Source organism: Fukomys damarensis, unplaced genomic scaffold (assembly GCF_012274545.1).
Source record: "Fukomys damarensis isolate Sample0158 unplaced genomic scaffold, DMR_v1.0_HiC HiC_scaffold_16, whole genome shotgun sequence".
In the NCBI taxonomy this organism is placed as follows: domain Eukaryota; kingdom Metazoa; phylum Chordata; class Mammalia; order Rodentia; family Bathyergidae; genus Fukomys; species Fukomys damarensis.
Window position 1 is genome coordinate 106,818,123 of NW_022900928.1, and position 72,089 is coordinate 106,890,211.

Here is a 72,089-nt window from a genome sequence, read left to right on the forward strand (position 1 = left end):
AGTTGCTCATTCTAATCCACTTGTGCCACAGAACCAGAACATGTTAATGGTGTCCTGGTTGTAGTGAGCACTTTTTTTAAAGTTATTCTCTTACATACCTATAATACATACCATCAACATCAGTAACCAACATTGATAGAACTATCTGCTCCACAGACCTTATTCAGATTGTCCCCAAATGTCCTCTGTAGATCCTGGATTTGATCCAGGATTAGATTTCATGGTTCTTTTGTTAGTTTGCTTCAGTATGGACAGTTCTTCAGCCTTTCTCTGTATTTAATGGTATAGCATTTTGAAGATAAACTAGTTACTTTGTGGAATATTCCTCCTTTGAGTTTGATGTTTCTTTGTAATCTATTCGTTTTTTGGAATTCTGTGTTCTCAGTGTATCTTAACAGAAGCCATGTGGTGTCAATTTGAATAAATGTGGTGATCAAAGATATCCAGTGTTGGTGATTTATCTTGGGGGAAATGCTTTTAAACACAGAATTGGGGCCTCTCATAGAGGTTAAATTATCAACAAAGAGTTTACACTTCTTCACAATTAACTTTTGTGGGTGAATATTTTACCTGCTTTGTTTAGATCCAACTAACTATAGGTAGCACAATAGGTTATTCATACATCAAACAAATATTACTGCAACCCCCAACTACTTCTGGCTTTATGGTGGGTTCTAAGGGTTCAAGCATCCACTGAACAGGCTTCTAGTTGCTCACTCTTATAAGCTGACATGAATGAAAGTAGTGTTAAGTGCCATAACTTGGTCATAGTTTGTATCCCCCTAAAGGTTCACGTGCCTGGAGACTTGGTCCCTAGGGATGGCAGAATTTGGAGGTGGTGGAACTTCTAAGTGGTGGGGCTGAGTGGGTGTTCCTAAGGTCACTAGGGATATGAGGCACTTCTTTCCAGAGGGTAGAAAGTCCACTGGACCCAGCTAGTACTCTCCTAGGTATCTTTCTGAAAGAGTTAAAGATATAATATTACAATGATACATGCACGCTTGTGCTTACAGTGGTACAATTCATAATAGCTAAATCTTGGAAATGACCTCTGTCCATCAACAGACAAATGGAGAAAGAACATGTGGTATTGGCATACAATGGAGTATTACTCTGCCATAAAGAAGGATAAAGGATCATTTGTAGGAAAATGGATGTACAATAGCACCTCAGTTCATGAATGCATTTGTTTGCAAACAGTTTGGATCACAAACAAATGTTTGGTAGAATTTTGTTTTTGTTTGTAAGCTGCATCAGGTAACAAACACAGCTCCAGCCATCTTTTCCACACAGACGTGGCCATGTTTTCCAAAATCGAGAACAAATTGTTTGTGAACAGGCACCACTGCACCTTAAGACCATAATGTTAAATAAATCAGATATACAAACAAATTACACAGAAACCCAAGGTATAAATAGTAAATGAAAGATAATGGGAAATACAGAGTTCCTTTACAAATGGGAAGGGGACCAAGAGACAGGAATGGGCATGGGGGAGAGGGGAAGGGGAGGAAAAAAAATTGAGACATATGTACATATAGCAACTCCCCACAAGGAATGGGATCATTATGTACTGTAGAAATACTAATGATGGGGAAGAAAATCTAGTCTCTCCACTCTCCTCCTGGCTGCAGAGGTAATCCTGATTCTGCACACTCACCCCATTGTTGTCAGAAGGGAGGTGATGCAGTGGGGATGGCCCTCACTGAGGCTGGGTATGGATTTAAATGGAGCCTCCAGAACTGTGCACTAGACAAACCTCTTTTCCTAACTACCCTGAGTCCACCACTTTGTTATGGTTAGGGAAAACTAATAATCAGCAGATTTGGACTGTAATTCTGATGCCTTTCAAAGATTAATAAACCACAGAGATAACACTCATGGTCTACTGCTATTTGGCATTGGGAAACTAAACTATACTATGAGCCAGTGTAAAGTATTAATGATCATTATCTGGAAAGACTGTTTCCCTATGCTTATGTTATTCTGAGTGGTCTCTCTTGTACTGACTTCATACACCAGGATAAATTGTTATGTATACTTATCCATCTTACCACAGCCCAAAAATGACTTCCTGAAGACAAGATGGTATATTCATCAGATATTTATTTTTTGAGCTGAAGTTTTGTCAGTTCTGAACTTGAAAAATAGGTTCATTTATTTAGGGGAAAGATTCTTAAAATTTTTTTTAAAAAAATATTTTGGCCCTGGGGATTAAACTTGGGACCTTGTGCTTGCGAGATATGTGGCAGAATCACTGAGCTAAATCCCCAGCCTGGGGGAAGAGGTATTATTGGTCACAGATAATGAATAAGTGATATTTGGGGCTGGGCATGGTAGGACAAGCCTGTAATCCCAACTGATCAGGAGGCTGAGGTAGGAGAATTACAAGTTTAAGGTTAGCCTCTGCAACTTGGCAAGACTATCTCTTTAAAAAATTGAAGGAGTGGGGCTGGTGATGTAGCCCCTTGGTTCAATCCCTAGTACTACTGATCTGAAGATGTATTACTGGAAGATTGTCTACCTGGAAATCTGAGTTCTAAGGTGGTTATTTCACTGTACCAAATAATAGCCTAGTGACCAATTATTAGTGCTATGTTATACAGAATCCTCCTTAAATTTTGGAAATATTTAGGTGAGTATTTGAGTAATATTGATACCAATTATTCTACACAAGAATCAGACCACTTGCCTTGCTACAGAACTGGTAATTTTCAGGTTTTCACACTCTGCTTACTATTTAATACATTTATATCCTAGCAGAGCTACAAAATTCCTCCTCTGTACTTACAGAGAAAGAATCCCAAGTCTAATTCAGACTGTTGCATGACAATGTGTGACAGTCTTTTGAGGAACAAATCACAGTAACTCCAAAGCCCAGTATAATCAGTAGCAACTGCTACGTAGTATTTTGAGGACATTATATGTCCTTTATATCCTTTATATGGATGATCATGTAAGATCTGGAAGAACCCAAGGATGGTTGTAAGTAGCTAAATAAAAACCAAAGTTTAGAAGTTCTTGTTGAATAACGATGCAGATGAAAATTGTTTTGAGGAAAAATGGCCACTATTTCAAGTGTTAACTTAAGAATGACTGGTTTCTTCTCAGATATTGGTGACTGTTGACTCTATATATTTATAAATTATATGCCTGAAATGATGTAAATTTAGTTCAGTCGGGGAACATAAGATAGCAGAAATCTCAGCACCATTCAGTTTTCTGGTACCATACCCTACTACAAAGTTGTATTGAATATTTACTTTAAATTTTTCCACATTGAAACAGCCTATGAGTTCATCAGTGGAAGAATAGATTAAACATGGTATATGCACACAGCAGAATACTATCACACACACACACACACACACACAGCTCCAGGAAATTCTGTACTTATGACAACATGGATGAAGCTAGAGGACATCAAGTTAAGTGGAATAAGTCACAGAGAGACAAACAATGCATGTTTCTACTTATATGTTGAATCTAAAAAAGTTAACCTTAGTAGAATCATGCTTACCAGAACTGGTTGAGAGGTAGAAAGGGAAAGAGGAGACATTAGTCAACATGTACAAAGGTACAATTATACAGGACGAATTCTGATGTTCTATCAGGTCCCTAGCCTTGAGTCCCAATCTCTTGCCTAGTGCTAAAATGCAGGGTGAAAGAAGGACACAGAATTAAGACTTAAACAGAAAGCAGGAACCTAGGATTTGTCTTAGCTGATCTGGGCAGCAAAGGCACCAGGCATCCAAGACCTCCAGAATTTATTAATTATAGGTGTGGGAAGAAATAGGGCAGGGTGTGTTTGAGACATTATCTGATGATAATGTGTGAGGTGATAAGTTATCACAGGCAAGGCTCATAAAAGGGAGGCAATGCATTCCTGCAGAAGGAACAAAGGGAGACCAGGACTGGGTCATAATTAACCAGTAACCTATCAGGTCTGTGGGAGAGACCATAATTCAGGGAAAGGAATTTAGCTAGAGCCACAATGTCCTCAGCTGTGTTTTTTATCTCATCCAGGGCCCTGCAGCTTCACAGACCATCACATAGCTCTCTGCTACAACCACTGGCGGAGGGGCTATGCTTGCCCATCCACCATCTAACATGCCCACATGAGTCATGTAGGCATCAATCAGACTACTAATATAATCCAGCCAAATTATGGGAAGGAAGAAGCCTGTGCCACTTATAACCTGCTAGTAAACTGGGTGGAGGGAGGTCAGCTACAATGTTCTATTTTATAACAAAGTCATTATAGTTAGTAATGTATGTTTCAAAATAGCTAAAAGAAAGATCTTCAGTATTCTCCACACAAAGTATAAGTATTCAAGGTGATAGATATGCTAATTACTCTGATACATATAAAGATATGACTTTATACCCCAGAAATACATAGAATTATTTGTTAAAAGTACTGGAACTCAACAAACTACACATAAAATGGGTAAAACATTATGGTATGTAAATCCATGAAGCTGTACAAAAAGAAAAAAATAAAATCTCTCGTAGATTGGTTGTCTCCATTCCTATGGTTACTACATTAATCTTAAAACTCATTATCTCATACCTGACATTTCAGAAGAGGCTGGGGCTTCTAGAAGGATGAACGAAGACTCTTTTAACTTGCCACCTCCATAAAATGATGAAAACTCTGGCAAAAATTATCAAAACCAACTTTTAGAACTAGAAATTAACTAAAGGTTTGCAATAATCTGAGGAATTTTATTAAAGAAAAACTGCTGTCTCCCAATAAGAATTGTGGGCTTTGTGCCTTTTAAATCTGCCTTGCTTCCACTACTCTCTCTCTCCAGCTTCATGTGATCTTAAAAACCAGTAGTCTTGGAGTGACTATGTAAACAACTGGCCCTGTAGTTACCAGAGCTGATAGACATAGAGCACGCCTCCAAACCCTATCCCCAGAGCACTGAGGACATTCAACCAGCCCCACGACTCTGTGTGAAATCCCATTTAAGGGAGTTATTTTATTTATTTATTTATTTTTGTCATGTTAGAGAGTTAATCCTACTGAAAATCCCTATCCTTGGGAGCATTTTGGTCAACAACCACCAGTGGCAATTGTCATACTGAGTAGGGCAAATAAGAATCTGGCTAAAACTTGAGAGGAAGATCTGAGGAACAAGGTGTCCATATGTGTTTTGCAAAACTCTTAGGATCTAACTTAATTTTTTTTTTTTTTTTTTTTTTTTTGTACCAGGGATTGAACTAAGGACTTTGTGCTTATGAGGCAGGCACAGCGCTACTAAGCTAAAAACCCTTGCCCTTACTCTTGGGATCTGAATGAATGTACAAATATATAAGCCCAGAGAAAAAGCTGAGAGGGGCCTCATCTCTCACTTTGGCTGACTTGAGGCTCTGCACAAGCAGAAAGTGAAGGCTAAGGTAGAGTTGTAAGTTGTCTGAATATCAAGGACATGTCCTGATACAGTAATACCTTGGTTCACAAATGCTGCTGTTTATAAACAATTTGGTTCACAAATAGAAGCATTTGGCAAAATTTTGCTTCCATTCATGAACTCTGCACTGAACGATGAACGTGACCACAGCCAGCATCCCCACATAAACACAAATTCAGCCTTCTTCCCTGCTCTGTGATCGTAGCTTTCTCTAGTTGAAATTAGTCCCAGACAAACATGTGCACACTTGCTGTGAAGCTTTTTTGTGTGCTTTTTAAGCACATACAGAACTATATATTATTATTCGATCCAGCATGGCTCCAAAGAGTGCAGAACAACCATGGTGGTAAAAAGAAAGTGCGGAGTGGTAATGAAGGTGACAAGAATGTGCAGAACAATAAGAGTTAAGTAAGGTTAGTGTTCTCTCTCTTCATACTGTACTTACTGAGTTATCTTAGTTCACAAACTTAGTTCTTTTTTTTTTTTTTTTGGACTAGGGATCGAACTAGGGTCCCTGTACTTGCAAGGCAGACGATGGAACCACTAAGCTAAATCCCTGGCCCCCACAAATTTAATTCTTTACACAATTCTGGTCACAAACTGAATTGGACAAGAACCAAATCAAATTGTTTCAATATCGACCTTATGGGGAATTTTTTTTTTTTTTTTTTTTTTTTTTGGTGTATTGCATCAGGGTCTCACTATGTAGTTGAGACTGACCTGGAACTATGTAGCCCATGCTGGTCTCGAACTCGCAGCGATCCTCCTGCCTCAGCCTCCTGAGTGCTGGGATTACAGGCGTGCACTACCATGCCCAGCCTAGGAATTTTTTTTTTTTTTTGAGACAGGATCTTGCATTGTAGTGCAGGCTGGCCTTGAACTTGCTGTGTAGCTCAGGCTGGCCTCAAACCTGTGGTGATTTCCCTGCCTTGGCCTCACAAGTGCTGGGATTATAGCCATACACCACCACACCTAGCTGAAATACCCAGTTTTTAATAAAAATTTCTGAAATACTCTAACAGGAAAGTTAAGAAGGAAAAAAAGTCAATAGAAACTGTCCCTGAGGGGGTTCAAGTATTGGACTTACTAGGCAAGGACTTTGAATGAGATATTATGCTTATATAATATTTATAAATTTATAATATAAATATGCACGTTTGTATTATAATCATATAAACAAGGAATTAGAAGAAACTATGTCAAAAGAATTGAAATATGAGAACATTTTACAAACAGAAAATATCAATTAAAAAATTAGAAAATCAAGTAGAAATTCTGGAGGTCTTTTGAGTTATTTTTCCTTAAAATGCATATCTTGTCCTTAACATATTATATAGACTTCTTAAATGTGTAATAATTATCATGTACATTATTATCTTTCTTTTGGGTTTTTTTTTTTTGGTGCCAGGGATCGAACTCGGGTCCTTGTGCTTGCAAGGCAGGTGGCAGAAACTCTGAGCTAAATCCCGGCTCTGTTATCTTTCGATATGTGATAATAAATAAACAAAAATAATAAATGAATTTCCTTCTTAACATTTGATGTAATCTGTGAATATATCTCATGTGCCTTTTCCTTACTAACATGGAGATTTCATGAGAGTGGAGCCTTGCCCACTTCATTTACCAATATTTACCCAACATCTAACTTGATATCTGTCTGATAATTTAAAAATATACTGAATAAATAAATTACAAACTTAATGAAAACTGTCATTTGACCATCAGGCAGTACAGTATTTTTATATATAATAATCTTCACAACCACTGCAGGATATTACTAGGAATCCAAATATTAATTTCCTTATCTTGGAGGTTGGAAAAACTTAGTTAAGTTGGTTTCAACAAACTATTTACAGGTTAACCATCAGATGATCTCTAGGCCAGAAATTGTTATCTCCCTGGATGTCCTATTCAGGATAGTTGATTGAGCAAATGGTCTCCTCCCAGAACTCCTACAGTTTGAGTCTTTCCATCAGACTCATAAACACGGCATTCACATAGGGCCTGCAGGGTCCTACTATGGCACACAAGTGCATATGCTCTGCAAACACAGGCTTGAACCACAGCTGATTTGATTCAAGGCAGAGTATCGTACTCTCCTGGAGAATGACAGTAGAAGAGGTCTGTGGTCAGGGGCTCTGAGTTCATCTCCCCTGAGTTTCTCTTTCCTTCTTGGGTCCTGGTGAGGCATACTTTTCTTCCTTTCTCTTTTGGAATATTTCTACACACCTTAAAGCTGCTTAGCTGCAGTCTAGACTTAGCTTTCGAGCAGTGAGATATCCCATGGCTCATGTTGCATTTAGCTGGTTGCTTTTGTTTAAGTCATCCTTTTCGTTGTGCATTCAGAGATGGAACTTAGGGCAACACTTTGTCTTTGTAACCAAAAAATTGTTTAAATCTCAACAAAGCTTGTTTCTCCTGGTGGAGCCTGCCAGCCAAGCCTTGGTTGTGGCCTTGCTTCCTGCGGTATGCTTTCTGAAAGACTGATCCAAGAGTAGAGTCCTCTTAATCTGGATCTGTAGATTTCTGCTCCCCTGGCTATGATCTTATTTATGTCCCTATTGTTTGAAGTCTGTATTTGGTTGTTTCTCCTCAATATCATTTAATTCTGAAAACTTTGGTATGAACTGTGAGTTGACTGCTTTTCTTTAAATTTCCAAAGTTAAGTCCCAAGGTGGAAAATTCTCCCAGGGCTACAAAGTTGGAGTGGTAGTTTGTGTTGTTATTATTCTTTATGATTGGTCTTGAAAAGCAGACCTTCAGATGGAGTCAGAAATGGATTGTGAAAGACATCTTTCAAAACCTCCTGTGAACTGTAAAGAGAAAGGCGAGCAAGAATAAGCAGAGAATAAGCACTTCAGATGCAGTACCCATTTGAAGAGAGAGGTACCTGTGAAGAGAGAAGAGGAAGGAAAGAGGTTGAGTGAGAAGAGCCACAGACTGTGGTGCTGGGGTGAGAAAGTCTCAACCAGCTCTCAGGGGAGCACCAGTACAAAGATTCCCCATGGAAGTGCTCCACACTGGTGACAGGCCACCTGAGAGGCTCACAGCCCAGCTCAACACTTAGTGGATCTGGAAGGTGCTACAGCTGGAGACTGTCAGCTACTGTATATTCTTAGGTGCTGAGCAGTAAGTTCTGGAAGTCAGATCCAAGAGGTAGATGCATGCAGATCCATCTACTTCTCTACACACATTTGAGAACCAGCTTTTTCAGGGTTCATTACAGAGTTTTGCCTCTGAACTTGCAACTTAGCAGGCCATTTCACCACTGAGCTGGCACTAGGAAGTAGATTGTTTCATGGATGACACTGTAGGGTATGAGCACAAGATGCCACAGCAATGGGCCCTCTACTGCAGTTCCTTTGCTGTGGAGCAGGTTGGATGCTACTTTGTGTGTAACTTCATGTTTGCAAATAAGCTATACTAAGGCTACAAACTGCAGTGCTGGCAGGAAAGATAGAAGTAGGAAAGACAGCCCTTATTTGAAATATGTTCTCTTCCTGAGAGAATAAGTCACTGGCCCTTTGTATTAGTCAAATTTCTCATCACTGAGACAATACACCCAACATCCACAGATTGGAGGAGGAGAGATTTAGTTTGGCTCACTCTTTTGGGAAATCCTGTCTGTGATCTACTAACTCCAAGGCAGAATCATCATGGGGCGCACAGAAGAGCAAGGATGCTCAATTCATGATGGCTGAGAAGCAGAGTGGGAACAGTGCCAAAGAGGAAGGGACTAGAGACCACATGTAGACCCCAAGGTGAAGACTCCATTATCCACTCAGACATACTCAGAAGTGTGCTGCACTCATTCCCTGGGCAGATCCTAGAGCAAGTCAAGTTGATAATTCACAATAACTGCCACATTCCATCATTTTTCAACTTGCTACCCAAACACATCTGCTTAATCCATACTTAATCTCCAAATAAAGAATGCAAGTTCCTAATTCCACCCAACATAGTACAACTATCCTGTGTACAATTGGTAATGCAACAGTCCCTTCCCCCAGAGTCTCACTGGTTCGAGCATTTTCGTAAGTCCAAGTCCAAGTCTCTTCTGGGATTCCAGGCAAACTCTTAATCACAGAACTCTATAAACAACAAGAACAAAAACAAGCAACGTAATCCCAAGGGCCGATGGCATAGGGTAAACATTCCTATTCCAAAGGGGAGGAATGTAGGAATAGAAAAGAATTGGGCCCAAATAAGTCTGAAATCTGGGAGGGGGAAACACTAAGTCTTAGCTCCACAAAAAGCATGATAGGCACATGGTAGTAAGAAGTGAGTTCTAGAGGGTTGGGTGACCTCATCTCTATGACCTTGCTGTTTGAAGCCCACATGGCCTCTCTCTTGGGGTGACTCCACTCACAGCCAACAGCTTTCCTCAGTAGATATTCTGTTTCTGGCATCTCTGACTTCCTGGGGTCTCTGCTGCACCTTTGGCTTCATTCCCACAGCTTCAGACACTGCCCTCTCAGGGGATCCTTGCCTGGTCTTCCAGGCCTTCTTTTAAAATCTTGAGGGTAGCATTCCTAAATCACACAATTCTTACATTCTACATGCAATCAAATCAGTAGCACATAGACACAAAAGTCTACAACCAGCAGGAATAGTAGCCAGGCCCACTTAGACCACTGCAGCAGCAGCCTCTGGGTACTTGGATGGCTAGGCGCATTAAAATGAATCCTGGGGAACCATTGCTATAGGCGGTCCTTCTTGAGCAGGGGCATCAAGGGGCTCTCTTCTCAAATGGAACCTTTACACTTTTGCACCTTTGAGTCTGTGTTGGGTGAGCTCTTGCTCATTCCTGAGACAAATTTAAGGAATCTTTCTTTCTGTCCCTATACAAAGTACTTAGTTCCCTTCTAATAGTACTAAACACTTCAGCAACCATACATCCTTTGCCCCCAAATTTACACGTTTTTTTTTTTTATACTGGGGATTGAACTCGGGTCCTTGCACTTGCAAGGCAGGCCACCGAACTGCTGAGCTAAATCCCCGGCCCACACATGGTTTCTTTTGGATCAAAATTTAAGTTTTCAATTTTTTCTTCTCTGATTTTTGCCCCTAATTCCAACTAAAATCTGGCTACAAGCAGCCAGCAGTACTTATTTCATAGCCCAAATGTTGGGCTGCTTTGAAATTTTGTTGGCTAGATCAATTAGTCCACTGCCTTTGATTCCAGTGTCTTGCAAAGTCTCAGGACATGGAGAAATACAGGCCCAAACAATTTTTTTTTCACCAGAGTTTAACACACAAAGCCTCTAGCCCCATTGTGAATGGAGTCCTTATTCCCAACGGAAATATCTTGAGCCTTACCTTTGCTATCTGCATTTCTATCAGCATTGTGATCTTCAGAGCTCTGATCAGAATCATACAATAGGTGCTTCTTGTAGCATTCCAGAACTTCAGCAGCCCACATCTCCAAACCTTTCCAAACTCCTCCTGCCAACCAGTTCTAGAATTCAAAACCACATGGCCAGGTACAGTCACAGCAACAGCCCCTTTCCTCTGCTACCTATTTTTTTGTATTAGCTTTTTCATCACTGAAATACAATACTTAACACCAACAACGTAAAGGAGGAGAGATTTAATTTGGCTCATGGTTTCTAGAGATTCAGTCCATGAACTGCTGGCTCCAAGAAACATACCATGGTGGAAGTGCACAGTGAAGCAAAGATGCTTAGTTCATAGCAACTGGGAAGCAGGGCAGGGGAATGAACCAGAAAAGGGTGAGGGACCATACACGGATTCTAAGGTCAGGCCTGCATGATCCACCCAGACCTGCCCAGAAGGTGGATTAGGCCACGTGGATTTCAAAGCCAATTAAGTTGACCCTCCATCCTAACTGCCTATTGTTCTATGATGTCAGATTCTCAGTGTAGTCAACCTGAAACTGAGAAGCTAGTAGTTTCTCTCAAGAAATAGTGCCAAGCCATGGGTTCAGCTTTGGTTTCTATTGGTAGGTTAAGTAAAAGTTCATGTTATTGGGCCCATATATTGACTTTATCTGTGCCATGGCAAGTATTCTATTTGTATGCCCATCTTTCTGGTCTTCCAGTGATTGATAATCACCTGGTTGGTGGTGAAGCTTGTGTCAACTGGCTGAATCATTCTATCTACTTGCTTGTTTATTGTCTCTTCTATGGTAGATACTTCTGGTGGGCATTAACTTGTAATGCCATTTATACTTCATGCCCATTCCCTTAAATTCATCCATATGCCTTTACTAGAGAATCCTTATTTCCAGTTTCCCAGAATTTTCACTGTGGGTCCTTGATCGGCCGACCAGACCTTTCATTACTGGCCAGGATTCCATATATATTCTCACTTTGGATGACTTCTTCCACACAAAGCCAATGACCAAAGCTTTGGCCATCGTAATGATTTCCTCTCACCTCCTACTTTATTTTCCCCCACAACTCTTTCATTAATGTGTATTGGTGATACAGATGAACAGGTTTAATTTTGGCAGATTCATACATGCACATAACATACTTTAATTATTCTCCCAATCACCTTCTTTGCCACATCCTTCCTCTCACCTCTGGGCTTTTGTTGTTTTCGTCTGCAAGTCCACTCATGGAACAGGGTTCAGGGGGCCTGGACTGGGAGGGCAAGGCGCGAAATCACCACACAGACTCTGTTCTGGAACACTTCAGCTTTATGAGCAAATGCACAGGCTTATTATATAGGGTAAGGTGGGGGTGGAGCCAGGGTAGAGATGGGATATTTGGCACATTATTGGTCACATGCTAGGTTTTGGATTGTATGCTTTAGGGGCTGAGGTGAATGGAGTCAGGACTTTAGATGTTTTTGAGAGGAACAGTTTATCTGTCTAAGGTCAGATCTCTACACACCCCAGGGGGAGGATTATTCCAGCCCTAATAGGTCTCGGAGTTTTCTCAAGAGAGATGGGTGTGGAGCTCCTGACTCAGCCAGACTTTAACCTGATCCTCAGTTCCCTCTTTTGTCTTTGACTCCAGAGCCTCAGCCAAAAGGACCACATTTTTATGATTTTGTTACTGGCACATCTGATATTAAAAATAAAGAACAATAACAATATGCCAAACAAGGTTAATATATATGGGGATCCCAATATCAATCCATGAATCCAACTATTCAAATTATTCCATCCAGCCTGAATTTTTGGCCATATGATATCCCACACATTATTTAAAGTTATAACATCTAACACCTGGGTATTAATTCCTCCCAAACCAAGTTTAATTGGATTTGTAAATTGAGTACAGCTGCGCGGACATCATGACCTAGCAGGGTGGTCTTTTTGAAAGCTTGGGGGTGTTTTTTGTTAGCTGGTTGACTGTTGGCTGCTGTCGCCACTTGATTTTGTGAGGTGACTATTGCTGTTGTGGTGGAAATAGCTGCCACCATGAGAACGATGACAGCAATAAGGGCGGAAATTTCAAAATCTTTCTTACTGCGGGGATGAAGCATACGATTAAGGAGAGGATCTGAAGTTTGTCATTCCATATGGAGATCAACAGGGACCCAAACAGCCAGGGGTATTCTAGCAAAATATAAACTCCTAGTTTCTGTATGATTAAACAAAGAAAGATCAATAACATGAAAGGGGAAGGCAGAACAAGATAAGGGATAGGGGGATTAGTTACTTGTGGATTTGTCCAGGACGAAGTAGAGATCAAGGGCTCTGCAGCAAGAAGTCTGTTCCTGAGCACGCAGCATACCCCCAGGACCGCTCAGCGCCAGCAGCCACAGGCCCGGGAGCAGCCAGTCCCCGCAGCCACACGCCGGACCATTCAGCCCCCATCTCACTGGCCTCGACCCTGTGCTCACAACCCTCTCAGCCCCGCTGGGCCCCAACGCGCCCCAGGGAGTGGGGCCCGGGAGAAGCACGGGTGATGGAATCCGCAGTGGGAGGCAGGGAGGGCGGAGGCCAGGGAAGACCAAAGGACCTTCGGCCACGCGTAGCTGTTGGACTTGGCCACCGACCAGGCTCCCCTCCTGGCTCCGGGCAGCAGGCCCCAGTGCCCTGAAGCTGCAGGTCTTTCGCTATGAAACTTTTCCGGAGCTCTCAGCTGTTCTGGACTGGGCTTTGGAGGAGGAGGCTGGGTGACCCGGAGGCCTAGGACCCCGAAGCCATGCTAAGGCCCGATTAAAGTATTGTTTCTCCTCATCCGCCTGCGGCGCACAGGGTGGAGGCCGCCATCTTGGACTGGAAAAGGTAGGCTCTTCCGGATGACCATTATTCCAGTGATGAGGGGGTTTTAGCTGGGGCACTTCATAGACAGGAAGTGAGAGACCAGCAGGCGGGGGCTGACTCCTTTGGGAAAGAAGAGAGCGGAAGAGACAACCCTCCTGTGCCATCTTTTTAAAGAGGCTTTTGTTCGCCATCTTTAGAGCACTCAGGGAGCCCTACAGTCGCCTGAGTTTGGGCTGGAAACTCCTTGGATGCCTTTACGGCATGAGGACCGTTTACTAAGGAGGCCTGTACCGACAGTTCTTGATTCATGACATTACCCATAATAGGGATCCTTACCCGAAACTTCAATCTTTACCCAGTATATAGGAGTCCCCTGTTCGGGCACCAGTTGTTGTTTTCGTCTGCAAGTCCACTCACGGAACAGTGTTCAGGGGGTCCAGACTGTGAGGGCAAGGTGCAGAACCACCACACAAATTCCAGTAAGGTTTCTGGAACACCTTGGCTTTATTCAGCAAATGCACAGGTTTATATAGGGTAAGGTGGGGGTGGAGCCAGGGTGGCACTATTGGATCGCTATTGGATAGAGTAAGGCAGGGGTGGAACCAGGGTGGAGATGGGATATTTGGCACATCGTTATTGGCCACATGTTAGTTTTTGGATTGTATGCTTTAGGGGCTGAGGCGAATGGAGTCAGGACTTTAGAGGTTCTTGAGAGGAACAGTTTATCTGACTAAGGTCAGATCTCTACACACCCGAGTGGGTGGATTATTCCAGCCCTAACAGGCCTCGGAGTTTTCTTAGGAAATGGGTGCGGTGCTCCTGACTCAGCCAGACTTTAACCTGATCCTCAGGCTTTAAGGTCATCCCCAAACAGACTACTGTATAATGCAGCCTCTGTTTTCATCTTTTATTCATGTACAGAACCAACTCATTTGTAAATACAGCTCAAGTTTTCTCCTCTTGTGCCAGCTGGTCATATACACTCTGTAGATATAAACTGAAGGAGGAGCATTGAAATAGGAGTCTTGTGCAGCTGACGCATGCTCTCTGGTCCTACTTGAGACCAGATCAGCTTCACTTTATGAGGCACTTCTCGTGGGCAGTTGTGTATCACTACTGGTACATAGGAGCTCATTGTCAATAACGCTATTCGAGCCCCTTGGTGTGAGTGCCTTACCCCACTGTCAGCCTGCCTTGCAGATGAGAACTACCACTAATCCCTTATGATGCTGATGCCCCCTCACTGTGGCATTTCTTTCTATTTTTCTTCCACTTTTTCACATCTTTTTTTATTAGTGCATATAGTTATATAGATTAAAGGGTTTTATTTTGGCAGATTTCTACACGCAACTAATATATATATTATATAATATATGATATATAATAATATATAATAATATATGATATATCATATATTATAATAATCTATATTATATGATATATTATATGTAATATATAATCATATATTGATTATATAATTAATCATTATATATTATATATATATGTATATATATATATATTTATAACCACCATCACTGCCCTTGTTATGCTTTCCCCACAGTTTCACTTTTCAGAGGGATTTCAGTTTGTATAATTTGATCATACCCATTCCCCCATTACTCAACATTAGTGTACCCCCTTTCCTCCCCTTTATTCCTTTCCTCTTGTGTAATGATAGTTTCCTTTCTTCTCTCTTTTCATCTTTTGTAGATTCTACATATAAGGGTGAACATGTGAGATTTGTCCTTCAGTTTATTTGTCTGGTTTATTTAGCTCAATAACACCACTGCATTTCTGATAGGCTTCATGAACATGGTATCCTCTATGTTCTAATGTGGTGCCTAAACCTCTTATTGGTCTTATGGCCTAACAGTATATTTATCAACATGCCCAGTGTCCTCAGCCTTCCAATTATTTCCTCCACTACCTCCCATGGCAATGCATTCATTTCAAGTTTACTCAGTAAAAGCTACCACTGTCTGTAAGTTTTTAAAGCCACCCTACCAGTGAGTTTACTCTGTTCCTTTGGGTCCTTGCTAGTGTGCACAGTCTTGTGTTTGAGAGATGGTTGCTAAGTTGGTAAACTCATGCTTGTATAGAAGTTAATCAAGCATACTAGAAATATGAACCTCTGACACCTGCTTGTACAGGCTGACTAATCCTTACAGGCCCTTCAGGCTGTGATCTTTCTTCCTTTATCATCTCCATCATGTACCCGGTTGTGATATGCTGCAATTTAACCCTAGCTGTTGATCTGGCTGTCAGGTCAGAATGAGGGCAGCAGGGGAGAGATCCTTGCAGCATCTAAAAAGAGACTTAGGGAGAGGAATAACATAGCTTCATGGCTAACTCTAAAGAGAGAGGGGTAGGTGACCACACTCTCTTTGAGAGCCAAAGTCTTTGAGGGTCCATTTGTACCCCATGTTTCAAGATCCTGTACTTTCCGTTTTTATAAATGCTACTGAGAGCTGAACCAAGGGAGCACAGAGCTCCCTCCCTATCGCTTTTTTATTTTGGGACAGGATCTCACTAAGTTACCCCACGTTGGTCTTGAATTTGAGATCCTTCTACCTCCACTTTCTATGTAGCTAGGATTTCAGGTGTGCACTACCATGCCTGGCTAGGATCCCGTACTTTTTAACAAGAGCCTTGATCTTCATGTAACAGACTTGCCTTAGCTGAATGTTCAATTGTCTCTGGAGCTTGCTCACTGTAAATTTGCTCCATTGCTCTGTTGGTTCTCATACCATGAGAGAAGAAGCTGCCAGAGGGGATTATGGTTCTCCTGTTTAGTTTTCAGATGTTTACTTACTGTCTTTGGTTTCTCATCATACCTTTGTATAGAATAAATACATTAATAATCAGTTCCACTGTCCTTGTACACACTGTTCACCCTCAAACACCTGAATTATAGTGCCTCCACCAGAGTATTTTCTTGAGTCATCAATGCCCAAAGTTTAGCAAGTAGTCTCCACCTTGTGCCAGAGACTGTCCATACCACTGGAAAATGGGGTCATCATTTCCACCTGGGAAACATGTAACTTATTCCCTAAAGTCTGTCTTGCCACTTTCTGCCTGGGACCACTCTCAGCATCAATGGCAGGTGTTTAGATCATTAGAATGAATATGCCAAGCCTAAGTAGGTGATGCAGGAGATTCATAGGAATAATCTTAAGCAATGAGGGAAAGGGAATAGGAGTAACAGGCAAGGAGAAGAAAAGGAAGATGAATTAAGTAGGAAAAATTAAACACCAGCCAACCCAATGGGGCACTCTGGTCCCATGTTCAGGAAAATGATTAGCTTCTTATATACTTGTTCCTCCTATTTTTTGGCTTGGGACAGCCCAGGAAGAAGTGATTTTGGCTTGTTGCATGGCCAGAAAGGATTGCACCTAGAGGCTCTCAGCTAATTGCATATATTAATGCTGACTGACAAATTATTTTCTGGGGGAAAATCCAAGTGGCACACATCTTTGTTTTTTATATGTAAACCTGGGTGTAGTTGTTGAAAATTACTCGCGAGGGTGTGCTGTTCTCCTAATCTCCATAATTCTTGAGTATTACCTTATCGGGAACATAACTCCAAATACGATAAGAAATTACAGATAAGATTTTTTCTGAGTGGATATGTAATACTATTGCAAAGGCACTTAGGGGGCTGGCAGACCAAGGAAGAGAGCAGCATTCAGAGAATTGAAAAGAAAAGTGGGTTTATTCCCTAGCAGGCTCAGTGGAAGTCACCTTCCAGAATCTCAGTCCCTATTCTAAGTTTGTTTTCATTTTTATATTGCTCTTTAGGCAGGGCAAGAAAGCAAGCAGAATTTTACAGAAGCAGAATTTAGCACAGGGGCAGGAGTACAGGCAGATGCTGTTTTATCTCTAAGTTTATCTCTAAGACACTGGGAGGTATGGGCAGGTGTTTCAGCAGTTCTTTCATGAACAATGACCTTTGTGGGTTTAATGGGAAGGGCAAGTCTTGAGACTGTTAGCCTCTGCCTTATCTTTTCTTATTTCATTCCCCCCTCTCAATGCTTTAAACTTGTGAGTTATGGAGCATCATCTTTGTCTTCTGATGACCCTAGAAGCATTAGGTGTTCTGGATAGGGTGGGGGAGACTGTGTAGTTAAAGTGGCCTCAGTGAGTCTCTTAGTTAGCCTCCAGGGGCATGGGATTATACAGCAACTGACCAGGATTAGAACTGCAGAGACTATGATCAGTGAGATTAGGATAGAGCTATTAAACTTTTCAATTTACCAAACCAGGATTCTAATAGCATGGAGAATGGATTATCTTTGCCTGTATTTTTTGTCAATTTTTTGGATATAGTAGTCAATCCCTGTAGGGCCTTGGTTATTGTTTTATTTAGGGCAGTGTTATTGGATATAAAGGTACAGCATTGTGTACCTAACATCACATAAACACCATGTTTTTCTGCCAAAATCATGTCTAAAGCCGATCTGTTTTCCAAGTCTTTTTGGCCCCAATTATTTAGTGATTGCCCTTATGGCATTCTGGTGTAGTTGATGACCTGCTGTTGATTATAATATATACATAGTTTATCCAGTCAACATTTTTATTTATGGTGGACCACTAAAATAGGGTTGACTTTAACCCTGCTGCAATCTGGATGTGGGCTTCAAATTTATTAGGGACTCCTCAAGGTACTCAGATACTGTCTATGTAAATATGAGGGGCGAGTGGACTCTGACTGAGGCTGTTTAATACTTCTGTGACTACGAGAGAGAGACTGGCACATTCAGGTTGTGGTGCAGTATGCTAGGGTAAAAGGAATGATGAGCTGAATCACAGAGCAGGTTCCACTCTAGCACCATGTTAGAGTAGCCAGCAGAGGTCCACAACAGAACCACTAGACCGGCTAGAGGTATCATCAGCCCGCTCTGGTCATCTGAGTCTTTGAAGGCCTTAGAGACAGCCTAGGAATTGCCTAGGAATGCTGTTTTGCCACCTTTGCAACTGAAGCAAGCTGTGAAGTTGAAGGAGACACCAAGCAGCCAATATACTTGGGGTGGCTCAGTGGGTATCCCTCAGAGGGCTGGAAATAACAGGGAGAGGGACAACAAGTTGCATTTGGTTTTCCCTGGAACAGCAAGATCGTACATTCCATACCCTAGCGATCTGAAGTCTAGCCTAAAGGAAAGGTTGAAACCTGAAGTAATGGTCTGCCAGCCCACACAGCCATAACAATTGTTTTTGTCTAATGACTGCACTGAATATTTGAACCAATTTACCCAAGTGTTAGCATCTGAATACCCAGTTTTGAACACTACAGTTTGGGTCAGGCTGGTTACTTCAATTATTTATTTATTTATTTTGTACTGGGGATCAAATTCAGGTCTTTGTGCTTGCAAGGCAGGCAGAGGAACCACTGAGCTAAATCCCCAGCCCTGACTTCAATTATTTAACTTTAGCAGGATCATTATTAAAACTCTGGCTGTGGGGTCCCAATTGTGGGGACTGTTGGAGCAGAGGTGGCTTTACTATCTGGATTGATAGAGGGTCATTTTCCACGACATCTGCTTCAAGTCCATAATGTCTAATTATAGCAGGGGCTTGTTCCATGGTCTGGGGGTCATTAATGGTTGTGTGGATTGGATTACAATTGAGACTCTCTCTCTTTTTTTTTTGCTACCAGGGATAGAATTCAGGTCCTTTGCACTTGCAAGGCAGGTGTGGTGCCACTGAGTTAAGTACCTTGCTTGAGACTTGTAATTTGGGGGCAGAGTGCCCCTTGTGAGGTGAAGCTTCCCTTTTAGACTCTGACACCCTGGGGATGATGTTCAGCCTTGCTACTTGTAGCTACTTTTACAGGGCCAAGTACTGAAGAAGTGATAACAAAGGTCTGAATATGGCTTGTAACATTCCCACCCCACTATTCCTTTGACTGCAGGGGGACATAAGTATTTATCTATGGATTAAAACCATCTACCCTATAATGGAAGACTAGGCAGGCATCAAACTCTATAATGACTGGGAAGTCTGATCTAGTAACATTTGATACTAGATATTTTCCTTTTATAAGTGGGCAGTCTAAGAGAACTGCTAATGTGGGGACCAGCAGTACCAGTGCATCATTGAAACCAGTCATCTCAGCAGGGCCCTGTGAGTAGTTGTCCAATCTGTTGGTGCCATGATAGCGAGGCTGACCATAAAAACCAAGGTGAATAGTCCAAAGGTGGGTAGGAGCTAAAGATAACAGTCCATTGGGTGAGTCTGGGGGTGTTGTTAGGTTACTGCTTTGTGGGGACTAGTCAGCTTCTGGGGTGGTGTTTTTTGACAGGCATCAGAGACAGGCCTGGAGGGGACATTCTAACTCTGGAAGTGCCACCCAAGTGTCAGGTCCTCCAGCCAGCTTGAATCTGCTGTGATGAATCCAAGGGGTGATGTCTGTTACTTTAATAGTGGTCAGTGACATCAGAACCACTGGGTATGGTCCCTTACACATAGGTTGGAGGGGCATCTTCTTTTTAATTTTTTTACCTATATAGAATCACCTTGGTACTGATGGATTGGAGAGTTTGAAGGGATGGGTATTTTCTCTAAAATTACGTGGTTGATTTTAGCGAGAACCTGACCTATTTGCTTGAGTTTTTAGACTAAACTTGATTCTCTGAGCTCTCTTATGTTTCCCTAAACTTTTTAATTATAGGAGGTGGTCTTTTATAGAGGATTTTATAAGGGGAGAAACTAGAGGGTCCTGGCATGCATCAGACTACCAACAATACCAGGGTAGCAGGTCAGTCCAGGAAGCTCCCATTTCATAGCAAAACTTGGGCAGGGTAGACTTAAGAGTTCTGTTCATCTGTTTTATTTTTCCAGAGCTTTGGGGTCAGTAGGCAGAGTGCAAGTTTTACTTGATTTTGAGCAGGCCTGCAAGTTGTTAGATAATATTAGTTACACAAACTGAACCATTAGATGTTGGGAGTCTGTATCTGGGAAATATTTTTTTGAAGAGGGCCCTTGCCATTTCAGAAGCTCTTTTAGTTTGGATATGAAGGGCTTCTAGTCACCCAGAGTATGTCCAGACAATGAGCAATAGGTATTTAAAACCTCTACTGGGTTTTAATTCAGTGAAGTCTACCTCTACATTTTCCAGTGGATAGGAACCAGTCTATTTAGTCCTAGTTGGTGATTTTGGCTGCTGTAGTAGGTTGTTTTGGGCACAGGTTTGACAGCACTGGCTGACCTTGGTGCAAATGTTAGACATTTGTAGGATGTAGTAGAATCTGCTCAGGAGGGTCTCCATGGCTGTATTTCTTTTTTTTTTTTAATTTAATTTATTGGTACATTCTAGGTAGACAGTACAGTTACATTCATTACTGGGATCTTGTACCTTTACATGCCAGGTCTTGGTTCTCATTTTTTCCCCATGTCCCCACCCTCCCTTCACCCTCCCCTCCCCTCCCCACTTCAAACACTTTAATTCCATTTTTACATTTTCTCATATTTTTTTCCTTTTCCCTTATTCCCCCTTCCCTATCCTTCTCACTGTCCCTACACCTTTGGTCCTTTTCTTCCTATTTGTTAACATGGCTGTATTTCTTGAGTAGGTGACCTGATGATGTGCCTGAACAAAAGTGTAGGTGATTTTTCTAGGGATTATGATCTTTTTATCCAGAAAGTACCACCTCTCTGGTACCTTTGAAGGCATCCTCTCTTTGGGCCCATTCATCTTTTTTTTTTCCTTCTTTTTCTGAATAGCAGGGTCCTTTTTAAAACTAAGGCATGCCTATTGTTGGAGGCCACAGAGTGACAGTGAGCTCAAGGTTTGGATGCAGGTTGAATGGAGTCATTGGTGCGGCAGCCATCTGGGCACAGTTATTGGCAAAATGGTTTCCTAGGCCAATAGTGTCTTTGACTTTCTCGTGTCTTTTTTTTTTTTTTTGATACAGGGTCTCACTATGTAGTTGAGACTGACCTCGAACTCACTATGAAGCCCAGGCTGGTCTCGAACTCACAGCGATCCTCCTGTGTCAGCCTCCCAAGTGCTGGGATTAAAGGTGTGCACCACGACTCCCAGCTTACTTTCTGATGTCTTCTGCAGCGCATGATGGTTACTTTCTTGGAGATCCAGACATTCCGTAATAGTTTGATTATTTCTTTTATATACTTAATGCAGTAGTTTGATTATTTCTTTTATATTCTTAATGTTTGGCTTTGGAATTTAGGAGTCCTCTCTTCTTATATATGACTCTGTGGACATGGACAGTGGCAAAGACATACTTAGAATCAGTGTAGATGTTGACTATCTTGCCGTTGACCCACTGTAAGGCTCACATCAGTGCCCACAGTACTGTTCTTTGTGCTGACCACCCTTGGCGTAGAGGTCCTGCCTGAATGATTTGGGCCACCATGGTTATGGTGTAGCCAGCCTACCAGATCTCCTCAGAGACATAGCTACTCTCATCCATAAACAGAGTATAGTCTGGTTTGAAGAGGGGCTTGCAGCACAGGTGTAGTCGGTTTGCAAACAGTTCACCTGTGACCACTTCACAGTCATGATCTGGGGCTCCCTCTTTGGATGAGAGGAAAGTACCTGAGTTTAGTGTCTGTACTGTCTCCAGATGGATTCTGGGATTTTTACAAAGAAGGCCTTGATACTGGACCATCCAGGCATTGGATAGCCATCTGTGTCCTTTTTTGTCTAGCAGGCTGATGACTGATTAAGGCACCTTTACACTTACATTCTGGCCTAATGTTAGCTTGTCTGCTTCTTGGATCAGGCAGATGGTGGTTACTAAGGTTCTTAATCATGGGGGCCATCCTTTGGCTACAGAGTTCAATTGTTTGGATAAATAGGCAACATAGTCTTTTTCGTGTACAAACAGGTTAAACTCTTGAGTCATATTGAGCAACCCCAGAGCTGGAGCACTGACAAGCAGGGCTTTGATCATCTTGAAGGCTTCTTACTGTGCTAGTCCCCATGTACATGGCTCTTTTTCAGGCCCCTTTAGAGGGCTTTGGCCTTTTGTGCAAATCCTGGAATCCAGATTCTGCAGAAGCCTGCTGCCTCCAGGAGCTCTCAGGTCTTTTTTTAGTGGTGGAGCTGGAATGGAGCATGTTACCTTTTTTTGGCTCTGGTCCTAGAGTTCGATGTCCCTTGGTGATGTCTAAATTTGTATTCTGCCTTTTCAAGGAGATGAAGCAGGGCTTTGGTTTCTTTCAGGCAGTCTTTTTTGGAGTTGCTGGCCAGGAGGAGGTCATCAATGTATTGGAGGAGGGTGAAGTTGAGATCAGCCTATGGGAAGACTGCAAGGTCCAAGGCCAAGACTTCTCTACAGAGGGTGGGTGAGTTTGTGAAGCCCTGAGGCAGTCTAGTCCATGTCAGCTGAGTTTTTTTGTTTTTGTTTTTGTTTCCATCATTAGGATCTTCTATTCAAAAGCAAAGATTGGCTGGCTCACATGGGGCTAGCTGGAAATAGAATATTTCTTTAAATTCTGGACAATTATCCCATGTAGTGTCTGGTGGGAGGTGGCTGAGTAACATGTAAGGTTTGGGGACCACAGGATGTAGAGTGACAACTGCATTGTTGACAGTTCTCAGGTCCTGGACTACTATTTTCCATTTGGCATTTTCAGAGATAGGAGCAGGTATTTCCTGGGGACTGGCATTTAATGAATATGCCAGCCTGGTGAAGTCTCTGTAAATGTCCTCTTCTGCCTGCCCGAGGCTCCTGGGACATAGGGTATTGTCTGAGTCTGACAGGGGAGAACCCAGGCTTTAGTTCAACCATGACAGGGGTACAGTTGATGGCCAGCACTGGGGGAGAGTTTTCTGACAAATGCTGGCAATCTCAGTCAGGAAGCAGTCTGGATTTGTTTCAGGGGAGGCTTCCTGATATAATGGCTACTCCTCCTCTCTTGGGATGGTTACAGCCATCAGGCTAGTAAGGCTGGGCAGAGTGAAATGAGCTGGTTGTTCAGAGGAAAAACTTATGGTTGCCCCAAACTTTGTTAACAAGTCTTGCTCAAGCAATGAGACTGGACACTTGAAGAGATACAGGAACTTGTGGGTAAGTTGGTGTCCTCCTATTTGACGGGCTCTGGCTTGGCAAAAGGCTTTTATAATTGATTCCCCATAGTCCTAACAATAGCTGTTTTTCTCTGGGTTTTGGGGGCTACTGGAGTCATCACAACAGAATATTTAGCACCTGTGTCAATCATGAAAGTCATTGGTTGGCCCCTTACTGTCATTTGGACCATGGGTTCTTGGGGGCTGGGTTAGAAAGAACCATCTGTCCTAGTCTGTGTCATCTCTGCCAGACCATCAAGGGCAGGGTCAGCTTGTGGCTCCATGTGGGGTTTCGGCTTTGGCCTTTTCCCAGGAGCTTGCCTCTGGTTTGGACATTTGTTTTTCTAGTGGCTGAATTCTTGTAGTATGCACATTGGTCCTTGGCCAACAGGGTCTTGAGGCCTTTAGGTCTGGTGTCAGAATGAGGAGGGCAGCCCCTAAGGAGTGGGATACCACTAAGATGGAGGCTTGTTTTCTCAGGCTTTTGCCATTTTGTCTTTCAGCCTCTCTTCTGGCTTCTTTGTCTCCATTAAGGAAGACTGTTGGCCACCTGAAGGAGTTGGCTGGCATTTATTCCTTTGAATCCTAACTTTTGGAGTTTTCAACAAATTCAGGAACAGACTGGGCCACAGAGGCAGCACTGATCATAATTTGGTATTCTGGGTTCTCTGGATCAAATGGAATATAAGTCCAGAAGGCTTCACCCAGTCTTCCTTCTTTTCTTTCCTTTTTTTTTTTCTTTTTCTTTTTTTGGCTTTTTTGCTATGTGGTTCGGACTGTTCTTGAACTTGCTATGTAGCCTAGGATGGTCCTGAACTTGAAACAATCCTCCTGCCTCAGCCTCCTGAGTGCTGGAATTACAGGCATGTACCACCACGCCGGGCTCACACAGTCTTTCACAGGAGTCTCCTGTCAATTCTTCTGGATCTTGGAGGATAGTGGTGGTCTTGGTCATGTTAGTGGGCTTTTTGGTTCCCTCTTGTAGTCCATACAGAAGGACCTTACGGTATTGGACTATCTAGTCTTAACCTTGGGTGTGGTGTAGCCCCAGTTGGGTCAGCCACTGGAGACTGTTGAATGCGCCCGGGTGATTTGGTCAGTGGTGCCAGCACGGGCTTTACCTTTGGCCCAGTGTCAGCCTTAAAGTAGAATTTGGCTTCACTCTTCAGTGTTAAAGAGAGTGATGAGCAGCTGACAGCAATCCTCCCAGGTGGATGGTCCGAGTAAGCCAGGTTGTGGTTCTTCCAATTTAGCAGATCTGAGGTTGAGAAGGGCTGGTAATAATACAGGGGCATCCTAGCTGGAGACTTCCATCTGGTTGAGTCTGAGGTGCACTGTGGGCCTCTCTGATGGGCAGCTGCATGGAAGTGTCTTGAGCTGAGTGGAGATGGTGGGCCAGAAGGGTTTGCAGTGGATCAGAGGCTGGCTGGGTGCAGGCCCAGGTGACAGGTGTTCAAGTGGGGCAACTGGAGAAGACACTGAGGGTGGCGGGGTGTCAGGAGGCTGGGGTACCGATGGAGCAGAAGGAGCAGGGGCACAGTACAGCAGAGGCACTGGGGGTGAACCTTCCTCTGGATCACTCAGTTAAATGGGATTTTGATGGACCTGAGGAAGGATCTCCTGCATCAGACGGATTTTGCTCTGGCTGCCAGTCACAACACAGAAGCAGAGCCATGGGAGCAAGATCAAGGCAATTTGTAACCAGAAATCTATATAGGGAAACTGATCATGATGGCCAGAGGGTCCTGTGATGATGTACCAGCGCTGGTGAACACTTTTGACTTTCAAGGTTCCTTCTGGTGGCCAATTGAGATTAAGTTTAGGCCAGTCTGTTTCACAGAAGGTTCTCAGCTTGGATGGTTTCTTGATTCTGTAATCTCCATCAAAGCCCTTTTGAAAATTCCTCAACATATCCTCCAGGACTGTAGGTTTTGACTGACTGGACCCCATGCTGACTTTTTATGGATATACACAACAAACAATTGGTGGGAGCCGCCCCCCCAAGATGAAGGCTGCTCAGATGCCTGCCTGGCCATGTGCCTTTGGAACTTAGGAGGTCTTGGCTAAGGTGCACCCATGATCCTGGGCCTAGTTAGCCTCTTATTATGGGAGATAAGTCATTGCTAGGTTGCAAGAATCTCTGAAGAATGCAGGTGGGGCCCACTCAGACGCTGTGGTTTGGGGTTTCCTCGCTGTGGAGCTGCACAGACCACTGAACGCAAGCCCTGAGACAGTCACAATTACTCACATAATCATCAGGCACTCAGAAGTTAAATGACATTCCACCCCCCTCTTTTGCCATCCCGTCCTCCCACAGAAATGGACAACGAGTATGATTTCAGGGGCTTTGTCTGTCATTAGCACTCTCGTGGAGATATTTCAGACCCCTTGACATTGGCAGGCCAGTGATCCTGGCTGTTGCCGAAGGGCTTCCCTAAGCCATATGAAGTGGCCCTAAACTAATGGTTTGGGACTCTGCACTCACTTCAGCCCTGTGCACCTCGACAGAGTCAAGAATGCAGCACCTGTCTCATTCACACACAGGCATTCACAGATTCCAGCAGACATGGACACCCTTCCCTCCACAAAAATCCCGAACTAGGGCCTCAGCTGTGAGACCTCGAGAGGTGATCAATCTCTTCTTCTGTCCAGTGGGATAGGCCTGGCTTGGGTTGACCCTGGGACCTCACCTTATCCTGAAGTTCCAGGTCTCTCCATTCAACTCTCCTTCAGGTCTGGTTCGAGGAAGGTGAGGGCATGGAGAATGGACTATGAGCAAGAAGGAGATCCCTTAAGTGGGTAGTGGTGGTGCCATTTGTTCCTTACCCCGGAGCACCATTGGCCGTCCCAACCTGACTCTGATCTGTGGCACAATGGGCCAGCACAGTTGTCTTCTGTGTCAGGGAACCAAAAATGCTACGGCACTCAGAGGGCAGGCAGACCAAGGAAGAGAGTGGCACTCAGAAAACTGAAAGAAAAGCAGTTAAATGAAATAAAAAGGCTGGAGATGTAGCTCCGTGCCAAAGTGGTAAGTAAGTGCAATCCTCGATACAGCTCACAAAAGAAAGAGGGCTGGGGATTTAGCTCAGTGGTTCCGGCACCTGCCTTGCAAATGCAAGGACCCAAGTTCAATCCCCGTACAAAAAAAAAAAAAAAAAAAAAAAAAAAAAGAGGAAATGGGGAGAAAAGAAAGAAAGGCAGAAAGGAATGAAGGGAAGAAGGGAGGAGGGAAGGAAAGAATAAGAAAGAAAGATTTGGAATCTTTATCATTGTAGTCAATTTTCCTCCAGAGGGGTGCAAATATATATTCTTATGATGTTCTTATGTTTTTTTTCCACAGTATATATTAATAAAATCAAGGTAAGTTTGATAACCTCCAAGATAAAAAAAAAGGAAGGAAGGAAAGGCAGGTTTATTTGCTAGCAGGCTCAGTGGAAATCACCTTCCAGAATCTCAGCCCCAATTCTAAGTTTATTTTCATTTTTATATTGCTCTTTAGGCAGGGCAAGAAAGCAAGCAGAATTTTACAGAAGCAGAATTTAGCACAGGGGCAGGGAGTACAGGCAGATGCTGTTTTATCTCTAAGTTTATCTCTAAGACACTGGGAGGTATGGCCAGGTGTTTCAGCAGTTCTTCTTTCAGGCACAGTGACTTTTGTGGGTTTAATTTTTTTAGTGGGGGACTGTGCCAGGGATCGAACTCTCGAACTTGAGAATTTATGCTTGCAAGACAGGCAGTGGCACCACTGAGCTAAATCTCTCTCTCTTCTCTCTCTCTCTCTCACACACACACACACACACACACACACACACACACACACACACAATGAAGACAGAGGAGGAAACTGGAGTCCTGTGTCTGAGGAGTGCCAGCAGTCACCGAAGCTGAAAGGCCAGGAGCAGATTCTCTTACAGAACTTCCAGAGATGGGGGGGGCCTGCTGACACCTTGACTTCAGACCTGGTTTGCAAAACTGTGAGAGAGTAAATGTTTACTGCTTTAAGCCAAAAGTTTATGCTTTTAGAGCAACAATAGAAACTAATGTACCAATTTACAATTTCTTTGTCTTGTGAAATTTTCCTTTTTCTTTTCTTCCTTTCCTCTTACTCTCCCCACTCCCTGCCTTTTTCCCTTCTTTGTTGGTTTGTTTTTCTTTCCTTCTTTTGAGGTCCTGGGGATTGAACCCTGGGCCTTTGCTCTGATCTACACTCTCAGGCTGTATTTTGAGATAGGGTCTTGCTAAGTGGCTAAATTGCCCATTGTAAGCATGAACATGTCATCCTTCTGCTACAACCTCCCAGATTTCTGGGATTACTGGCATGCACTCTACACCTGGCTATTATCCAAGTTTTTGAGATATAATTCACTCTTTTAAAGTATATAATTGTAAATGAGAACCAAGACCTGTCATGTAAAGACACAAGTTCCCAATAATGAATGTAACTGTATTGTACACCTAAAATGTACCATTAAACTCAATGAGAGGAAAAAAAAATAAAGGCCAGATGTTAAGACTAAAAATAAAAAATAAAAAAAATAAAGTATCTAATTGGTTTTATTTTGGTTGCGGGTTGTACAACCATCACCACCAGTTCCAGAACATTTTCACCATGCTCATTAGCAGTCTCTCCCCATTCTTCCCTTGCCCAGCCTCTGCTATCACTCATCTGTCTATGTCTCTATGCCTTTGCCTGCTGTATACATGGAATCACACAATCAGTGGCTTTTTGATCTGGCTTCTTTAATTTAGCATATTGTTTCCAACATTCATGTTGTGGCATGAGTTAGTGCTTCATTCCTTTTTTCTTTTTCACTTTCTTTCTTTTTTTTTTCCATTATTTTAAAAATTCTTTGTTGCTTCATTCCTTTTCATGGTTCAATAATATATTCTGTTTGTTTACTTGTTTTTAATAGATTTCATTTTTAGGACAGTTTTAGCCTCACAACAAAATTGGCAGAAAGTACAGAGATTTCCTGTAAACCTGCTGCACAGCCTCCCCCACACCAGAGTAGCATATCTGTGACAATTGATGAACCCACACTGACCCATCACTATTCCCCAAAGTCCATAGTGTGCACATCGGTAATGTCCATTCTATGGATTTGGACAAATGTCTGTTTACCATCATAGCAGCACACACAGTGGTTCACAGCCCTAAAAATCCCTTTTGCTTCTCCTATTCACCGTCCCTCCACCTCAGCCTGGAAAAGCACAGGTCTTTTTATTCTCTGTCATTTTGCCTCTTCCAGAATACCACATAGTTGGAATCACACAGCATGTAACCTTTTCAGATTGACTTCTTTTGCTTAGTAATATATGTTAAGTTTCCTTCATGTCTTTTTATGCCTTGAGAGCTCATTCCCTTTTGGGGCTAAATAATATTCCGTTGTCTGGACTTAACATATTTTATCCGCTCACTTACTGAAGGACAGCTTGGTTGTCTCTGAGTTTAGCCAATTATTAATAAAACTGCTATATGTGTCTTTCTGCAGGTATTGTGTAGATATAAGTTTTAGAATCCTTTGGACAAGTGACAAGGAGTGCAATTGAATTGTTAAAAGTGTATTTAGTGTTGTAAGGAGCTGCCAAACTGTCTTTCAAAGTGGCTGAATCATGTTGCTTTCCTACCAGCAATGAATGCGAGTTCCCATTGCTTCATCCGTATCTTTGCCAGGACGTGGTGTTGACAGTGTCTAGAATATTTGTACCTCTTTCCTGGGACAGCAAGCTTCATCCCTTGCCCAGGATCCAGGAGGATATTTGTGCAGGCCAACTGAGACTCGCTGTCCCATTGCCACCTTTGGCTGCTTTGTGAATAAACTTTCTTCTGCACACCATTTGTCATTTCAGAGATTGGGATGCTGACCAGCTTGCCCCCAGTGCCCAGTGAAGCTTGATGCAGAGATCAGCCAGGGCAAAGGGTGATGGAGAAGTGGCCGTGAGCTACAGGGAGACAGGGGAAGGAAGATTGCATTGCTTGCTCCTCTGGGTACACAGAGCTGCTGGGGAGTAAGTGTTGGAGGCATCATCAATGTATCTTCATGGCAGCCAGAGGCACCAGATGATCCATACACTCTTTGCTCTATTTCTATGACTGTCACACCAAAAATTCATGTAAATGGAATCATCAAGTGTGTGGCATTGTGAGATTGGCTTTTTCACTGAATTTCATAACCTTCCAAAATGCTGTGTCCATTGAGAGTTCGTTCCTCCATGGAAAGGAATCCAATACCACAGGAATTAATATCAAGAATCAATAAAGGGCTGGGAATTTAGCTCAGTGGTTCCGCTGCCTGCCTTGCAAGCACAAGGACCTGAGTTCAATCCCCAGTACCAACCCTCCCGCCAAAAAGAATCAATAAATGGGACTATGCTAAACCAGTCAGTTTCTGTACAGCAAAAGAAATAAGAGTAAAGATACTACCCATAAGATGGAAGAAAATCTTTGCTAGCTAGCCTAATAGAGGATTGATATCTAATCTATATTATAAATAAGCAAATGAATTGAATGGAGAGTCTCAAAATAAATGCAAATGGCCAACAAATATATGAAAAAAAAAGGTCAGCATTTTTTGCCATTGGGGAAACACAAATCAAAACTATCCTGAGGCTCCATATTACTCAAGTCAAAATGGTTGTCATCAAGAATACAAAAAACAGCCAGGTATAGTGGCACATGCCTGTAATCCCAGGACTCAGGAGGCTGAGGCAGGGGGATCTCCTTTAGTTCAAGGCCAGCCCAGACTACATAGTGAGACCTTGTCTCAAAACAAAAAACAAAAAACAAAAAAATACCAGGATTACAAAAAATAGCGAATGCTGGTGAGGAGGCAGGGAAAGGGGATTCTCTTACAATGGTAGCAGAATGTAACTAGTACAAGTATTACTGGGTTTAGGGGTGCTGGAACCTCCTTCTGGAGGTGCTTTCTAGATTCTTTCTGTCCTGAGCAAAGAATGGGTCAAGACAAATGCAAATGGCAGCACAGTTTAATGAAAGAAACAGGTTCTACAGAGCAAGTTTGGGCCAAGTAAAAGTAGAAAAGGAAATACACCTGACAGCATGAGGGTTAGCCATCCTGTAAAAGTGAACAGAGGCAAAAAACAAAAATATTCTATTTAAAGTTACATCACATTTTATTCATTCACAGTGATGAACATTTGGACATAATTTCAAATTTAACTTAAAATTTTAATTTTAATGGATACCTAAAGACATAAAGTTATACATATTAGTGGTGTATCATATGATATTTATTTATTTATTTGGTACCGGAGATTGAACTCAGATCCCTGCGCTTGCAAGGCAGATGGTGGAACCACTGAGCTAAATCCCTGGCCCTCATATGATGTTTCTATACATATACATGTTGTATAATGTTTAAATCAGGTTAAACATGGCTAGGGATATAGCTCAGTTACACAGTGCTTGGTTCGCACTCAAAAAAGTACTAAATCAGATAAAGATGTCTATCTCTTGAAACATTTATCATCTTATAGTAGAAATATTTAAACTCTTCTAGATTTTTGAAATATAGAGTACATAACTGTTACTGATAACCTCTCTGTTGTGTAAATAGCACACTAAAACTTATGACCCCTTTTTGACTATGACTTAATATACTTTGATCAATCTTTCCCGATACACCCTCCTCTCTACTCTCTCCAGATTCTGCTAACCACCATCCCACTCTTAAACTCTAGGAGATCAAAACTTTTTTTATAGTATACATAGGAATGAGATCATGCAGTACTTGTCCTCCTGTACAGGTTTATTTCATGTAACATAATTATTCTTCGTTCCATCCCTGTTATTGCAAATGACAGAATTTCAGTACTTTTTATGACTTATAGTTTTCCATGTGTGTGTGTACCACTTTTTCTTTACCCATCCATCAGTTGATAGATACTTAGGAAGTTTCCATCTTTGGCTATTGTGGATAAGCATGTCCCTTTGACATATTGATTTCATTTTCTTTGGATATATATCCAGTAGTGGGATTACTGAATCTTATGGTAGTTCCATTTTCAGTTTTTTGAAGAGCCTCCATACTGTTTTCCGTAATGGCTTCACTAATTTACATTCCTAAAACAGTGTGCAAGAGTTTTCTTTCTTTACATCCTCATTCATATTCGCTATCTTTTATATTTTTAAAAAATTAATTTTAGCCGGGGATTTAGCTCATTGACCTCACAAGCACAAGGTCCCAAGTTCGATCTCTGGTACCAAAAAAAAAAAAAAAGGAAAAAAATTAATTTTATTGTACATTTTAGGTATACTATATAATGATATTCATTATTGGAAATTTGCACCTTTACATAATCCATCTTGGTTCTTATTTTTTACCCATTCCCCTGCCCTCCCTTCAACTCCCTTACCCCTTCCTATTTATAAAGACTTTGTTTCCATTTTTTCCTTTTCTCATATTAATTCCATTCCTTCCTTACCTTTCCCCAACCCCTCCTACCTCCCCCTCCCCTTTGGACCTTTTCTTCCTATTTCACATTATCTATCATACATTTTGATCCTTATTTACACTTTCAGTTTCTCACACCAGAGAAACTATTCAATATTTACATGTGTGTCCTATTTATTTCACTTAAGAGTATCACTGCAATGTGCATCCATTTGGCTATAAATGTCTCTAATTTCTCATTCTTTATGGCTGAGTAGTACTCCATTTTATTAAAAATCCACATTTTCTTTATTCAGTCACCAGTTGATGGACAATTGGGCTGGTTCCAAGTTTTAGGTGTTACAAACTGTGCTGTTATGAACATAGGTGCACACATATCTTTTAATTCTTTTGGGAAGATACCCAGTGGGGAAATAGCTGGGTCAAATGGGACCTCTAATCCTAGTTCTTTGAGGTATCTCCATACTGTTTCCACAGTGGTTGCACCAGTATACACTTCTACCAGCCCTACCACCTACCAGCATTTGTTATTGGTTCATTTCATGATACAGCCTGACTCTCTCTCTCTCCTCTCTGTCTCTGTCTCTGTCTCTGTCTCTTTTGGTACTGGGGATTGAATTTGGGTCCTTGTGCTTTTGAGGCAGGCGGTGGCACCACTGAGCTAAATCCCAGGCCCCGATACAGCCATTTTTCTGAGATGAAGTGGAATCTCAGCATTGTTTTCATTTGCATCTCTTGAATGACCAGTTATGTCGAACATTTTTTCACATTTATTTGCTATTTCTACTTCTTTGAGAAATGACTCTTTATTTCAGATGTCCAATTTTGGATTGGGTCCTTAAATTTGGGAGGCCTGACTTTTTAAAGTTCTTTATACATTCTGAATAGGAGACCTTTGTCTGAGGAACAACTGGTAAAATTTTTTTCCCACAATGTGGGTTGTCTCTTCACACTGTTGGTGGTTTCTCTTGGTGCAGAAGCTTTTTGTTTCTTGTTTTTTGTTATTTTTTTCTACCAGGGATTGAACTTGGGTCCTTGTGTTTGCGAGGCAGGCGGTGGAACCACTGAGCTAAATCCCTGGCCTGAGGAGCTTTTTTTTTGTTTGTTTGTTTGTTTTTTTTGTTTTTTGAGACAGGGTCTCATTATGTAGTTGAGACTGACTTGGAACTCACTATGTAGCTCAGGCTGGTCTCCAACTCATGGGGATTCTCCTGCCTCAGCCTCCTGAGTGCTGGGATTATAGGCATGAGCCACCCCGCCCAGCTTCTGAGGAGCTTTTTAATAAGAAGAGATCCCACTTGTTGATTGTTTGTGCTAGTTCCTGTGTAGGTTTGTTCATGAAATCTTTTCTGGTGAAAACTTTTCTTAGGGAAGTCCCACCCTTACTTCTTGGGAGCTAAAGAACTAGGTAAGGTGAGGTTAACAAATGGCTTTACCTCCTTCTTCTAATCAGTGAATGGGTCCAAATATGGACCTCGTGGGCTTTCTTCTCTGTTCAGTGATGCCAGCATCACTCAGAAAGAGACATCTGTCTAGTCTGTGTTAGGGCCTCACAATGCTTGGTAGAACCCTTGGATCTCCTACTTCTACAATGGATGACGTCTTAAGGAGCTAAGACTTGTTGTCTTCTCTCTACAGGACCCAAGTCAAGCCCATGGGAAACCTCTTGAACTTTGCCACCACAAGGATTTCACTGACTTTGTCATTAGGCCATATCTTGATGAGTGGGGAAGGTCAGATCCTGACAATTTAAAATATTAGGCCATATTCCTTTTTTTTTTTTCCTTTGTACTGGTAATTGAACTCAGGGCTCATTTTTGCCAGGCAGGCACTGTACCATGGAGCTACATCCCTGGCCCTAGGCCATATTCTTGATGAGTGGGTAGGGTTTGATCCTGTTAATCAAATCAGGAACAGTTTATCTACTTTTGCAATATGATTTGGGTTCAGTATGATGTAGAAGGTGGTGAGAAGTGGCTATTGGATGATACTTTAAATTATGAAATTCTTCTCCAATTACAGCTTTTCTGCTTAAACCATATAAGGTGGAATGAAATGCCTTATGTGCAGGCTTTTGTGATTCATTTTTCAAGGGAACGCTCAGGATCTATTGTATTGGAGAGACCCTTAGGAGGAGAAAGGTTCTGGATGGCCCTATCTGGGACCCCCACTTGTCTCTCAGGGGGATGTGGGTCTCTCTGATGTGCTTGATGATACTGGAAGGTGTCTTTTACCTCTACCTTATAGTCCCCAGGCCAATAAATAAGGTCCCTTCATTGGTTACAGATGTACAAGAGGCTAGGAGCTATGCAAATGAACAGTGTGCTTTAAAAAGGGAAAGAAATTACCTTGGAAATGTTGTCTCCCATTCGACAGAACCAAACTGGGAATTTAATACTAGTGAGGGACTAAGAATGATGTCTGAGGTGCTAGCTGCTCTTACCATGGAGGTAAAGAGATGTATTAAGTCTTTTGTAAATATACTAATATAGTTCCATGTTCCAGGGAGGGAGAAGCACTAGTGGGACATCATTTCCTCTGTCATTAAGCCCCATATAGCTGTGTAGACTACAAAAACTTCAGATGGGCCCATAGACCCCTAAGACAGCTATGGTCCAATTACTGGACATGGCCTTTTCTGTGTTCAACAATAAAAATCCAGAGGGAGAAAAAGAGAAAGGCTAAGGATATAGCTGTCACAACTGGCAATGCTGTAAACTCACCCAAATCATCTAAGGGAAAACCCAAGGTCAAATGAGGTTCCCATTTCAAGTGCAAGAAGACTGCAAACTGGGTACACAACTTTACCCAACCCACTGTCTGGGCTCTGTTCTGAGCTTGAGGCAGCCAATGTGCCTGACTCGTGGCATTGGAGGTCTAACTGTCCCCGCTCCAGAGAGGGACTAGGCCAGTTAGAGCCCTCACTTCCAGCTCTGATGACTAAAAAGGCCCAGGAGAACTTGCAATGCCTCCAACCATGGACATTGCTATCCCCTCCGAAGAGCAATGGATAATCTCAGTTGTCATGGGTGGGCCACTTCAATCACTTCATTCTGTTTTGACTTAGTTCTCTATGAAACTTTCCTCTGGATCTATTGCTATAGTTGAGATCAAAAGGACACCTAATCAGATATTTTTTGCAGTTGTACTTACAGAAGAATTTGCAAAGTTAATTTTGTGAGGCAGATATAGTGCCACTGAACTAAATCCCCGAACCACATAGTTAATTTCGGGACAGAGACGAGAAGTTCTGTGTCCCTATCTGGTCCAAGCTATTCTGGAGACATACTTGTGGTTAACAAGGGAATGGCTCACTAAGTATCAGGCCATGCTCTTAGACACACCTGAGGTTATTATAATTTGCAGTACTATTAAACATGCTTCTTTGATGTCTACAGGGCCAGAAGTTAACCACCTTTTTTTGGGGGGGTACCTGGGATTAAACTTGGGACCTTGTGCTTGTGGGGCAGGCAGTGGCACCACTGAGCTAAATCCCCAGCCCTGAAGTTAACTGCTCTTTGGACAAGTGAGCTCCCAGACCTATACAAGCAGGCAGAACATCAGTGACACGCACCTCCAACACCTTGAGGAGGTGTGGTTCACTGTTGGAAGTAGCCTTGTCAATCATGTGTAAAGCACAGGCAGGAAATCCTACAGCTCCTAGAGGCAGTCCATCTTCCCAAGCAGGTCACAGTCATATCCTGTAAAGGGCACAAGGAGACATATCTAAAATCTCCTTGGGGTCAGGCGTGGTGGTGCACGCCTGTAATCCCAGCATTTGGGAGGCTGAGGCAGGAGGATCGCTGTGAGTTCGAGACCAGCCTGGGCTACACAGTGAGTTCCAGAGCAGTCTGAACTACATAGTGAGATCCTGTCTCAAAAAACCAAAAAAACAAAATAAACAAACAAAAAAAAATTAAAATCTCCTTGGGAAATCAAAGGGCTGATAGGGAAGTAAGAAGGATACCCTAACTGCCTCTCAAGGCTCTAGCCTTATTCCCAGTTCCCGAGGAAACATTCTTGTCTTTCCTCAAGGAACCTAGTGACAAGCTATAAAAAATTCTACACGAGAAGTGGTCCTCAATCTTCTAGAAAGGCAGAGAGCCAACCAGACCTTAAAGCAAGCTCTGGCAAAACTTTGCCAAGAGTTGTCTGAATCCTGTTTCTGATGGCTGCCAATAGTGCTCATGAGGGTTTGTAACATGTCCCAAACTGTCAGTTTTGAGCCCATTTGACATTTTATATGGGAGGCCTTATTTATTCACTGATATGATAGTAGACCCAAGGACCATGAGTCTCTTACAATATGTTATTAACTTGGGCCAAGTACAACAGGCTAACCAAATGTATGGGAATAGTGTCCTGCCAGCTCCTGGCCAGGAGGACCACCTGCTGTCTGTCCTGGAGACCAAGTGTTTGTAAAAAATTTGGAGAGATGGGAAACCCATTGACCAATTAAAACCAAAGTGGAAGGGCATCTTCTCAGCAATCCTTGCCATGACCACTGCAGGGGAAATGACAGATTTCAGTGCAGCAAAGCTGGCTAAGTAGGTGTGATCTGTTAACTACAGGATTCAGGAACATGCACAGAACAGTTCCCAAAGCCTTGCCCCTGAACAGGTTTTTTTGAGACAGGCTCTCACTATGTAGTTGAGACTGACCTGGAACTCACTATGTAGCCCAGGCTGGTCTAGAACTCGCAGTGATACTCCTGCCTCAGCCTCCTGATTGCTGGGATTACAAGTGTGAGCCACCATGCCTGGCTCTTTTTTTGGTTTTTTGCAAACAGATTTTTGATAGAATGACTTAAACCTGACATCAGCATGAGACAACATGGGTCAGGACCCACATGAAGTTCTCATGGGTTTCCTCAAGATTTGGACTATATAAAAGGACACAGACAGCAAGAGAGTTTGCTATCATGGATATAGCCTGCCCTGCTTTCTCCAGGGTGTTTTTTATCTTGCTTTTTCCTTTGATGCGACCCAAACTCACTCTGTAGAGAAACTCTATCCTCATTTTTCACTTTTACTTTTTCATATAAATTTTGCCACTGCTTTTTGCTCATTTCATTCAATTCTTTATTTGCAATGAGAAGAACCTGGAATACAACACCAGAAGAGGCGAGCAACCCAACTTGGTAACATTTATTTGGTGAGTCACTTTCAGAAAAAGCTGTCTGATAACAGTTTCATAAATAACTGCATTGTCTTACAATAACATTCAATAACTGCAATGTCTTACAACTTACACTCGGCAATTCTTTCCTCATCATTTGCAAGATCCTGGATTGTATTGGCCCTGTTCATGGCAACACTTCTGTTTTCACTCTGCTGTAATATGTAGCTTTGCTTGAGTTATGAAGAAAATTTGGTCTCATAGAGATGAAAGGGGTCTCGAGCCCCCTTTGGGTGCCCCTTACCCAATTACGTCACTCACGCACCGAGAGGTCCGGCAGGAGATTTTTATTATAGGGAGGTGAGCAGGAGGCGGAGGGCAGAGAGCGAGAGAGTGAGAAGAGGAAGTACAGGGATACTTATAGGGCAGGCAGCGGAAGATCCTTCCTTGGGAGGAGCGGTCTTTGTTATCCTATCGCAAGCCAGGTTGTCTTTTGAATTTCGCACCTTGGAGAGGCTCTAGTTTCGCACTTTACAATTTCGGCAGGAGAAAGGACTCAGAGTCGGGAAAGAACCCGGAAGTAAGATATATAATGGCTGGGGGTGGTTTATATTTTAACTTGTGCGATCTCCTAACAAGAGATACAAGTTGGAATGAATGAGAAGTGTTTGAACAGCTTGCCAGATAATTACGGACTTTTTTCCTTAAAATTGCATTAAAACTTGAAAAATGGTAGTTTCTTAAAGGTTAGTTGCAGCGTGGATTCTAAAACCAGGTAGAAGAAAAAAATTAGAAAGAAAGGAGACAAGGAAACATTTTCAAAATTGTTCTTTGAAGAAAAACTGCAGCTTCAGAAAACAAGTCCAACTTAATTTCTCCTCCTATTTTTCTTTCTCTTGTCCCAAAATTTAGGAGTAGGGCAACTCCCTTTCACCTAGGAATAGGCTTTCCCATTCCCTTTTTTTCTTGCAAATGATCCTCATTCACCTTTTAGGATTTCCCATATGAATGAACTTTTACCTCACTGTGGATGGGCTACCTCTCCCACCCTTTAGACACAGATCAAATTCCACAGATTTCCAGCACCCAAAACACATAGAGTTCCCAACTGTACCATGTCTCATTTCTCTGATCACTTGCCCGCCATTCTTTGAGCATGTGCTATACAGTGGGTACTGTTACAGTTGAAGGGCCCAATAAGTAGTCCATGTTCTTGTGTGCAAAAAAGAAACAATAGTCAAGCATACACCCACTAAGAAAGCTGTGTTTATTGAAGATAATGGGAAAAGTAGCAAAAGAAAAAAGGCAAGAGGGGGCAATAATTTAGACTTTCAGAATTTAAAGGCCAGGCACCACTGGCTTTAGGTGCCTCCCACTGAATCTCTCACTGGCACCTAGGGACTGGTGATATCTTAGGTTTTTATTGTTATTTTTTAAAAAAACCTCTGTTAGGATAATAAAAGTATGAGTAAACATAGGGTACTGTTTACAATTAAATGGAGGGAAGAGAGTGACTCATTCAGTTCCTTTGTTTCTAATTGTACTAGTATTATAGACAGCTGAGTTAGTTAAAATATTATAGGCAGCCAGGCAAGGCTGAGCAGTGCAGAAAATATGAACATATCACAAATGTGGCTGGAGGCCCATTCAAGACAAAGAGAAATGACTATACCCACGTACTTTCCTTAGGGATGAACAGCAGTGATTGCTATTCTAAATAGGAATCGATCACCTTGGTTGGGGGGACCAAAACCCCTCTAGCCCATTCTTTTTCAGAAATCCTTGTTTGTTCCACATAGCGCTTGCTACGCGACTTGCTTCCCATCTGATCCCCATTTAATCAATGTTCCCTGATTATACTTTTCATCCTATTGGTTGACTATAGTTTTGTCCCACCTTGTACTTGCCTAACCTCATGGCTTTGCTCTATAAAACTGTAAGACCTGAATGAGCTAAAGTGACTCCATGCTAATAGGCCAGAGACTGTGCTTCTTCATATGCTAATTGCTAAATTGGCTAACAGCCCGCCCAGGGCAAATGGTATGACAAAAGGTGACCATAGAACTTTTCCTGTATAAGATAAGCAATGTGTTTGGAATCTTGTCCTCTGATAGTTCTGTGAACGCCCTGACTTTTTGTTTAGAAAAACCCTATAAAAAGGACCTCAGCCCCTGAGCAGTTGCCTCTCTGGGCTATTTGGCTCAGGGAGTGCTGTCTGGCCAGACTAATAAAGGTCTATTTACCATCTAGCCTGGTGTGTTCTTTCCTGGGTGACTCTTGTTCCTCCGTCGAGCTCCCGGAGCTTCGCTGAGTTATAGGTCCCAGCATATGGAGGCCCTTTTGGCTGTTAATGGCTTTTGGAAGTAAGGCCCTGGGTCTTGCTTCTGGAGCCATCGTTGGGTTATAGAACTCAGCATCGTGGAGGCCTTTTGGCTGTTCACACTCTGTGGAGTGGAAGTGACACTTTAGGTCTTACAAAACTCCTTTGAGAAGGGTTGGCGGGCCAACCATTTTCTGGGCTCCCCTTCTGTTTTAGACATGTTATTTTTCTTTCAATAAATACTTCCTACTCTTAATCTCTGTTGTTCCTAGAATGAATCCTTCAATTTTAGAGAACACACTCAGTGTATCGGACAACTAGGAGGTTGGGAGTTATAATATTTCCTTTATATTATTTGGAAGCTCACTTATCCCACTGATATAATATGCCCTATATCCCTAGTACTTTAGTTCATGACCATCTTCCGCTTTCCTATTTATCAGGGGAAGAAGGCCACACTCATGTTCATCATTTGGTGTACAGTTCACAAATGGAAGCAAAATTTTACCAAATGCTTCTGTTTGCAAGCCAAATTGCTAATGAACAGAAGCATTCATACACTGAGGTATTACAGCATCTCTATCTTTAATAAACCTTCTCATGTCTCTTTTACTGACATGTTATGAAAATTCTTTTTCTGTGATGGGAGTCAGTTAACCTGCAAACTTACTTTAAAAGGGTGGGGTTAAATTATTTATTTATTTATTTATTTTGGTACCAGGGATAAAGCTCAGGTTCTTGCACTTGCGAGGCATGTGAAAGAACCACTGAGCTAAATCCCTGGCCCTTAAATCCTTTATTTTAGCCATGGGCACCAACAGACCCAGCCCCATGACAGTGACACTTTTATACATTCTTACACTAAAATCCACTGGTCTGACTTGAAATTTTTTGTGAGAGTACTGGAGATTGAACATAGGATCTTTACTTTGAGCTACATATCTTTATACATATATTTAAAATAAATTTCTTTCTTTTGAGAGAGGGTCTTGCTCATTTGCCCAGACTGGGCTTAGACTTTGAATCCTCCTCCCTCAAGTCTCCCAGAGTTTTGGGATTGCAGACACGAATCACCATGCCTGCTTGTTATACTGTATGCAGGGTTTTGTAACATTATATACTGGTAAACAACAACAACAACAACAAACCATTAATCACTGGTCATTTGGAAAATAGTAATTCATGAGTTATGCAGATCTCCTAAATATTGACACATTTCATTATTATACATTTAAAAAATCACATTTATTTATACTACCATCAATTTTTTCAGAAAAATCTATTGGATGGGCCAGATATTTAGTTCAGTGGTTCTGCTGCCTGCTTTGCAAGCACAAGGACCTGAGTTCAATCCCTGTTACCTAAAAAAATAGAAGAAAGAAAAAAAGAAAAGTCTATTGGTAAAATGTTAAACTCACAATGTTGGATACAAGTTTTCCTGATTTTCTCGTAAAAGCTTGTATTTTATCATTGACAACAATGATGAAATAATTGTTCTTGAAGTTAAAGGCTTATTTTGTTCATTTTCAATAAAACATCTGCCAAATACCCTAATCAGAATGAGCATGCTTTGCCTATCAGTTGTTCTTTCAAATAAAGTGGTATTACATGAAAAAGCAGCTTGTCCAGCTCAAAAAATTATCTGTGCAAATGCACTTCCTGGAAAGAGCTATTTTAATTGAGTGTGCAGAAGAAGTTGTTTATGTGTACTGTCCATTTCATCTCATAGATTTAACAAGATTAATAATTTTGAGTGCTTTATCAAGGACAGTAAGTAAAATTGGTTTTCCTCCTAAGTGCTTTTTGATGACCTGATCTTAATATGTGCTTATGTTCCAGCAGTTTTATTACTTTGTGCTATTAATATAATTCTTAACATATTAGGGGACAAATTTCAAATAATCTTAGTATTATGAAATTATATGTTATTTATATATTTGTAAATTGTATATTTATATATTTCATGACATAAATATGTTATGAAATTAGTTTGCTTCATCTCATGGGCCTTCTGAAATAATCTCCCAGATCCCCAATGGTCCACTGATCATGCTAATATTTATTTCATTTATGAGTGTGGCACATAGCTAGGGGAAGGGCCTGAGATAGTTGGGTAATCAGCCATATTGATGGGAATTAAAATAATAGACAGTGAACTAGAACTTTGGACCAAGAATGAACTTCTTCAAGCAATGCGGAATACAGCCCATTCTCTCCTAAAGGGAGTTGCAGCCATTCCGTACTAAGTTCCTGAGTTCTGAGGAAATTATAATGCGAACTGCAACTTTTTTCTAAACTCCCAGGTTTCTGTAAACCCTACATGTTGAAGAACTGGTTTAGAAGCCTGAATTCCTATTTGTTATTTTAAATCCACAGAGCCATCTGTGGTAACTGACCACTAAACAACTGAGCAATTCCTGGGCTCTGCTAATCTGTAATTAGTTCTGGATGGACAGGCCATCTGGCTTCCCACTTGGGACCCCTCCTGAAACCCGGGAGCTATTCTTATTATTGTACCTCATAAAATTCCTCTAACCTCCTCTTTTGGCTTGTGACTTCATTCCTCTATGTTTGCAGAACCATGAACTTGGTACATACATATAATGATACTTTGATATTTTAGACAAGAGTATCTTTTTCTCTACATGCACTATCGTTAGAAGCATTAAGCCCCAGCCAGGGAGCCATGAGAGGAGCAAGCCAGGTGGCTACATAAGTCACAACTTTGCATTAAAGTTATCCATGGACAAAGAAGCTTTGAAAGAAATTGAATAATAACAAATGCTAATGAGGCTGCTGGGAAAAAAGAACCCTTCCTATGTCACTGGTGGTGAGATGGGAGATTAGGGCGTGGCAAAGCTGCCTGGGAAGTAGATGTGACCTTTTAATTATAAAATCCCAGGACACATACACAGAATAGTTCTCAAAACCCTGCACATGGACTTCTCGTGAGAACTCCAGCAGGTTTCTGATAGGATGGCCTAGGCTTGACATCAGCCTGAGGAGTAGGTGATACAAAGAGAGACAGTTGCCATTAAGTTCTCACTATGGTGCCTCTTCACAATAGCCTGCCCTCACTCTCTAGGGTGCACTTATTTTTTTCTCCTTTTGCTTGGCCCAAATTCACTCTGCAGAGTCTGCATCTTTTCCTGACTTTAATAAAACTTTGTGGGCCAGGGAATTAGTTCAGTGGTTCTGGCACCTGCTTTACGAGCACAAGGACCTGAGTTCGATCCCTGGTACCAAAACAAACAAACAAACAAAAAACCACACACAAAAACAACAACCCCAAAAAACAAAACAAAAAACTTTGCCACCATTTGCACTTGTCTTGACCAATTCTTTGCTTAGGACAGAAGGAGTCTAGAAACCACCTCCAGAAAGAGATTCCAGCACCCCCAAACCTGGTAGCACTGGGAATCTAAACTAATATAGTTTGCACTATGGAAATCAGTATGAAGAGTCCTCAAAAAACTAAAACTAGCAATGCCATTCGACCCAGCTATTTTTCTAGATATGCTTCTAAAGAGGTGAAGACATCATATTGCAGTGGCACACCCATCTTTACAGTAGCACAATTCATAATAGCCAAATCTTGGAAGCAGCCTATATGTCTGTCAACCAATGAATGGATAAAGCAAATGTGGTGTTTATACACAGTGGAGTACCACTCTGCTATAAAAAGAATAAATTTTGCACACCTGTAATCCCAGCACTCAGGAGGCTGAGGCAGGAGGATCGCTGTGAGTTTGAGACCAGCCTGGGCTACATAGTGAGTTCCAGGTCAGTCTCAACTACATAGTGAGACCCTGTCTCAACCTCCCCTCAAATATAAATAAATAAATAAATAAAAAAAAAGGATAAGTTTGAGTGATTTTTAAGAAAGTGGATTTACCTTGACATCATTGTTTTTTTTAAAAAGCATGGGAAATGTTTATTATGCTGTTTTTGTTGGTGGAAAGCTGTGGGATATGACAATCTATAGCTCTTGATTTGTGGGTGAGGGAGGATGGCCCACCCACAGTATAATAATGTCCATTTATAAGGCAAAGCCTAGTTCACAGGTGGAAAAGTGGTGTGTTCATAGGTGAAAGAGGACCATTTGCTAATAAAAAAGGAAGGGCAGGACCTATTTGTAGGTGAAAGGGAATTGCTCAGACTTATTGTGTTCTGGGAGAAGGGAAAAAATATATATTTGGCTTTTTCGCTATGTGGTTCAGACTGTCCTTGAACTCACTATGTTTGCCTAGGATGATCCCGAATTTGAAACAATCCTCCTCCCTCAACCTCCTGAGTGCTGGGATTACGGGCATGCGCCACCACATCCAGCAACTCTTCAATTTCTTAAGTAACTGTCTTATTTACTTGTTGTGGAAACAAAATATCTGATGTCCAAAGATAAGAGGAGGAAAGGTTTACTTGGCCCACAGTTTGCAGAGATTTCAGTCCATGGCAAAGCAAGGCAGGCAGAAGGCAGCAAGCAGCAAGCAAGCAACAAGTGACAACTCTCTTTCTGTTCCTTATATTCCATTCAGGGTGCCTGTCCTAAGGGCAAGTAGCACTCACACCCAGGGTTGGGTACCCGTGATCCTACCCAGAACTATGTTAAACCAATCAGTGAATTAATTTAGTAATCACACACCCTTGATCCCAGCATTACACACTCTAGATCCAGCTACCTCTGAAAATCTCCACCTATAACCACATGAGGCTTTGGGAGGACATCTCAATATGAGCCCTAACAGTGGCTTAAACCTAACAATGGAAAATGTAAGAAATTATCTTAGTAAAATATAAAACCATTTAAGAAAATGGTACTTTCTGTTGGACCAGTAGCATTTTATATCTTAAGAAAACCTTATTGTTTTAGGCACAGAAAACTTTTAATTTTTTTAATTATAATCAATTTAATTACATATATAAGCTGGGTGTGGTGGTGCACTCCTGTAATCCCAGCATTCAGGAGGCTGAGGCAGGAGGATCACAGTGAGTTCAACCAGCCTGGGCTATATAGTGAGTTCCAGGTCAGTCTCAATTACAAAGTGAGACCCTGTCTCAAAAAAAAAAAGAAAAAGAAAAAAGAAAAAGAATTACAGGGCCAGGGATCTAGCTCAGTGGTTCCACTACCTGCCTCGCAAGCACAAGGACCAGAGTTTGATCACCGGTACCAAAGAAAAAAAAAAGAATTACATAAAATAATAATTTATTTAATAACATTTATTGGTATGTGGCACAATAACACTCTGGGGAAAAACCACAGAAGTTACTCATCAGTGGAAAAAACAAGAAAATTGGTTCAGGCAGCTGCTTTTCAGCTACAGAGGGGAGTTTTGTCCAGTAGTTCCTTAGGACCAAGGGGCCTACACTTAGTGTAAATTTTTAAAAATATTATTTTTTTTTTAAGCGTAGGAAAAATTTATTGGAAGAAAGAAAGCTTCTGTCTAAGAGAGACAGAAGGGGGACTAGAACATGGGTTGCCCAAAAATATTACTTTAATATAAAATTAAATGTTAGAAATTTAACTCGGTCAACAAACCTTTATATATATATTAATGACTTATAAAAACATTCGCTAGATCAAAAAATATTATTTTTTTACAAATGTTAAGCCAAGAATACCTGAATTTATTTAAGTAACTAATGGCTTAGATTTTGTTATAAATATTTATAAACATGAATTTTAGTACATAACAATTACTTTTGATTACCCATGAGAACCAAATAACATTGTCAACAATAGCATAGTTAAGCTATATATATACATGTCGTGAGCCGGCGATGCAGAGCACTATCCAGCAGTGTCTCAAACCTGAAAGAGCATCGGGCGGAGATGGGGCAAGGAGAGAAAGAAGGACGCCAAGACAGGAGTCTGATCAAGGCGACGTTTATTGCAGGCAAGCATCAGACTTTTAAAGCAAAAAACCACAAACGAAAGAGGAAGTAGGCTTAACTACAAACTATTATGGGCTATAATCACAAAGGCAACCTTAATGGTGATTAACGGGCGTTTACTAGGACAAAGAACTACAATTCTAGAAACTTAACTCCAGGAAGGAAACTTATCTCTAAAAATGGTTCCACTTAGCTCTAGATGGAAGCACTTCCACTAGCTCCCAAAATACACACACACACACACACACACACACACACACTTAACCAATGAAAAGTTCTTAAATTATTGTACACAGATAACAGTGGTCATTATATTTATTTATTTATTATTTTATTTTATTATTTTAGGGTACCAGGTATTGAACTCTGGCCCTTGTGCTTTTGAGGCAGGTGGCAGAACCACTGAGCCAAATCCCCTGCCCCCAGGCATTATGTTTATAAAACTAGTTTTTAAAAGATAAACATTATCTTGATTGGCTAAAAAACTAGATGAAAATATGTCACCACCTTTAAAGACATCTTTACTCTTATCTTACCAACCAATCTAAACTAGTTCACTATTAGGCCATGTGAACAAAAAGCACTTGGAACTAATGTGAAGTCTATTTATCTACAAATCAACTTAAATAGAACTTTTAGAGGATAACATATACCTGAAAGTTAACACACAAAAACAGAAACTTACGTATTAACCTAAATCATATATATAGCCTTTATGTTACCAAATTTTAATGATCTTATTTGCAAATTTTATGTAAGCCTTGAGCCTGGTAGTTCTTTACCCTCTAATGTTTTGAGTTAGGTTACCCTTGACTGTTTGTATAACTTTTTTAAAAAATGGAAATCCCTAACAGAGCCAGAAAAGGCAAGATAAATAATAAATAATTTAAAAAGCAATTGATATGAGCTAAAAAAAATTTTTTTTTAATGAAGCAACTGCAGGTACTTCAACTGTTATTAAAATAGATGAACAGGCAGATGAAGAGACAAGAAAGCATAAAGAACACATAAATCAATTTAATTATATTAAAGCAAAGTGCACTTTTAGATTCATTGGTCATGCTGAATTATAATTAGCTCTCCCTTTTTCTTATGTAAATCATAACAATATTTTTATTCTCTAAGCTACTCTGAGTTTTTCTATTTAGTTAACCTCATGGGCATAACCAATAAGTCAGGAGGGTGAAAGAGGGAAGAGCTGTAGATTGCTAGATGGGATCAGAATCTCTTAACTCTAACTTACATTTACAGAAAAACCAACCTTTTAAAATCCTCCGGCTTAAAATAGTCCCGATTTTGTAAAATATAACCTAAAGGTGATATTTTGTGGACAGACACTGAGTTACCTGTAAGCATTTAATATGTAATACATGCCTGTAAAATCTCTCTTGTGTACTTCTGGAAAGAGATAGAGAAGGAAAAGAAAAAAAGAGAAAGATGGATTCCTTCTTAGGTCTGGGAGGTCGGGGTTCATGGGTCACCGGCCTCATCCTGGGGTCACGCTGCATGTACAGCCCACCCCAAACAAAGATCAGGCCACACTCACCTCACTTTCTGTCATGAGACCCTCTCCATGCGACAGAAATCTGTTGATCCTGTCCAGGACAGGTGTCCTTATTCCTGGCACATAGCCACTCCAACCTTCATCAATAGATTGGAAAAGCAAGAAAAAGGAGTTGTGCATAACAGCTGGGCTTTAGGCAAAAATCTACCCCAAAGATCTTTTTACCTTGGGACCTGGAACACACACAAGGAACTCATAGAGGTTTTAAAAAGTCTGAAGGGCCGGGGATTTAGTGCAGTGTATCCACTGCCTGCTTCACAAGCTCAAGGTCCCAAGTTCAGTCCCTGGTATCAAAAAATAAAAAATAAAATAAAATAAAAAATCTGAAGATATCATTTAGCAACTATGAACCACATACCATTTTAGACAGAGAGAGAAAGTTGAAGTCAAAATCACCATAAGAATACCAGAACTAAGATGTGGGTGGTGGGGGGAGCTAGCTAGCATTACACTAGAGACTCCAGGGGAAAAAATTAGTTACAGGCAGGGCTGGACAAGCAGCCCTAGTATTGTAGATACCTAAGTTAATTAGATATCTTGGAGACAGTTAGACAGGGCTGGCCCTGGCCCTCCAGGAGTCAATATTAAAGACAATTAAGACACATTCACTGGTTAGCATTATAAAAAGAGAAAAAATACTGCACCCACTTACTCCCTCTAGAGATGAATAGCAGTGATTGAAATTTTAAAAAGACATTAATCTCCCTACCCATTTTCTTTCCAGAAATTCCTTGTGACTTGTTTTCCCATTTGATCCCCATCAATATTACCTAGATGACTGTACTTGTAATCTTATTGATTTATCATGGTTTGTCTCACCTCCTGCCCACCTTGTAATTTCCCATTGGATCTTACAGTTTTGTATCAATTTGTACCCACGTACCTCACTTCATATTTTTGCCGTATAAAACACCTTTGAAAAGGAGGGTGGGTGGGTAACCCATTTTCCGATCCCCTTTCTTTCTTTCTCTCAATAAATATTTTCTACTCTTAGCCTTCATTGATCCTAGAATTCGTTCTTCCATTTTAGAGAACACGAACTCACGTTTCAGAAATCCAGCACGTTGAGAGTTATTATATTTTCCTTGTTTGGATTATTTTTGCTTATTTGGATTACTTGCCCTATATCATTTTTGGATTGCTTGGTGCCCTTTATCACTAGGACCCAGGCTGGGCATGGTAGACGGCTGTGAGAGGTCGCAATGGAGCGCTCCTAACAGCAGGAGCATACAGAAGCCACACACTTTCCCTCCTCACCCCCACGTGGCGGGCTACATTAGGAATTATTTCCAGAGCCCTTAGAAAACCTCCTGCGTACCCCTCCACCTGCCAACTCCCTACTAACTAATACCAGAAAAAGTTAAAGGGTTTGAGTTTTCAGATGAAAGTCGAAGAGTGGGAGAGAAGGGACAAGAAAGGGATTAAGAGAGAGAGGAGAAAAAACAAACAAGAACAAAAAAATGGTGGGTCCCTTCTTTGTTTGAGTCCATAGACTCCACCAAGTCCTGAGCATAACATTAGTTATCACCTGAATGACCGCTTGAATCTGCACGGCTTTGAACTTTTTCCCAGCCACCCAAAAAAGGGAGCCTTAGAATCAGGCAGACAGAACTTATGCCCATTGGTTTTGAGAGAGAGAGAGAGGAGAGAAGAGAGAATCAAAAGATTAGTTAATGGTGAGGGGAGGAGGGGGTGAAGGGAGGGCAGGGACGAGGGGAAAAGTGAGAACCAAGACCTGTCATGTAAAGGTACAAGATCCCAGTAATGAATGTAACTGTACTGTATACCTAAAATGTACCAATAAACTCAATTAAAAAATTAGTTAAAGGATCTCATTTTATCTAAAGTATTCAGGACTCAAAGATGTGTGTGATTTCAGGAGATTCCCTCTTCAGGTGTTACCGGAAGGACCTAGGTGCCTTAGGACTGGGTGTCCTGTGTCAGTTGTGAATTGGATGAGTCTATTCCTATGTCTCTCCCTGGTGAGTAAGTTTTAGTTCCATCTGACCAAGGAAAGATGTATGATAACCTGAGGCTGCTATGTGTTTTATAGCAGTGATGGCAAACAGTTTAGAGCTTTAAATGATACAAACAGCCCACTGTAGCACACGCGCTACATCACCCGCCCCTAGAGGGTACCTCTGAATACTTTCCACTTCTGGTTAGAGAGAACCCACACTTCTTGTCTTCAGTGCTTTTATAGGTAAGCACTCATTTTTCTAGGGATTTGGGTGCTTCTAATTGCTGAAGAGAAAAAGTTTAAGGCTACAGAAGTTTATAGACAGAGAAAGCCAAAGGAGGAAAACAAAAGAAGAGATAAGCTATGCTTGAAAGGGCAAGAGATTGAGGGCAGTGGAGAAGAAAATGAAAAGCCTTTGGCTTTACCTCTTGCCACTGGCTTATCAAGAGAAAATGTCACTGGGCTGTGTCTGAAGGCTGAGATGAGGAGTTTAACTGCACTCTAAACAGAATATTTGGAAGTTTTCTGACTCCTGTCCCCCTCCAATTAATTTCAGTATGTGTCAGTAAGAGGCATGGGTTTATTAGGCAGAAATCTTAATTCACTCTCTAGAGTGTGGTACAGGCCCTCAAGTGAGAGAGGTGCTTGAGACCATAATGTTAAATGAAATAAATCAGACATATGAGCTTAAATATGACATGATTTTTATAATATGAGAAACCCAGAGTATGAATAAATTAAAGAGCAGGCTGGGCGTGGTGGCGCACTCCTGTAATCCCAGCACTCGGGAGGCTGAGGCAGGAGGATCACTGTGAGTTGGAGACCTGGGCTACATAGTGAGTTCCAGGTCAGTCTCACTACATAGTGAGACCCTGTCTCAAAAAAAAAAAGCAAAATAAAAGATAGATAATATGAAACAGGGAGATAGATGTTCACAAATGGGAAGCGGACCAAGAGATAAAGGGGTGTAAAAAGAATTAAGATGTATTATGTACATGTACAATTCCCCCAAATGAATGTAATTATTATGTACTGTAAACATGTACTAATAAAAATAAAAATTAAAAAAGACTTTGGTTTAATCTATCAGATGTCTACCATCTGGTTTGTTTATATCATTTGGTTCATATGGCTTATAAGCTACAACGAACTCTTCAGTGAAATTTTATAGATATTTTATGGTTGTATGACATAGATTGATGAAATAGAAACTAATCTATTGATGAATGAAGCTGCTCAAGTTCTAGGAAGAACAAGATAGTTTAAGGATAAGATTTACAAGAGGGTAGAACACTTACAAGAAGATAGAAATCAATTCTAGTATCTCATACTGGGAAAGTGCATGTTGACAGTCTGAAAATAATTATTACACCAGAATCTGAAAAGATAGTGTTGTCATATGAATTCTGTTGAAAATGGGTAAAACTTATTCATAAATAAGAACACATAAATTCTGTATTTTTAAGCCATGTTTCAATTTAGGACAGTTTCAGTTTAAGCAACAAGAAGATTAAAAAAAAAAGCTGTGGGTGGAGAATCATACTAAAAAGGCTTTCAGCATGGTCTTGAGATTATGCAAGAATTTCAGTGTCTTTCTGTGATCTGAAAGGATTGCTTTATTCATAAATGGTACTGTAGTCAGTGACAAAAAGGAGAAATTGCAGGTACTACTACAGTGCCAATGTGTTTCATGTGGTTACCTTGGTATACACGCAGAACAGATGTATAGTTTGATCAAGCTCTGTAATGATAAAATTCTACCAACCTAAGAATTTAAAATCTCCCTGTCAGAGGACTTAGATGTTCCCTGACATGGTGACATGGTTTTAAAAACACTGTTTTTAGCTAGGCATGGTGGCACCCCCTGCAATTCCAGCACCTGAGAGGCTGAGGCAGGAGGATCATTGTGAGTTCGAGACCAACCTGGACTACATAGTGAGTTCCGGAGCAGTCTGAACTACATAGTGAGACCCTGTCTCAAAAAAAACCCCAAAACAAACAAACAAACAAAAACCCCCATGCTTTTAAAAAAAATTGAGGGTTGAGCTGGGGAATTTTTTTTTTTTTTTTTTTTTTTTTGAGACAGGGTCTCACTATGTAGTTGAGACTGACCTGGAACTCACTATGTAGCCCAGGCTGGTCTCGAACTCACAGTGATCCTCCTGCCTCAACCTCCCAAATGCTGGGATTACAGGAATATGCCACCATGTGCCACCATGCCTGGCTGAGCTGGGGAATTTAGCTCAGTGGTTCCACTGCCTGCTTTGCAAGCTCAAGCTCCCAAGTTTGATCTCTAGTACCAAAAAAAAAAAAAAAGATGCATATGTGTCAAATAGAGGGTGTTAGAATTAATCAAAAGCTTTAGCACCACACCAGTATGATACAAGAAAGTGAAAATGTGGTGTAAGGGTGAACACACATATACACAATCCTCTACTCCTTATTTATCTACTCTGACTAACCTGAATTCATCCACTTCTTGGTCTTTCATCTCCTGAGTGAGACACACATACTGCACCTCTTTTCCCACTCATTTATTAAATAAATTATCTCCCCCCAATCTCATCTCTCCCTCTCTCTCTCTCTCTTTCTTTCTCTCTCTCTCTCACTGAGGAATGAGCCCAGGGCCTTTCTGTGTTCTGAGCTATGTCCCCACACCTTTGTGTATTTTTTGAGACAGGATCTTACTAAATTGCCAGTGTTGGGACGACAGTTGTGTGCCACTGTGCCCAGCTTCAAATCTTTATCGGTATTGCTTGTGGGTCAGGCCCCCCCGCTAAGCACTAAAGACAGGACCATGCACAAAACACAGGGGTCTATTTGACACTTAAAGTCTAGTTGGGGAGGCAATTAAGTAAATAATTATGGGGCCAGGGATTTAGCTCAGTGGTTCCACCACCTGCCTCGCAAGCACAAGGTCTTATTCAATCCCCGGTGCCAAAAAAAAAGAAAAAAAAAATAATTGCATAGCCAATAGTTATAGTCACAAGTCGTGTCTTACAAAGGAAAAGTGAAAAGTGTTTGGCAGGCAATCTGATCTACTCTTGTGGGTGGGGACCTATGTTCTGCCTCATGTTCAAACAGACAGCTGCAGTTCCCAAGACTAACTGCACAAGTCCAGGGGATCATATTAGGGTGACTAAGCATCCAGCCTGGAGTTGAGGGGCTTCCTGGGGCTTGGGACTTTTAGTGCTGACACAGGGGAGGTCCTGGGTTACTGATACATGTTGGTCATTCTGAACTATCCCTGTCCTAGGAAATTTCCTGTACAGTGAAAGGCCCTAGGCTCCTTTGGAACTGATGAATCTGGTACTGATATAGAATTTCTCTTCCTTCCATCTAAAGGGATGGATTGCAACATCTATTGTAAGACCTGAAGTCTCACTTCCACTCCACGGAGCTTGAACAGCCTGAAGGCCTTCAAGATGCTGAGACCTATAGCCCAGCGAGCGCTCTGGATGCAAGACCCAGGGTCTTACCTCCAGGAGCTGTGAACATCCAAAAGGGCCTCCATGATGCTGGGACCTATAGCCCAGTGATGGCTCCAGGAGCTTGACGAACAGCGAGAATCACCAGGAAGGTAAACACACCAGACTAGATGGAAAACAGACCTTTATTAGTCTGGCCAGACGGCACTCTTGGAACCAAGTGGCTGGCTCAGAGAGGTGCCAGCTCAGGGGCTGGGGTCCTTTTATAGGGAGATAAAAGGGGGGTTAGCATTTGAAGCTTGTAGGCAGGGGACAAAGGTTAGTGGTCTGCTGATTTGAGTTGGTGGTCAGCAGTCACATACTCAGCAGTCACACATTGATGATTAACAGATGCCTATAGGATGTTTTAAAGGTCACTAAGACATTCCGGATGAGCAAACAGTTTGACAATTAACTTGGGGTCTCTATATATGGAAAATATTTTATCTCGTAATCTAGTACCACTAATTTACATGTTAATCATGATCTGGACTTCAAACAGTACAAGATTGCCTTACATTTCTAAGCCAGGGTTTGAGCAAAGGTCGGAGCTATGGCTACAATGGGAGGGGGTTAGAGCACTGTCCCCTAGGCCCTTTGTCATTTAGCATGGGCTTGTAATTCAGGTCTTACACTATGAACTTGGCCACAGCAGGTGAGGTGTATGGTCGGATATTTGCCACTGCGGCACATTGGCACAGCAATGAGGATTTCTGGGGCTCCAAAGTTAGTAAGATTTTTTTTTCAATTAAAGAGAGAGCTGTGGTTAAATGAGTTTTCTCTCATCACATCGCTAGTTGGCAAGCAGAGAGGATGCAAATCTGGTTTCCCCGGTAACAGAGTCTGAGATGGAGATTCTCTCGCAAATGATTTATTAGGGCTTGTGCTTGGGAGGGAAGAAAGCAGGAATAGCAGAGAGAAACTGAGCTGTGATGTTGCCTTACCATGAAGACTCCAAAGCTGGATGGACCTTCAGGGGTGTGCAGATGGGGGCCCGGGGATGAGGTCAGCTAGTCGTTGTATGCAAGCTGACCTCTAGAGAAGAGGTAAAACACTTTGGTAGAAAGGAATTTAATTCAGCTAAGGCAGGAAGTACAGTTATCCCTTAGTACCTACAGGGGATTGGTTTGAGGACCTCTCCCAAAACCCAAATCGGCAATGCTCGAATCCCTTGTATAAACTGACATAGTATTTACATATAACTTACACAAGCCTCTTGTATACTTTAAACCATCTCTAGATGATGTAGAATAAATAATACAATGTAGATGTTACGCAAATAGTTGCTGTACTATATCGTTTAGGGAATACAGCAGGAGAAGAGTCTTTACGTGTTCAGTATGGACAGAATTATTTCCCCTGAATACTTTCATTTTGCAGTTGGGTGAATCCATAGATGTGGAACCTGAGGATGTGAAGGGCCAACTGCACTTAGTCTCAAGAGAGGATCCAAGGGTCACATGATTTAGTACACCAGGTCTTCAGGTTTCAGGTCCATGTCCTCATTATACCATGAGTCACCACTTACCAAGAATTACCTGTAGGCATCTCTAAGCTCTTGATTTAGCAGGTAATTAAAATTTTTTTCTGGCTCAGTAAAAATACTGATCAATAATGTAAGCTCATAGAGTTGTTAATAATGAATGAATCCGTAGATGCCAGCGGCATCTACATATAATTACTATGTTCTGTGTTCACCAAAAAGGCACTGATTATCTTAGGTGGAAGCTGACTTTCAAATATAAGCTGTGATGTGCTTATAAGCAAAGAAGCAGACATTTCTAGAATGCCACTGCTTGCTGAGAAAAAACCATGAGATGATGTTTCTCATCTGTTTAGCAAGTATTATGTGAACCTCTAAGACATTTTAACATAAAGATACCGAGTTGAGAAACTATGTCCAAGTTCATAGTCTTTGAAGATTTTTTGAGTAGTACATGTGAAGTCAAGGTTTCAGTTTTGCTTTCATCAGTGTTGGAGTTTTCTTTCTTTTCTTTTTTCTTTTTTTTTTTGCACTCGGGTCAGCAGGACTACTGAACCAAATCCCTGGCCCTGTTTTGGGGTTTTCTTAAATATCATTATAGCATTTTATAAAATAATAACTGCAGATCTACATTTTAGCATGTAAAATTAGTACTTTTAGGATTGAGTCAGTTATGAACAAAAGATAGATAACCGTTTTTTGTGTGCTTAAATTCTACAGGGTGAAATTGCAGAATAGCAGCTTTCAAACCAGGCTATCCATTAGAAGCCTCAGGGAAATGTAAGAAACTGCTCAACCCCACCCCATACATATGGAATTAGAATTTTATATGGGCCCTAGAGTGTATATTTCTGCTAAGTTCCCCAAGTTATTGCCATGCCACTAGCCTGGCACTGTCTGGTTGTCCCCATTGATGGGCACAGAGCACAGCCTCAGTCATGGGGCCACGTTTTGTTTTAGTTGACATTTTAATTTTTTTTCATGTTTGTAAACATTTTATTCAGGTCATCAGAACAGGCAAGTTGCCAGCTGAATGCAGACACAAATGAGGTATTCTTGGGTTAATGCAAGAGCCAGTGGGTTACATGGGACTGAGTAAGGAGCAAGGAGACAGCACCAGAGTTTTAGAGTCAGACATGGCCAGAGACCCTGGGCTGACTTCCTGACACTGACAGCTGCTGCTTCACAGCGGCCGACACTGCGAGGTATGTCTTCAACATTAAATCATTTCAGTGATGCCAGGGGAACACAAGGTAAAAAGACTCAGAAATGTGTCCTGGCACACCTCAGCTGTTGTGCTTTTAAGTCATACTAGCATGTGAATAATACATAGAACATTCTGGAAGACATGGCCTGTGTTTCTCCCCCTGTGCCTCCTTGCCTGATTTCAGTCATACCTGAACCCCCACTTTAAGTCACATACCCCGATGTTAAAAGTATTATGTACACAAGTCTTAGGTGACAATAGCTATTTCCAAGCAGCATCTGTGCAGTTTGACACAGAAGAAAGAAAAAAACCACGTCTCTAGTTAGCTGTCCTCTGAAGAGTCACCCACCCTACCAATGCCTCATCCAGAGCACATTTTAGAAGACTTAAGAAGCGCGATGTGAATAAGAACAGGAAACAGATTTCAAAGGGCTGTCGTCTGTGAGGCTGGTCACAGATGGTCTTAATTGAGGGCCACAGGACTGTATTACACTAAAGCCCACAGCTGCTAGTCTGCCCTCTGCTGGGAAAACCCTTCCTCCACAAGTATGAGGCAACAGGAGTTTCGCTCAAATCTCTGCCCTGTGGAAACTGCTGCTTTAGGAGGCTGCCACATCGCCGGGAGTATGCAGAAGGTTCACATACACTATTACCGCTTTCCTTCTGAAAGGCTCTTTGAGTCCTATTTGGCACTTTTCTGAATTCATCTGTCAGAGCCAGACATAAGGACGTTTTATTCATATTTTAACATTTTGGCAAAATAGAAACTTTGGTCACAGGCATAGTTCTATAAAAACTTTTTTAAGAGGGTTGTTACTTCTGATTGAAATAATGTTTTAGGAAGTGACACATAGCAATAACAAGAAATTAAACATCCTCATCTCTAATGTAAGACCAAAAACTTCACAGCATCTGTTTAAATTCAGCAAGTCAGTAGTGCTTATAAAAAAGGGCCACATCTCTTACAGGAAACGAGGGAAATATCAAAGCAAGGCACAGTCTGTTACTGTCACAGATGTGTTAGTTGGTAGTGTTCTGGAAGGCACAACATGAAAATCGCATTACTCAAGAGTTTAAAACGTGGAGCTGCAGGAAATGTCAGAAGGCAGCTTAGCTGGAATCAGTGGTAATTCATTCGTGATGATAACTTGTGGAGGGCACAGCACTCTGGAGTGTGGGAAGTCGTCTTTATCAGCCCACAGGTGAATCTGGGAAGGCCCTGTGCAAAATGCGGGCGGGGCTGGCCACACCTCTGGTTTGGAGTGCATATTAAAAGAGAAAGGGGGCCGGGGATTTAGCTCAGTGGTTCTCCTGCCTGCCTAGCAAGTACAAGGACCCGAGTTCGATCCCTGGTACCCCCCCGCAAAAAAAGAAAGGGCCGGATATTTAGCTCAGCAGTTCGGTGGCCCGCCTTGTAAGCGCAAGGACCCGAGTTCAATCCCCGGTACTAAAACAAAAACAAAAACAAAAAACCCAAAAAAACAAACAAACAAAAAACAGGCACATTCCCTAGAAACTGAACTTTACGTGAACTAGCGAAAAAAAAAAATCGCCTTAGAAATAACAGGTAAGCTTGGTAATATCACAGGTTCAAAGTCAAAGGTCTTGAAGAGGTTTCCTGAACAGCGAGGCTTGAGTTTCACTGGTTCTTCAAGAAGAGATGCTCCACACAGTGACGACGGTGCGGATGAAGACCACCAGGATGGGACCCCTACGGCCCTCATCTTGCAGGACTCCTTCTCTTCAACTTGGCAGCACTAGTTTCAAATGGAGAAGCTCCCTCTTGCAGCGCCTCAGCGCGGTCGTCTCTTTCCAATGCCTTATCCACACTGACTCATTGTGTCAACCGCCTCCTCTGCTGGGTTTTGTGTCTGCTGAAGCCTTTGGTTACGACCAGTGGCGGCTCTCAAGCCTGCAGACATTTTGGCAGTGGCGGCAGCGCTACGGGCGACGACGACAACGCCGGAGGGCGATGATCTGAGGAGCTGCGCGGAGGGCACCCAGTGGCGCAGCGAGGACATTTTAATTTTTGTCGTGATGAAATACACATGGCGTGAAGTTTAGCAGTTTAGCCACTTTTAAGTGTAGTTCAGTGGCATTTAGTACATGCATATTGTGCAACCATCACTACTGTCCATCTCTAGAATATCTACATTTTCCCTAACTGAAACTTTCTACCCAATACACAGGAACTCTCCATTCTCTCCTTCCTCCCAGTATCCACGAACAACCTTTCTTCTTTCTATCTCTGCGAAATGGACTTTTCCAGGCCTCTCATGTAAGTGAAATTATACAGCACGTGCTCTTTATGACTGTCTTATTTCTCTTAGCGCAATGTCCTTAGGATTCATCCACACTGTGACGTGTGTCAGAATTGCCTTCCTTTCTGTGGCTTCTCTTCATTGTATGACTCTGCCAGATTGTAGATGGATGTTTGACTTGCTTTACCTTTAGACTACTGTGAAGCATACTGCTGTGCACACCTGTGTACAAATATTGGCTTAAGGCCCACTTCTCATTCTTTTGCATGTATGTCCACAAGTTGAGCTTCTCGATCATATGGTAACTCTAGTTGTCATTTTCTCGGAAACTCACAGTACCATTTTCCATAGCAGCTGCACTTTACCTGGTAGCAGCTCACAAGGGTTCCAATTTCTCTACATCCTCAAAACTTTATTTTTTTTTAAAGAATCAGGTTTTGCTATTGTGGTTGAGTTGTAGAAGTTCCCTATATATTCTAGATCTCAGCCCTTTATCATATGTGTAGTTTACAGACATTTTCTCCCATCCATGGGTTGCCTATTCACTCAGTAATGTGCTTTAAAATATGAAGATTATTTTATTTTTTTCAGTGCTGGGGATTGAACTTGGGACCTTGCACTTCTGAGCTAAATCTTGGCCCTACTAATGTGGGTAGTGTGTGTGTGTGTGTGTGTGTGTGTGTGTGTGTGTGTGTGTGTGTTTGGTACTGAGATTGAACTCAGGACCTTGCGCTTTTGAGGTGGGTGGCAGCATCACTGAGCTACATGCCTGGACTTAGTAATGTGCTTTAATTCACAAAATCTCTGTATCTTGATTTCTCCTCACTCCGACTTCTCTTTAGGTGAGTATGTTTTTGCTGTCATATTCATTTTCAAATTTAACATCATGAAGCTTTTCTTCTATGCTTTCTTTTAAGACTGTGATAGTTTTAGTTCTTATATTTAGACTTTGACCCTTTTTGAAATGTTTTTATTTTATTCATTGATCTTTGTTTTTGGTACTGGGGATCAAACTTGGGTCCTTGCACTTGCAAGGCAGGCAGCAAAACTACTGAGCTAAATCCCCAGCCCTGCTTTTATGTTTAAAAAAAATTTTTTTTGTTGTTTTTTGAGATAGGATCTCGCTGTGTAGTTCAGGCTGACCTTGAACTCACTCATTATGCATCCCAGGCTGGCCTTGAATTTACAACAGTCCTCCTGTCTTAGCCTTCTGAGTGCTGGGATTATAGGTGTGGGCCAACATCCCAGGAAATTTGAAATACACCTTTTATTTTTATTTTTATTTTTTTGTTTTTTTGAGACAGGGTCTCACTATGTAGTTGAGATGACCTGGAACTCAATATGTAGCCCAGGCTGGTCTCGAACTCACAGCAATCCTCTTGCCTCAGCCTCCTGAGTGCTGGGGTTACAGGTGTGTGCCACCATGCCTGGCTAAAAATTCTTTTTTGGGGCATATGGATACCCAATTTTCTTTCTTTCTTGGATACCTAATTTTCTTTCTTTCTTTCTTTTTTCTTTTTCTTTTTTTTTTTTTGATACTGGGGATCAAGCTTGGGTCATTGCACTTGCGAGGCAGGTGGAGGAACCACTGAGCTAAATCCCCGGACTGGATACCCAATTTTCTAGAACATTTTGCTGAAAACACTTTTTCCCTCATTGAATGGTATTAGCATCTTCACTGAAAGTCATCTACATAAATGTTTATTTCTATTTCACTGATGTATACGTGTATCTTCATGCCAGTACCACACTTTTTATTATTGTAGTTGTGTAGTAAGTTTGACAACCAAGAAGCATGAGACCTCCAACTTTGCTTTCCATTTTAGATCGTTTTATCTGTTTGAGGTGCCTTAACATTGCATGTAGGTAGTTGACCTCAAAACCTTTTCTTTAAAATAAAAAATAAAATAAAACATTTAAAATTTATTGTAAATTGAAGTATATTACATATAAAGGTAAATACACAAAGCGCAGATGAATAATCAATGAATTATAACAAAATAAAAAACTTAGTAGCAATCACTTGGTTCAAAAAAATAGAGCACTGCCAGCACACCAGAAGCTTCTTCTTTGTTCCCTCCTTCTCAATTCTCATTTCTTCTTCTTCTTCCTTTTTTAAAATTTTTTTTATTTTTGAGACAGTGTCTCGCTATGTAGTTGAGACTGATCTGGAACTCACTATGTAGTCCGGGCTGGTCTTGAACTCACAGCCATCCTCCTGCCTCAGCCTCCCAAGTGCTGGGATCACAGGCATGCACCACCACGCCCGGCTTAATTCTCATTTCTTTACCCTTTCAAATGTCATGGTTATGTTGCCCTTCACTACTATACCTTTATTTTTGCTGGCATCTAAACTTTGCATTAGTGGAAAGTAGGTACTTTTTAGTTCTGGTTTCTTTAGCTCAACATTTGTGTGTGAGAAACATTCATGTTTTCATGTGTGACTGTAATTCCTTCATTTTCATTGCTGCAAGAATTATTATTTAGTCATAACTAGTCTTATCTCTAACTTTTGAAGTAGCTAGGACAGGAAACTTACCCTCCCTCAATTCCTTCCTTCCTTTGAGACAGGTCTTTCTATGTTGCCTAGGTCACCCTGGTTGTCCTTGAACTTCTGGGCTCAAGCAGTCCTCTTTCCTCAGCTTCCCAAGTAAGTGGGATTATAGGCACGTGCCACCACACCTACTTTTACTTATATTTTTAAAAAGTCACACTTAACAGTATATGTGTTGACTTGGATTAGTCATTTGTAGACCAGCCAGAGTTTGTAGGCTTTGTGAATTCACAGTTAGCCCAGGCACATGAGAAAGCTTTGGCCATACTCAGTAGAAGCATGTCCAGGCAGACTGGTAACAAGGTGCACTGGTAGGAGGACCAGGCAGAAGTATCAATATTTGTGTTTTCCTAAAGTCCCTCTAAAGAATGATATAAGTTAATGGAAGGGATATAAAGTGAGGATTTCAGGCTGAAAGTACAAACCTTTGAGGGCAAATGGACTTTCCAATATGTAGAAAGATGAGTGTTACTTTTGCATTTATAAATAATTGCTTCCAAATCTGAATAAGCACTGTCTTACTGAGAGTTACAAATTCTCAATTTATGAAGCACATCAAACTGAGCTTTGTTGAAAAGTTCATGGTGCTGAAGCAAAGCCAGTGAAATGGTGCGTGAATGGAATTCTGCTTCCCATCCAGGGCCACCTTTCTCTCCGTGAACCTCTCCTCCTTTCCCTTTCTTTCCACCCTCTTCCTCACTTGAATTCACATCTGCTGGAACTATTTTCAGAATTCACCATTCAGGCCAAGTTGTTTTGACGTAACAGGCAGGTTGACATATGTGACTGGTGACACTAATCATGGGTTAGAAGTGTGTTATTGTGGTACCACATTGGAGCTTTCTGAACTCAAACATTGTCTTCTGAACTAATTCTCCTCCCCTTGTCCTCAGTTTAAATGAGATCTCCCAGAGCTGTCTTTTCTGCCTAGCTCACTATTCTGGTTCAATTCCTTATCTCACTGCTGAACTAAAAGGGACTGGAATGTTAAGCTCTCTGTTTTGGAAGGGATATAACATCACTACATTATATTTCAGATATAAACAAACCTTGATGTGATGTGTCTATTTTATAGTAAAGGTGGTTATTTTAACCACTTTGGAGTATACAAACTGTTCAGATTACATTTGGGTCATAATTCTTCAAAAGTCAAAGGAGCTATATTTTAATTTTAGTTAAAGGATTGACTTGGTTTGGGGCATAGTGATTTGGCTACATTGGAGAGCTTTTTAGCTATTTAGTGGCAACACTTATATGAGAGTAAAACAAGATGGAATATGATGGATATATAATATATAACATGAAGCTCTTGAAACTGGGACCTATGTTTATTCATCTTTGAATGCTTAGTAAGTGTTCATTAACTATACAGCTGATCTAAGGGTGTTTCTCTTACTAATATTCTCTTATTTATCAGTCATCTATGTAGATAGTGTGACTGTAAAAATACTGAAAAGTCCATTTGTAACCTCCACACCCAGTTTTTGCCATTCTCTTTTGATCTGGGACTTGACATCCTCACTTCCTCATTCCATTGGGTTGTTTTCTGGAAGGTCCTTCAAAACAGACAGATTTAGTACTCTGTCAGGTATCTACTGTCATTTATCTCCCCAATAAAATTGCTCACTCTTCTTGATGCTCCTCCCCGTCACTTTACCATTCAAACCTTGGATTCTTGCTCTTCAGAACCTCCATGAAACACCAGGAGGAGACCCAGCAGGGTGTCACTGGCACCAACACAGAGGCCTGTGGTCTGAAGAGAATAAAAAGGGACAAGGAAGGTAGTTCCACTGTTGTTTCTTCAGAGGAGCTCCAGTCTTCACTTTTCCGTGGACATCTGTCTCCTGGATCCCAGCGCAGACTCTTCAGCCTTCTAATAAGGACTCATACGGGACTCTACTGTGAGCTCCACTGTAGAGATCCAGCTTTGGCTGGATCCTTTGGATCTCCAGTGGGCAGAGACTGAACTTTTGCACTCTTCCATGGCTGGCTCTGTGGGCAGCCACTGAACGCCGCCTACCTTGTAAATCCTCTCATGTTTATACATCTAATTTTAAATCTGTTTCTCTAATGAACACTGTCTGACACACTAGGAAATGGTGGATAAGTCTTACTTCTTCTCAGTACTCTGGAACATTCTTGAACACTCTGGAACAGGCCAGTGGAGGAGACCCCGAGTGTCTCACCTTGAGTATACTTCCAAAGTTCTTAGGCATCCTGAATATTCTCCTCTGACAAGGCAGAATCTCAGGTGGCTATGCAGGGGTTTCAGCTCCTTGGCTGCTTTTGTAGCACCACCCTCCCCTGTGCTCTGTGTGGCTGCGGTGTAGCCAAGTTAGCATGCACAGCTTTTGCTGCAGTTGCCACTTTCCTCCATTGCTGCTGACATTGTCTTTGTCATCTCTATCAGGAGGACAAAGGGAAGTTCAGCGCCAGCATTCTGGCCTTCTCCATGGATTATTAACATCCCCTTATGGTTTATATTCTCAAAGAGATAGAAGGCAGTGGCCTTAGTTTTGGATCGGACAACTTTTTTGTGACATTATATCACCTACCAACCCTAAAATCACTAATGGATCTTCCTGGAAATAGTGCTCAGAGATTTTTATGCGATAATGTTTCTGCCATCATTATGCAGATCAAATCTCTCTCCTCCATCCTCATGGCTGTTTTTTCTGCCTCCACAACCTGTTCATAATCAAAGAGGAAACATGAGACTGAAATTCAATTGGTGTGTTAAACTGTAAGCAGAAAAGTGATCCGGTGTGACAAATGAGGACATGCTTGTGAGATAGGCAGCAGGGGTCTGAGTGATGACATTTTCTAGAATAATAGGTTTGTGGAGATAAATGTAAAAGACCAATACAGAGAGAAGTTATACATAATTTTTAAGATTCTAGGGACATCTTGAGATGTTATTAGTAGATACAAATCCTTGGGCAAGAATTATTCTTAACAGAAACTTATAATTGTCACCCTGCTGCTTGGATTATCATTATACTGGACCTTTCTGCATCTACAACTCTTCACTGAGATGTTTTGAACTCTACCAGCATTATGCACTGAGACAGTGAGATTCTTGGACTATTTTTTCCCCAAGCCATGGTACTTCTGCCACGTTGAAAAACAAGCTAGAGAAACACTGATGTAGAGAGGAACTAGAATAATATTTTCACTTAAGTTTTGATAGCTCTACATTAAGATAAAGTCCACGACAATTATCTCATAAAAACCATAGTCTGACAGTTTTGCATGTTTTATGAGGAACTATGCCTCACAATTTTTGTCTCTGTGATCAGGCATTAGAGTCTGTGGGAGGCTTCTGAATCTGTGAATCTCTTGTAATTCCTAAGGACATGTTTAGTTCTGAAAAACACAGCTGAAAATTACTCTGGCCACTGAATAGAAATCACTACCATGAATAAAGTTATGCTCTACACTCCTTGGAATCTGAAGTAGAGAGTGTTTAGATCTCAGAAGTTCTGCTAATGACAAGCAGGGTTCCATATGAAGGGAATAAGGGCTGTCTTGGTAAGGCCTTCTATTGTGACCTTAGTATATCTGTGGTTTTGATTTATATTTTCGATATCTGCAAGGCAAGAGATTCCTAGGGCTTTTTTTTTTTCTAAAATCTTAGAACAATTTTTTAGGTAATGACTCAATAGTTTACACAAGTGTGAAGATGGGATCATTTGTTGACCAGGGCATCTAGTGCTAAGATGACAACTAGAAGTTTGGCCAAATGTGTCATTGCTTGTATCCTTTATTTTATTGAGAATGTCCTGGCTGAGGGACAGATAGCAGCAACATATTACCAAGCTCTGTCCATACTACTGATAGTCAGTAGAATCCTTTGCACAATCTGTGCACAATTATCGTGTTCACTCAGTTAACCCTAATGGCCAGTCTAGGCAGTCAGCAGGTCTGGGCATTAAGGGTGAGGAGCCGATTCTGTAGTAGCCCAGGCAAGGTAAGAATGAGGGAGCTAACTGTGAAAATAAGTGTTTCCAGTGTTTATAAAAGCATCACTTATGCAGAAACCAGCACAAGCAGATATATAAGTGGATAGGAAATACACTAACATTTATCTGGATGAAATCATATTTCTTGTTTTGCCTGACTCTTTTAGTCATTAGGCAAATTTTTGTAGATTTGAAGGATAAACCAAATTAGGCAAAACTGCATGAAATAAGCTGCCTCCTCCTCCTCTTCCTCTTCCACCTCCTCCTCCTCCTCCTAGCATGATTGTTATCCTTTTTGGCTGAGTAAATTGTTGCTATGGCAGATAATTAGAGTTAATACATCCAAGCATCAGGATTTAGATCAATATTCTTTGTGTGTTTGGATTTAAAAGCAAGCTTTAATGATTTTAAAATAGACATTTAGTTCTAGTTAGTTGTAAATGGACAATTTAAAATGATGTATAAAAATTACCTTTCTTAATCAAGTGAGAGAGAACTCTAGCGAAATAGCTACTATTTTTAGGCCCTAAAATGGTCTCGAGGGAAATTTATTCTGAGGCTGTATGAACTATCAAAAAGACATTTATGGCTCTGTCAAATGTGGGAGAATCAGCATGACAATTAGAGGTAGGAAAGGAAGCATGGTTTATTTTTGGAAGCAGAAATGAAGTAAGGAAAGTGTTTTTGTTTTAAAGAATGAAAGGTTGGATGTAAAAAATGAGCACTCAAGTGCTTCCTACTATTTTAATATCTTTGTACGTGGTACTTCTGCATCATGTAGCTGTGTAAACAGGAAACATACGCAAGGATCCTCTGACTGCAGTGATCTTCAGGCAAACAGCAATGTGTGACGTTTTAAGTGGGTACAGAGGGAAGAACCCTCACCAGCTTCCCTTCAGCTTTTGCTTTTGTTTGTGGTGATCCTAAGGCCTGTCTTGGTTTTGCTTCTTCCCTGGTTGTCAGGTGGCTAAGTCTTCTTTTTTATTTTCGTCAGGCCCTTAGCATCTGCACTCAGGTCATTTCCATCTATCTGGGCCTAGACACGAAGCCAGACCTACATTTTAAAATACAGCCGGGTGTGGTGGCACATGCATGTAATCCCAGCACTCGGGAGGCTGAGGCAGGAGGATAGCTGTGAGCTAGAGATCAGCCTGGGCTACATAGTGAGTTCCAGGTCAATCTCAACTACATAGTGAGACCCTGTCTCAAAAAAAAAAAAACGAAAGAAAGAAAGAAAGAAAAAGAATTTTTCTCATAACCAAAATGTATTTCAAGCCAGGAATGGTGGTGCATGCCTGCAATCCCAGCACTTGGGAGGCAGAGGCAGGAGGATTGCTGTGAGTTCGAGACCAGCCTGGGCTGCATAGTGAGTTCCAGGTCAGCCTCAACTACATAGTGAGTCACTGTCTCAAAAAAAAACAAAACAAAACACAACAAACAAACAAACAAAAACAGATCTGATCATTTCATTTTTGTCCTTACTGTTTAAAACCCACCCATACCCAGTCTCATGCTCCTTGTGCATGTCTTTTGGAAAGTTGCATCAGTTTATTTTCTGACCATTAAAGTCCCTTGACCACAGTCTTCAAGGCTATTAAAATGGTAAATATTTTAAATATGAAATAGTTTTATGTCGAGCATGGTGGTGCACGCCTGTAATCCCAGCACTCAGGAGGCTGAGACAGGAGGACCACTGTGAGTTCGAGACCAGCCTGGGCTACATAGTGAGTTCCAGGTCAGTCTCACTACATAGTGAGACCCTGTCTCAAAAAAAAAACAACAACCCAAAATTAAATAATTATAAATATTAAAAATTTTATCTGATCTAATAACTGAGAAATAATGTACATTATAGTTTCAAACAACTTTAATTATGATTAAATTCAAACATCTTAAATTGGATTTAAGCCTCTGAATCACCTGTTTATACCCATGTCCATGTTTCTGTTTAGGGGGACATATCGCCAAGAGTGCTTCATAAACTAAGAAGATCACTTCGTGGTCACACGTACTATAAATGTTGTCTCCAGATTGCCCTTTACTTGGACTGTGCGTAGCCTTACATCCTCTCACAGAAATGTTTAACTTCTTTTTGTGATGTAGTCAGAGCTTTTTTCTGTCTGTATTTGTGCCTGTGTGGTTGAAGTGTGCATCAGCATCAGCAACCTTGAAGGACAGATGTGGAGTCGAAGGAGAAAAAACATTCTGGATTGTGTGTGATGCAGGGTTAGGGTGGTGCAAGATCAGCAAAAGGAAGCAAGTCAGGGAGCTTAGAGTACAGCTGTGTAGCTGGATCACATGGAGAATAAGAATAATGTTTGTAGAATCAGCTTTGGCAAATTCAAATCTTAGAACCAGTATTGACAGGGTCTTGTGTGTGTGTGGGGTCGTGTGTGTGTGTGTGTGCGTGTGTGTGTGTGATTATTAATCTAATAATTAATTTTCTTGTGCCTCAGTTTCTTCTTCTTCTTCTCTTCTTCTTCTTCTTCTTCTTCTTCTTCTTCTTCTTCTTCTTCTTCTTCTTCTTCTTTGTTTTAGTCACAGGGATCGAACTAGGGTCCTTGTGCTTGCAAGGCAGGTGACAGAACCACTGAGCTAAATCCCCAGCCCTCTCAGTTTCTTCTTACAAAATCGAGGCCATATCCATGAAAGCAACTATCAGCTGGGTGTGGTGGTGCACACTTGTAATCCTAGCACTCAGGAGGTTGAGGTAGGAGGAGTGCAGTGAGTTTGAGGCCAGCCTGAGCTACATGGTGAATTCAAGTCCAGCTTGAACTGCATAGTGAGACCCTGTCTCAAGAAAACAAAACACAACAATCAATCAAACAAACAAACAAACAAAGCAACAATCAAACAAAGCTGTCCTGTAGTGTGGGGATTCAGTAGAAACCCAACCAGACAGCTTTTTCCAAATTCCAGCTTTAGCCCTCACCTTCTCTGTGATATTGGACCAATCACAATGTTTCTCTGCCTTGGTTTCTTTATGTGAAAGTCAGGAATAATCTTTGCTTCATAGTCGAAGAAGTATAAAGGGAGGTAAATACATATAAAACACCTAGAACAGCATCAGGCAGAGACAATGTACTTAAACACATTAGCTGTTGTCTTTTTTTTTTTTGTACCGGGGATTGAACTCGGGTCCTTTCACTTGCAAGGCAGGCCACAGAACTGCTGAGCTAAATCCCTGGCCCAGCTGTTGTCATTACTAATCTTTTTTTGTGTGTATTTGTGTGGCACTGTGTTTTTTTGTTTTGTTTTTCTTTTTACTATCATCTCACTCAAGTTTTCTGAGCCCTTTCCCGTGTGCTTATTGCCAAAACGCTCTTCTTGGCTTCTCTATTTCGCAAATTTGGGGGCTGACTTGTCTACCTTTCTATATTCTTGATCTTTCTTATTGCCTGGTAAGCTACTGACATTTGATGTTATTAATAGGCAACGATAGCTTCATGTTATCCTTCCAAGATGACATTTGCATTTTAACAAGAGTTTTCAAGGCCTTGACTCACAGGAGTGAGTAATGTGATTATTTTAGGTATCCTGGCAGAGGGAGATAGTCCTTGGAAGGGAGAACTTTCCTAAACTCTAAATTTACATCAAGCCAGCAGCTGCCTACTCTGCTTACTCAGAATCTGATATGGGGTTTATATTGGCAATAAGGGAATAATTTAAATCAATTAGCTAATATTTTTGTCACCATGAACTGTACTGGGTAGTGTGGAGAGGAATATGAAGATTAATATTCCTTGTTTTAAGAAATTTATAATCCAGTTGAAGAGATCAAGATGTTTTAAAACAACAGATATCTATTCTCATTTGCAGTGGTCAGGACAGACCGATAGTTGTTGCCAATTGGTCAATATATTGACAGGAAGTCCTGAAGGCTGGATAAACTGGGAGGAGGGTTACTTAGCTGCTCATAAGCTTGTATCACTATAGCTCTGAAACCAGAGCAACTGTTTAGAAATGGAGTAGGCTCTGCAGTGAGAACACACCAAGGCGGAGACACTGCACCATGGCATATCCCATGCAGTGTCTGGGTGGGAGCCTGAAGTCAGGACTGGGTGTGGGCAGGTGAAAGTGTGTGTGTGTCTGTAGGGGTCACATAAGCTGGTGGAGGAATTTTTTCACAGGAATTCTGGCCTGTCTTACTAAGTTGAGTATGGCTTCTTCAAGGAACCAAACTGGGATGAAGAAATGATAAGATCTGTTTCCTTATTTGTAAAATGAGGGTGAAACACGTGAGCACTAGAGTGTCTCCCAGACTAGTGGTCTGTAAGTCAATCATACTAAGACCAGACTATAAGGTGTTAACAGGAGATATTTAAATGACTCATACAGACCCTTGATTCATGGCATGGTTTCTCAAACCACAATCTACCAGGGATTCCCACTCCATTGTTGGCAAAATCTTTTGCTATTCTTACACTAGAATTTGAACCTTTTTTTTTTTTTTTTTTTTTGGTACTGGGGATCGAATTTGGGACCTTGCACTTGCAAGGCAGGTGGTAGCACCACTGAGCTAAATCCCCAGCCCCTAGAATTTGAATCTGTTAAGAAAATGCAGATTCATTAGTTCTTTAAAACCGAGTCTTATTTTTGTGAATTCCTGCAAGGTAGAAGAAAACAAATTTAGCCCAATAAAGGGATTTAAATGTCCTTTTAGTTTTTACTCCAAGTGTTTCTCTTGTTTCACTCAAATGGGCGTCTTAGTGTATTGTTTATGTCACCTTCTAGCACTGTATTCATGCAGTGTCTCCTGGATCCTTAATGATATTGATAGTCCATCTTGTTGCTGCCAGGTCTGAAAGTATTCGAGGCTACACCATTGCTGCTGTAATTTGTGTTTTGTTCTCTGTAGCTTGATGAGGGCCCATTGGTTTCCTTGCCGACTGGGCCTCATGCCAGTGCCAGTGGAAATTCCTTGTGGTCTGCTCATAACTTTTATTTGGCCTGTAACAAACCCACATCTTAGTTATTTTTCTCATTGTTGTGACAAAATTCCAAACACCACAAGTTAAAGAAGGAAAGTTTATTTCAATTCACAGTTTGCAGAGGTCTCAGCTGGCTCTACGGGAGAGTGGCATAGCAGAGGGGCCAGGCAGAGGAGAAACAGTCCATAGCAGGATAGGCAGTAAACAGCAAGTCTGCCTTCCATCTTTCCGTTTTTATTCTGTCCAGGCTACAGGCCTATTGGTTGGTGCCACTCACACTCGGTATGGGGCTTCCCATTATCTGTATCCAGAACTAGGATGAACCAATCAATGAACTAATTTATCCCAGTATCACGCACCCTAGATCCTGCCACCTTCAAAAAAGCCCCTCCTATGAGCACACAAGCCATAACTCTCTCATTAGACTCTTTTTTTTTTTTTTTTTCCTTTTTGGTACCACAGGTCCTACTCAGGTCCTTGCGCTTCCGAGGCAGGCACTGGAATTACTAAGCTAAATCCCCTGCCCCTCTCATTAGACTTTCAACTGTCACCAAGTCCTCTATGTTTCACTTCTCCCAACCATACCTATCACTTGATTTAATTGGGGGAGCTTTTGTCTCTGGTTGATTTTGGGCAACCAACCAGGTGCTGGCATTCCAGATGTTCAACACAAAGCAGAGCAAAATCTTCCTGCACATGAAAGTTCCCAACTTATCTGGATGTTTCTAAGTTCTTTTAGCTTCTTCATCCATTCAACAAATACATATCTAGAAAACACTAGGCCCTTTGCTAGGTGATGATGACATAATTGTGAACAAGACAGAAAGAGTCCCTGTCCTCGTGTATCTTTCAGAGTAATGGTGAAGGGTACATGATAAAGAAGTCAGCAATAGCCGGGCATTGGTGGTGCGCACCTGTAATCCCAGCACTCGGGAGGCTGAGGCAGGAGGATTGCTGTGAGTTCGAGACCAGCCTGGGCTACATAGTGAGTTCCAGGTCAGTCTCAACTACACAGTGAGACCCTGTCTCAAAAAAAAAAAAAAGTCAGCAAAGGAAAAGTAAACATATCATGATTTGAATGTGACCTCCAAAAGTTCAGGTGTTGAAAACTTAACCCCCAAATTCATATAATAATGACACTTGGAGTGGAGGTAGTCATTAGGATTAGATGAAGTAAGGACTAGATAGCCTTTATGAGAAGAGAAGAGGTGAGCTAGTGTGCTTGCTCTGTGTCACTGTGCGAGTCCCTCTGCTGTGTTGATTCAGCAAGGCCCTCACCAGGATATGAACAGATACTGGTGCCATGCTCTCAAACCTTCTAGCCTCCAGGACTGTGAGCCAAATGAACTTGTACTCTTTTTTTTCTTTTTTCTTTTCCAGTACTGGGGATCAAACTCAGGACCTTGCGCTTGTGAGGCAGGCATGGCACCACTGAGCTAAGTCCCCAGCCTTGAACTTCTATTCTTTATAAGCTACACAGTGTCTGGTATTTTGTTATAGTGGTAGAAAAAGAACTAAGACAAAAATGCAAACATTTTAAGTGCTGTAAAATAAACAATATTTTGTAGTTGGAAATATAAAGGAATGGTTTAGTCAAGGTTTCTTTGACAAGATACTTGACTCCAGATGGATGAGAGACAGTCAACCAGGTGAAGATGGGAAGAATAATACGGATGTAAGGACCCTCATGTACAGACTGAAGTGCTGGACCTGGATAGGGTCTGGATGGATTGGAAAATTATCCACCAGTGCAAGATTTTTCTTCTATTCTGACATAATTTTGAAGTATGACTAAGATTATGTACTAGAAATTTGCTGAGTGTTAATAAGGCCCAAGAATAGGGTAAGGCAAGCAAGGAATTCTCCTTGCTTCAACTTCTGGTAAATAAAAGAAGCAATAAAAATTCAGTAGTCAAAAGAAATCATATTTTATTGCAATATTTAAAAAATCAAGAATTAAGCAAAGAGTCAATGATAAACATCAAATTTTAAGATAAAGACAGGATCCATATTATTGAGTTTCCTTGTGCCATAAACTTCAAAATGTCTTGAGACTGTGCAAGTATTACTATCATCTGCAGGCAGAGAAAATTTTTACTTCTTCCTTCCAATTTAGATGCCTTTTATTTATTTTTCTCTTTTCTTGCTTTCTTTCTCCCTAGTACAAGGGATTAAATCTTAGGCCTTTACTACATCCCTCACCCTAACCTCTCCCCTTTTATTTTTGAGACAGGGTCTTACAAAGTCACTGAGTTGCCTCCATTGGATTTCAACTTGTGATCTTACTGCCTCAGGCTCTCAAGAGTACTGGGACTACATGAATGTGCTACCATGCCTGACTGCAACTTTCCTCCCTTCCTATCTTTCCTTCTTTTTCTTGCTTTCTTGCTGAGTTTTTCATATATGGCTTTTACCATGTTAAAGAAGTTTCTTTGTTTACAGCTTGTTGAGTGCTTTTATCATGAAGCATGCTGAATTTTGCCAAACGCTCTGTCTGCATCAAGATGTCATATGATTTTTATTCTTCATTTTGTTAATGTGTTGGGTTACATCAATCTGTTTTAACATCCTGAAATCATCCATGCATTCCAGGAATAAATCCCACTTGGCCACGGTATATTATATGCTGTTGTACTTCATGTGTTAATATTTGATGGGGATTTTTGCATCAATCTTCATAGGGACTATTAGATTGTGTTTTTTCTGTAGTATTTTTGTGTGGCCTTGGTATCAGAGTAATGCTGGCCTTATACAATGAATTAGAGTGTTCCCTCTTCAACTTTCGTAATAATCTAAGGAGGATTGATACTTTTTTTTTTTTTAAATTTTGAGACAGGGTCTCACTATGTAGTTGACACTGACCTGGAATTCACTATATAGCTCAGGCTGGTCTGGAACTCACAGTGATCCTCCTGCCTCAGCCTCCTGAGTGCTGGGATTATAGGCGTGCGCCACCATGCCCAGCCTAGGATTGATGTTCTTTAAAAGTTTTTGCAGAATTCATCAATGAAGCCACCATGTTCGAGGCTTTTCTTTGCCAAGATATTTTATTTTTGAATCATAGATTCAATCTTTCCTTACTAATTATACATCTATTCAGACTTTCTCCACGACTTAGTCCTGGTAAGTTTTCTAGAACTTCCTTCATCTGCTTTGTTACTTCAGAGAGTCCACGTGGGTGGCTTTTGGATTGTTCCATCTTACTGTACCCTGGGTTTGCCTTTGGCGAACTGAAAGTCTGGGGGCGGGGGTTGTATCTTCTTTATGTGCCTTCTCACTTTCTCATTTTTTATTTTTAAATTAAGTTTAATTCCTGGGTTG